This window comes from Humulus lupulus, chromosome 2 (genome assembly GCF_963169125.1).
Source record: "Humulus lupulus chromosome 2, drHumLupu1.1, whole genome shotgun sequence".
In the NCBI taxonomy this organism is placed as follows: Eukaryota; Viridiplantae; Streptophyta; class Magnoliopsida; order Rosales; family Cannabaceae; genus Humulus; species Humulus lupulus.
The window spans coordinates 236,847,323-236,919,411 of record NC_084794.1 but is presented as its reverse complement, the minus strand read 5'-3'; the positions used below and the strand labels follow the sequence as shown (position 1 = coordinate 236,919,411).

The following is a 72,089-nucleotide window of genomic DNA, read 5'->3' as shown; positions in this document are numbered from 1 at the left end:
CCTGATAAGTCGAGTCATGATTGCAGACATACTTGGGTAATTTTTCCAAGGTGATCAGAATGACTAGCTGGTGCAGGTTATGAGGCTAGAGATTATGACTAGGGTCAGAACCCTCCACCTAACCCTCAAGATTGGCAACAGGTGCTTGCTAATATGCAAGCAAGACTACAGAGACAGGAAGATGAGATTCGACTATTGAGATAACATGTTCCATTAGGGAATGCTACACCAACTCTGCCACCTGATGTGGCACTAGTTTGAGACAGCCAGAGATTGAGAACAGGTGGGAATCACTTTTGAGAGGTTCAAGAAACACACCCTCCAACCTTTGAGGGAGGTCCAAATCCACTAAAGGCTGAGCAGCGGATGAGTGTGATTACCTCTATCCTAGATTTCATGAGGGTGATGTGTAACGATAGGGTGGCCTATGCCACATACATATTACGTGATGATGCCCGTATCCTTGATCTCAAACCCGAAACGTCGCTATGTTAAGTTAGGATGAGTTCCAGGATTTTTTCAATGAGAAATATTATAAAATACAGTTCGAATTGTGAAGATAGATTAGTTTACAATAATGGTTCAAGGCAATATATTATGACTGAGTATGCCCTGAGGTTCGACAAGTTGGCCAAGTTGGCTTCTGACTTATTGCCAACTGATGCTTATAGGAGAGAAAGGTTTGTTCGGGGATTAAACCCCATGATAGCACGAGATGTTAGGATCACCTCAGATCCTGGAGTTACTACATATGCTCAGGTAGTTTAGAAGGCCATTACTATTGAGGGCGCAGAGGAAAATATTTGGCATGAGAGCGCCGCTAGACATGATGCCCGGAGGGTAGTACCTCCATTTACAGAGGCCCTAGTGACTATAACGTCCCAAATTTGCTAATAAGGCTTAGTGCCTTGATTAATGTGTTAGGAAGGCATAATTAGATTTTTATGTGTTAATATGATTTAATTGTGATTACATATGTGATTATGTGAATTATATGAGTTATATTATGATATGACTACGTATGCATGTTTAAGTGTATTAAATATGTTTGTGGGCTCATTTATGTTAAAAAGGGCATTTTTGTTATTTTGACCCACTGAGGGTATATCTGTAATTATATATGCTTTATGAGTGAGGTCACATTATTATGTGGATATATTTGAGATATTTGGCACAAGAAATTTAGCGGAAAAGTCACAACGGGGTTAAATACCCGACTCAGGGCGAGCTTTGAGGTATTTTGGTAATTTGGTCAATTATTGGGTTTTATTGAGCAATGAAAGTTAATTGGTGAGTATTTTGGGTTAGTATATTTAATTGGGAAATGGTGGTGAAAATTTGAGGATTAGCGAGAATTTCAGGAAAAGACTAAAATGCCCTTGGTTTTTTATCAATGGTCATTGTATGGATAGGGGTATATTGGTCTTTTGACCATGATATTAGACGAAATGGAGTCTAAGTGATGAGCACCTTGAGTCATTCACATAGTATAGTCTCTCTCTCTCTCTCTCTCTCTCTCTCTCTCTCTCTATATATATATATATATATTTTGGTTACCTTCTTAGAGGGATTTTGTAACTAAGGAACAAAAATTGAGCTTTCACTTGGGATTGGAGGCTTGTAAGGGAGAATATAGGACTGGGAAAGTGAAGGATTGCAGCTAGTTGAGCTAATTCCATCTTAAGGAAATCGAAATTTTCCAGTTGAGGTAAGGAATTCTCAAGTTGATAAGTGCTCTTCATTTCTTTTAGGTGAGTTCTTGAATTCTAAGTCTAGGGGTTGCTCTTGGTAGGATTGAAGCTTTTTTGGGGGAGATTAAGATATTTTAAGCTAGGAGAACTAGCTTGGAAGCTCGAATTGGCATAGGTAAGTCAAGTTTTTGAAGCTTTTTGAGTTGTCTTTCGTTAGTTATGGAGAAAGTTTGAATTTTCGGTTTTGGTTGAGTTTTAGAGATTTTGAAGGTTGGTTGCTGTGTATCTTAGGTACTGGGACCATTTTGGTGGTCAATTATGGTAGAAGCTATGTTTTTAGACGATTTTGGGAGACTTTCCATTTTGGAAAATCATACATTTTCTGAGTTCGCAGGGTAGCACCGCTACGCTGTTCTTGAGCATCGCGGCCCGCATGAACTTAGTTGAGGCAGGAGTGCCTTGAACTACCTTAGCACCCCCGATGCTTGGTGGGCTGTGCCACAGTGCAAGTGCAGAGGATTTGGGGCATGGGCTCTCTGCCTAGTCAGGCGCCGCAGTTGTGTTTGAGGGGTCGTCGCGGCTCAAATTGGGAAAAGTCCAAGAATGAGGTTATGGGTCCTGGGAACCTAAACCTAAGGGCTTGGGAATGGTTTTACTACCCAAATTAGTAGAATTCAAGGCCCCAAAGGCTAGGACTTGGTCTGAAAGCCTTTATTAGTTTTATTCTGGATGAATACTCCTCGTTATGGTTGTGACTAGGGTGTACCGCTTGGCTCAAGGGGAAAGGAACGCACTCAGGGTTGCTAAAATAAATCTCTCAGGACTCGAGGTAAGAAAAAAGTCTCTTGCATCGAGTGTAGGGCATGGGCACCGATTATTGGTCACAGGGATTACCGTGTCATTAATTTTTTTAAAAATTAAATATTTATTTTGCATAAACCTCTATCGTTACAATTGCTTATACTGATTGATTGTGATCGCGATTGCTTGGTCGTGAAACCATTATTAGCATTACATGCGTAATGTAGGTCGTAGCGGCAGGGCCATTACAGGGGTGCAATATGCTACATAGTGGCGGGGCCATTGCAAGGGAGCGAAGTGCATCTACTCGGCATGAGTCGTATATTGATTTGAGAATTTATGAATGTATGATGATTATAAATTATGTTGTAAATGTAAATCAGAGTTACGTAGCGGAATGGGTCTTTTAAAAAAAATTATTAATACCAGTCAAGATCATACATATATAGATATATTAAATCACATACAAATAGATTAGAGGTTACCTTTTTTAGCCTATCAAGTGTCCTCGAATCTTTCTGTATTAAATCAACGATCTTCCAATCCAGATTCTGAAAGCTCACCTTGTTCTTCCAGACCAATCCTCAAACACACAAGGACATGTGTGAGCACGTAGGATTAAAAAGGTTGATTTAGAAATCTCTAGATGTACTAAACACGTGAGATCTAGAGAGGTTTGAATAGTTTTTGAGGTTTAGGAAAAACTATCGATTTCTTTTTTCAGAGAGAAAGTCTGACAATCTAAACTTTTTAATTGTTTAAAACAACTTATTCCTGAAAGCATCGCTTTTTAAGTTTTATGCATATAATTAACTTGATTAATTAATCTTATTTTACTAAAATAAAACTGATCGGTTATAACTTATTTAATTATTTAATTTAAATCATATTTAAAAACAATAGTTAAATATATATAATTAAATAAAAATATTATTTGAAATTCAAAATTCAAATCCTAGGGATATAAATATCCTTGTGTGTGGCGCCACACTCACTGTAATTAAATAATCTAATAATCTTATTTAATAATTCCATGATTACTCCACTATAAATATGAAATAGCACTCTAAGTATTTATAGAATTATATTTACAAAGTTTTCTTTTGTATTCCATTGATATAATCAATAAATGTAGTTCTATCCTCCATTTATTGGTTCGTTAATTAGAGTTGGTCAAGATTACCGTTTTACCCTTCTAATTACGTCTTGATCCTTAAGTACCATTAATTCACTAGAGAATAATTAATCTATAATCAAAATTAGATTTGAGCTCAAAAACTATTCAGTTCCAGAATTAACCCTTAAGAGAACCAATATTTTATCTGTTACGAAAATATAGATTCTATTATTATAAATCATGTTCCCAGCCATTCATGATATTGTATATCTCCAAAAAAAAAATTATTAGCCTCATTGTACTAAGAATCCTTAACGAGTGAATCAAAAGATCCAATAAACACAAACAGGAGTTCATGAATACTCAGGATTTAGACTGATCAATAAATGATTATCTATTATGATAAGAATTAAATATTTATGTTAAACGACAAGTTTATAAAGATAATTAATTTTCATCAGTCATGTCATATATAATCAGTAATCTGAATGTAGATCATTCGCATCCCGTATGCTTAGTAAACTGCACTAGTAACCATTCATTAAAGATTCATTACTTTAATATGTTACTGACTATTTTATTTATTATATATGATCTTAATTTTCTCATACTAATACAAGATCATATTTTCATGAATGAATAAGGACTTTTTTTTATAGTAATATATAATTAATTCAAACATTAATTATACATTCAAATATAATAAACGTACACTTTTATTTAAATCAATAAAATGGCTTTACATGCTTTTAGGGCATTAATCCTAACAATCTCCCGCTTGCCCTCAAAGCAAGTGAGGCATCTCCCTTAATTCCATGTTGCATACATGACCCATAAACGACTTTGCAGGAAGTGTCTTTGTAAATGGGTCTGTCAAGTTTTGTTCTGACGCTATCTTCATAACAGTCACTTCACCTCTGTGCACAATCTCTCTAACCAAATGATATTTCATTTCTATATACTTTCCTCTCTTTTGGCTTCTAGGTTCCTTGGAATTTTCTATTGCTCCACTGTTGTCACGATACAAGATTAGTGGCTTATCCATATCTGGAACTACTTCTAGATCAGTGTAGAACTTCCTCAACCAAACCGCTTCCTTAGCTTCTTCACAAGTTGTTATATACTCTGCTTCCATGGTTGAATCTGCTATACTGGATTGTTTAATACTTCTCCAGACTACAACTCCTCCACCAAGAGTGAATACTGACCTAGACGTCGACTTACGACTGTCTTTGTCTGATTGAATATCAGAATTAGTGTATCCAGTAGGGCTTAACCCACCCCATGAATATACAAGCATATAATCTCTCATTGTCCTAAGATACTTGAGAATGTGCTTTACTGCAATCTTGTAGAGTCCCAGGATGTTTACTTAGCTAGCTAGATAGTTTGTAGTATTTTAGATTTCATGGATTTTGGTTCAAACCGGGACTTAGTAGGACACTCGTAGCAATAGTTATGGATTTTATAAGTTTAACCTATAGTTTAGAAATATTAATTATAACATAAGGTGATGAGATGCTCATGGATGGTAATGATCAGACTCAAGGTTTGCCCCAAAACGCTGAAGTGAAGGGTTTGACGGAAGGTGAAACAATCCAGATAGATGAGCACACGACTGCTAAAATGGCAATTCCGTCCAGTTGAGCGGACTCAGTGGAGGCAGGAGACTTTCAGACTTCAGCCCAAACCCATTGGCAACAATTCAAATCGGGTAATCTTTCATTTTCTAACCAGAAACTTGAATATGTTGAACCATTGCTTAAAGATGGTAAGAAGATTGCTCTAGTTGATATTGATGAAGTGAAATGCCAATCGGCTAATTGGAGTTCTGCTGTCATATGTATGGTTCTTGGGGCTAATCCTCCAATGGATATTTTTGAAGGGTTTATCAAAAGGGTTTGGGGTCATTTAGGGATTGCTCAAATAACCAGGATGACAATGGGTCTGACTATGGTAAAGTTTAATGATGATGCTACAAGGGATCATGTTTTGGAAACTGGTATTCTTCATTTTGATAGGAAGCTAGTTATAATTCAACCATGGACTACTGATCTAAGTGCAATTCGAATGATCTGTTCAGTGCCTCTTTGGATTAGGTTACAAGATCTAGGCCTTCAATATTGGGGTAGTAAATGCCTTAGTGTTAGTATGATAGGTAAGCCGATAATGGTGGACAAATTTACTCGAGAGCGTACAAGAGTTCAATTTGCTAGGATCATGGTGGAGATGGAAATCACAGATAATCCTCCTAGGACAATACAATTTTTGAATGAACATGGTCAATTAACAGAACAAGGGGTGGACTATGAATGGTTGCTAGTGAAATGCAAAACTTGTGCGAGTTTTGGTCATTCTATGGTGGACTGCCGCAAGGAGATGAAAATTCAGGGGATCAAGAAGGATAATCCTTCCAGGAATCCTCCTGTGGTAGGGAGGGACAAGGATGCAGAAGCAGGTTCTGATAATTCATCTAGGAATCCCCCTGTGGAAGAGTGGAATATGGATGAGAAAGTAGAATCTGTAATGCCTAGGAATGTTACTGAGGTTCCACCAGTTGCTAATGGCCATAATGCTAGTGATAACGGTTGGCAATCACCTAAGAAAGTGGTGTATAAACATGGGACAACGAAGAGTAACAAGAAGAGAGCTAATAAAGTGTCAATTGAGTCAGGCCAAAATCAGTCCAACTATTCTGTGGTTCTCCAAGAACAGATAGAGAGGGAGAAAGGAGGATTAGGTGAAGCTAGCTCTTCTCATGGATAACTGTAATATTCTGAGCTGGAACTTAAGGGGATTGAATGGTCTGAAAAAGCAGGCTGCAGTTTTGAATATATGTAGTAAGAATAAAGTGGGAGTTGGTGCTCTCTTGGAAACGAAAATAAGGGGGACTAAAGTCACTGAGATGATGGTTAATAAATTTTTGAACTGGGATTATTATTCCAGTCCTGTTACTGAGGGAAGAATTTTGATAATATGGAGGAGGGTTTTGGTCAAGGTTACAGTTCTTGAGGAGACAAGTTAATATGTTCAATGTAATGTTAAAATGGCTGGTCAGAAATTTCCTTTTAGTGCAACGTTTGTTTATGGGCGTAACACTATGGAGGAAAGGAAGATTTTATGGGAAAGTTTACCTCAGATTTCAGCTACTGCTTGGGTAATGTTGGGAGATTGTAATGCAATCTTTGCAGCCAAAGATAGGAATGGAGGGAAGCCTGTGTCTAAAGCTGAATTATTATATTCTTCTCAATGGCTTGCTAGGTCTCAACTGGATGTGCTTAAACAAACTGGTTCTTTCTTTACTTGGACTAATAACCAAGCTGGGCATGCTCGCATATACTCTAAGATAGATCATGTGTTTGCTAATGAGGACTGGCTGGATCTATTTCCTAATACAACAGCAGTTTTCAACTGGGAAACGGTTTCTGATCACTGCTCTTGTACACTTTCTATTCAGGCCATGGAGCACTTGGGAGTTAAATTGTTTCGGTTTTATAATTTCTGGGCAGATCATAAAGACTTTAAAGAGGTGGCTCTTGATAACAGGAGGAAGCCTATTCAGGGGACTGGATTAAAGGCCATTTATCTTAAGACAATGAGGCTGAAACACAAACTGAAAAGATTTAATAAGGATCATATAGGTGACATAGGAGCTCAATTTCAGAAGGCTAAAGATGATTTTCAGGCTGCCATTTTCCATGCTCAGCAACATCCTAGTGATTTTACTCTCCAAGATAATGTCAAGGTTGCTGCTGATGCATTTATAATTCAGGAGCAAATGTATCATAGCTTCTTGGCTCAAAGAAGTAAGATTAATTGGTTAGGGAAGGGAGATTCGAACACTGCTTATTTCCATGCTTGTCTGAAGAAACACAAAGAAGAGAATAGGATAGCCTCTTATGCTACTGAGCAAGGTAGGGTGGTGGATAACTTCGGAAGTGGTCTCTCATTTTCTAAACCACTTCAGGAGTATTATGGGCAGGCCTAGTTCAGTTTCTAAGAAGTTAAATATCCATTGTGTAGAGATGGGTTCCAAACTCTCAGTGGACCAACAGCTATCTCTGTTGAAGCCTTTTTCTCAGAGGGAAATTCGAGATGCCTTATTAAGTATCCCTATAATCAAATCCCCGGGTCCAGATGGGTTTGGTTCTGGTTTTTTCAAGGTGTTGTGGCTGGATATAGGTGATGAAATATGTCAAGCTGTAGGGCAGTTTTTTAAATCAGGCAGTATCCCTGAGGAGCTTCTTCATACCACATTGTCTCTGGTCCCCAAAAGTGATAACCCTTCTTGGGTTGTGGATTATAGGCCTATTGTGTGTTGTTCTACCATATAAAAATGTATCTCTAAGCTTCTTTGCACTCGTTTAGCTAAGGTCCTTCCTGTCTTAGTTCAATCTAATCAAGGAGCATTTGTTCAAGGGAGATCAATAGCTCATAACATCTTGATTTTCCAAGATCTTATCAAGAGTTATGGGAGATCAGCTATCTCGCCTAGGTGTGCTATTAAAATTGACATCAGCAAAGCTTATGACACAGTCGATTGGTGGTTTATCGAAGATCTCTTAAAAGCCTTGTGTTTCCCTGTGAGATTTATCAGCTGGATAATGACCTGCTTGAAAAACACATCATATTTCTTGCTCATGAATGGAAGGGTTCAAGGAAGATTTAAGGGTGAGAAGGGGCTTCGTCAAGGGGATCCTATGTCGCCTCTTTTATTTGTCCTAATCATGGAATATCTCACTCGGAGTCTTCAATTGGCAGCTCTAGATTCTACTTTCAGGTATCACCCAATGTGTAAAAGTCTGAATCTGCTGAGCTTGTGTTTTGCAGATGATGTGCTTTTATTTTTTAAATGATCTCTGGCTGCTGTTCAAGTGCTCAAGGGTACTCTAGAGGAATTCAATTCTGTTACTGGGCTGCAAATTAATGCTAGTAAATCACATGTTTACTTTGGGGGGGTCTCTATTGTAGACAGACAAATATTAGCTGCTGAGTTACAGCTTTCTGAAGGGTCCTTTCCCCTTAAATATCTTGGTGTTCTTATGAGACCAACTAAGTGGAAGCATGAAGATTGTGATATCATTATCCAAAAATTCAGAATGCGATTACATACTTGGGCCAACAGGCACCTATCCTTTACTGGTAGAATCCAACTCATTCACTCTATTCTATTTGGTCTGCGGAACTACTGGGTGAGTATTTTTATACTTCCTCAAAGTATTTTTAAGGAGATTGAAAAGTTATGTCGTGGCTTTCTTTGGGGTGTTAATGGTAATAGGAGCAAAATACATATGGCTTCTTGGTCTAAGGTCTGTATGCCGAAAGTTTATGGTGGCCTTGGGTTCAGAAATGGCTCAGTTTGGAACCGAGCCATATTAGCTAAGTATATCTGGGCTATTACTGAGAAGCATGATGTGCTTTGGGTCAAGTGGATCAATTCAATATACATGAAAGGTTCAGATTTCTGGTCTTATAGACTTCCTCTAGTTACTAGCTGGTATTGGAGGAAATTATGTAATCTCAGGGATCACTTCAACTATGAAGTGGTGAAAGCTGCTAGTTCTTCAGAAAAATTTCACCCTTCAAAACTGTATAACAGTTCTCTCTGTCAACAACAGATTGACTACCATAGAGCTGTTTGGTGCCGGATGTCTATACCTAAGCACAGATTTCTGCTTTGGCAAACTGTGAACTCTCAGCTGCTAACCTGTGATAATTTGCTCAGGTTATGTATGGCTCTTGACTCTCTTCTATGTCCTGTTTGTGGTATCTCTGCTGAGACTCATGCCCATTTATTTTTTGATTGCTATCTTTCGAAGCAGATTTTGGTCATCATTTTTGGCTGGTTGGGTTTTCAAGCCTGGCCTTCTGAGTTTACTAGTTGGCTAGTTTGGCTCTCTAGCAGGAATCCTGGAATTATATTTGATATCATCAACTCGGTTCTGGCAGCTGTTGTGTATAGTATTTGGAGGAATCGAAATAGATGTGTTTTTTATAGATATTCTTGGTCAGCTGATAGTATTGCTTCTGAGATTAAGACTAAGATTCAATACATAATTCTCATTGTAAAAAATAGGAAATTGTCTATACAAGAACAGAGATTTATAGATAGGATTACAATGTAATCTGGTTAGGGGCCTTCTCTGTTGCCTTTGTGTGCACGGGTTGGAGGGGTTTATCCCCTGTTTTTGGTTTTGTGAGAGGAATTTGTTTTGTATACTGTTTGGTTTGGCCGGTTGATTAATGAAGTACATTTTCTTCTTGATCAAAAAAAAATATATAACATAAGGTTTGATATATATTTTTGTTCATAGAAATATTTTAATTATAATCTAAGGTTTAGATAGAACCATTAAGAGCATGACACTTGTCATAATAATGTTTATTTAAGGATTTAATTATAGTTTAAATAAAAGAAAGTATCTAGAAGCTCTAGAACCTTCCAGAACCATTAAGAGAATGACACTTGTCATAATCATGTTTATTTAAGGATTTAAGTATTTTTTAAATAAAAGAAAGTTCTAGAAACTCTAGAACCTTCCATAACCATTAAGAGCATGACACTTGTCATAATCATGTTTATTTAAGGATTTAAGTATTTTTTTTTAATAGGATAGTTTCACTCCTCAAACTCTATAAATAGGACCTAGTGCTCAGTCATTTTCTTCATTCTTCAAGCATTTGATCAGAGCCTATAAGGTGCTAGTATTACTATAGAGAGATACACTTCGGTTTGGGATAAAAGCTTTATCATCTTAAGCTTTATAAACACTTGGGTAGTGAGATAAAGTGTGTTTTCAATATTGAGGTGTAGATCGGTTCTAGTTCATCCAAGGTAATATTGTTCATAAGTTCTATTCTTTATGATTCCTTAGTTTTCCTTAAGTTTCTTTCAGATCCTAACTTCTGTTTATGGTTTTGTGGTTAAGTGTTTAAGTTCTTTGATTTAAGGTTCTCCTCGGTAAGTTTCTTCTTTGATGGTTTAGTTTCTTTTCATCTCTTTTCTTTAGAAACTTATCATTCTTACTTTTGGTTTTAGGAGTGTTCTAATCACGCTCTTGTTCTCAAATATCCTGGTTGTGGTAAGGAAAATAGGATAGATTTTATGTGCTTATATGTTATGTTATGTTGTGTTATGTTATGTTTATGTTATGATATGTTTGTGTAATGAAATGTTCATTTTATGATATGTATATGTATAGAATTCCTTGGGCATGTGACTTGTTTAGGTAACAAGCATATGACTTGTTTAGATAACAAGCCCCAAGAATATAGTCCTTGGGCATATGATTTGTTCAGATAACAAGCCCCATAAATTTATATGACTTGTTTAGATAACAAAGCCCTACAAATATATGGGCATATGATTTGCCTAGCTAGCAAGCCCCAAGAAGTATGATGGCCATTGTAATAGATGTTTTTATAGTCATATGTTTTATAGTATATATTTATGATTTATTTATATTTATGATATATTTATGATGGCCATTGTTAGTAGATTTTCCTTGCTGGGCATTAGGCTCACTCCTTTATTTTTAGTGTGATTTTGGAAATTAGATACGGAGGCGGAAGGATTCTTGGTGGCTTGGCTTGTGTGTTGAGGATGAATGGAATGGGTGGGCTGCGTGTCGATCGAGGATGATGTTTATTTTAGTCATTTAAAATTATGTTTTGATGTTATTCCACAACTAGTTTTTTTAAAGTTATGTTTTATGTTTTGTAAACAATGGGATCCCATACCATATCGCATTTTATTTTATATTTTTACTCTATTTTGTATTAGTACAATATTTTGGGTTTTCAATAAAGACATGTTATTTCTTATGATTGTATCAAAATAGTAGCTATGTCTAGTAGTTTTAATGGTCTAAGGTCTTAGAAATATTTGGGTCATTACAAATCTAGTGTTCCAAACCTAGATTTGATTGATAATGACTCACAATCCCTACTACATAACATATGTCTGGTCTAGTACACAACATAGCATACATAAGACTCCCAACTGCTGGTGCATAGGGATACTTTCTCATGTCTTCTTCCTCCTGAGGTTTCTTTGGACATTGCTCTTTGGAAAGAGTAATTCCATGTCTGATCAGTAATTGACCTTTCTTGGAATTCTCCATAGAGAACCTTATAAGCACCTAAACTATATAATTATCTTGAGAAAGTTCCAAGAGCTTGTTCTTCCTATCCTTTAGGATTTAGATTCCTAGAATATCGCTCACCTTGCCCAAATCTTTCATTTGGAACTTTTCGGCTAACCATTTCTTTACATTTGACAGTGTCCCTACATTGTTTCCAATGAGGAGAATGTCATCCACATAGAGAACTAAGAAAACCACCACTTTTCCTTTGATATATATCTATATACACATGCATTGTCGACATTCTGTTCAAAGCCATATTTTTTAATTGTTTCATCAAAGGTGATATTCGAAGATCTAGATGCTTGCTTTAATCCATAAATGGATTTCAGCAACTTACACACCTTTTGATATTCCTCATTCTTGATGAACCCTTCTGGTTGTACCATATAGATACTTTGATCAAGATAGTCATTAAGAAAGGTTGTCTTGACGTCCATCTGCCATGTCTCATAATCATACGTGGCAGCTATGGATAAGAGGATGCAAATGGATTTCAGCATGGCCACAAGAGAAAATGTTTCTTCATAATCAACACCTTCTGTCTGAGTCAACACCTTCTCTCTGAGTGTAACCTTTGGCTACTAGCCTTGCTTTGAAAGTCTCCACTTTCCCATCTACACCTGTTTTCTTCTTGTATATCCATTTACGCCAAATGGACCTGACATCTTCAGGTGGGTCTACAAGTTCCCAGAAATAATTGGAATACATAGATTCCATTTCTTGGTTCATGGCTTCTTGTCATTTCTTCTTTTCAGGATCATCCATAGCCTCTTTGAAGGTTAATGGATCGTCCTTGTCTGTATCAAAAACAAGGACATGTGCCTCATGTTCGTAGCGAACAAGTTGTCTCACAATCCTCCCATTAGTACGTTGCACTAGGGTTTCCTTTTTAGGAATAGTGTTTTCCTCGGTTTTTTGTTTATCATTTAATGATGACAATGAAGGTGATGGAACCTTATCAACTGTGAGTTCCTCCAATACTACTTTGCTCTGAGGTTTATAGTTATTCATATATTCAAGGAAGGTCACATTTGTTTAAACAAATACATTTTGGTCCTTGGGACTAAAGAAGTAACTGCCTCTTGTTTCTAGAGCGTAGCCCACAAAAATTCACACTTCAGACCTCAAATCAAGTTTCCCTGATTTAGGTCTAAGAACATGAGCAGGACAGCCTCAAATGCGAAAATGGTGCAAACTAGGTTTGTTTCCATTCTGTGGTTCCAGTGGTGTTTTTCTTATGGTCTTAGATTGGACCACATTCAAAATGTAAGTCATCGTTTGAAGTGCATATCCCCAGAATAAGAGAGGAAGTGAAGAGTAGCTTAACATAGACCTGACCATGTCCAACAAGGTCATGTTTCTTCTTTCTGAAACACAATTTTGTTGTGGTGTTCCAGATGTTGTGAGTTGGGATAGAATACCATGCTCAAGCATGAAATCTTTGAATTCTAAATCCAAATATTCACCACCATGATCTGATCGAAGTGTTTTAAGAGTCTTACCTAATTTCTTCTCAGCCTCGGCTTTGAATTCTTGAAACTTACCAAAGGTTTCAGATTTCCTAAGCATTAGATAAGTATGACCATATCTTGAGTAATCGTCAATAAAAGTGACAAAGTACTCATACCCACCTCTTGCTTGTACATTGATTGGACTACAGACATCGCTGTGTATAAGCTCCAAAGGTTCTTTAGCTCTATTGTATTTCGCTGAGAAAGGACGTTTGGTCATTTTACCTTCTAGACAAGATTCACAAACTCGAAGAGTTCCAACTCTTAGTTCTCTCAAAGGTCCATCTTTTGTTAAGCGGTTTATTCTATCTAGTTCAATATGATCAAGTCTAAGATGCCAAAGATATGTGACATCATCATTTGAAACATTTTGTCTTTTATTTCCTTTTAGTTTAGCTACTTTAAATAATTCCGAGTTATTTAGCGTTTGTTCAATAAATGAAAGCGTTAAAGTCTGAATATTCATTTGCATGTCTAAAGAAAAATTAAGAATAATCAAATTATAAATAAAATATTCTAAAGTCAATACATGCAATAAAATTCAAAGTACTAAAAGAAACAAACTAAATCATTTTTCAAACAACAATAAAGTTTTCTTTTAATAAAACTAAAGAAGTTTAAAATAAAAGGACTTTCTTCAACGCTTTCTTGAACTAGACGCTTTCTCTCTCTTTGACTTCATGAACATCATCAACAACCTTCTCTGCATTGTAAGATTGAATTATCTGCATAGAAGAATAAACATTGTTAGTGGACCCTGAGTGTAAAATTCAGGATGACATATCTTTTGCACTTAGTTATAAGAATGAATAAATCATATTTACCTTTCTTATTCTTCATAATTTCAGCGATTATTTCACGCTTGGCCGATAGGATTTCCTTCTCATAAATCCATTTATCATATATGTGTCCATATGTAGCATGGATGATCTACCATATATCATATGCAGATTTAAGGCTTTGTAGAGTATTTTTTGTCTCTATATTTACTGATTGAAGCAAATAATACATTGCCATGTGATTTAATCTCAACCACTTGGCGTATTCAAACTCATCATTCACTGAAGCTTCTATTGGTGGTTCTTGAATTGGTGGTATTTTAACAGATTTCATCAAATTTTCTCTTAGCAACAATATATCAATATCATGTCTTCAAAATACTATATTTGCATCATTAAGTTCAATCACTACATTGCAATCATTTTCAAACATTTTAACTGAAAGAAATAAAATACAATAATATTACTACTTAAAAATATAAATAATTTAGAAAGTAAATATGATGCATGAATGCAATCAATTAAAACACATAAACTAATATTTACTATTCCACGATAAAACTACCCAACAAATAAAGTGTCACCTTAGGGTCGGTCAAGTTAAATTCAGATAGCTTATAAGACAATCTTATCTTTATTATTTAAAACTTAAAATAACTATTTATTTTCTCTTTTAAAAATAAAGTACCGCTGGTTTGGTCAAGATGCAATTATCTACTATAAAAGCTTAATTGCATCTTTGTAAGTGTAACCCATTATTTCTGAATTCATGACTTAACTTAGAGAGTGCCTCCTTAGGGTTGTTTAAGCCTAAAATACATCACTCATTCCTATCTTCGTAAGAAGCCAACCTTGATATTAATATGTCTAGAAACCTTCCTTAGGGGAATGGAAACAAAGCCCCCTCGAGACCCTATTCATATCTCACAGTGTTGTACTAATAATGGAGACCATAGGTCACATTGAGATGTTCACATTCTCCCACTTACTATTTTAGAAAGAAAAAAAATGTGTTTTTATTAAACTAATCAATTAATTCTAAATTAATAACTAGTTTATTAATAACCCTATGAATTTAATTAATTACAAAATATATTTAATTATAAAAGAGCATGTTTCTACAATTAATGTGATCTAGATAATTACCTATTACATTCATCTAACTTTACTAAAACACTTTTTAAATAAAGTTGAATATCTTAAAGGCCTATTAAAAATATTTCCTTTATTATGGTGTGAGTTACCAAGTTTTAACTAATTTAATACTTAGTAGCTTACATGAATTGATTTCTCCAAAACAATTCACATAAACAATTAGGACAATCCTAAATAATCATGTTTCTAAAATATGCATGATTAATGAAAATTGTGTGGGGTTTCATGAATGGCATGTAATTGACTAATACATGATCATGTTATCAATCAAACATTTATTTAAATAAATACAATAAATAAACAATAAATGATTAACCGAGTACTACTGGCTATTTCTAAATTTACAACCTTTAAGAAATAGAAAAAAAATTACAAAATAGCCTTTAAGTTGTTTGCTAGACTCCAAGAATTCGTCTCCTCTCTTTTAGGTTTTCTTGCTAATCTTTGGGAATTTGTTAGGCTCAACTAATTAATTAGAAACTAACTTTCTAATTAATTTATTTAATTAAAAGTAACTTTTAATTAAATAACCATTTTTGTCATCTTTTTAATTTAGTTGAATTTAAATAATTAAATAATCAAATTCAAACAACTATTTAAACTAAAGATAAAATCTTAACCAACTAAAATATATTTTATTTTTCTAACAAAAATAAAATAAGATAATTAATCTTTTAAATTCAAACAACTTAAAAATTAATTAAATAAAAGATTTATGCACAAAAATAGGATCTATACTTTTGTGACCAAGAATGGTGCCCTAGTTACTAGGGACAGTGGCACAAGGGGAGCCAAGGGCTCGGCAAGGTGCGGCTGGGTGGCTGGGAAGTCGTAGGTACTGCGCACGCATGGAGTAGGGGCTCGGCCAAGACAGGGGTGCAGGTGCGCAGGGCTGGGCTCGCAAGTGTGCATGACTGGGCTCATGTTGGGCTCGTGCACGAAACAAGGGAGCAAGGGGCTCGTGTACGCACAGGTGGCTAGGAGCCTAGGCTCGTGTGCACATGCAGGTGGGGCAGTTGTGGGGCTTGGGTTGTGTGCCTCCAACGTGCATGGCTCGGGTCTATTTTTCTTCTTTTCCTTGTGTTCAGATTTGTAAAATACATATTTGAAAAATAAAATTTACAAAATCCTATGCCCTTTATGGCTTACACAAGATCTAGAAATTCAAATTCCTAACCCAATAGCACTATATAATTAGCGATCCATCATTCAACCATACATTCAAAAAACATATCCATCCATTCAATATATATATCAACATACATATAGAAAATGCAAGAAACACACAGTATTTAATATATATATATATATATGTAGACTGCTCAGGTACCAATTATTGGTATTAAAAGTGTAAATCAGAGTTACGCAGCAGAATGGGTATTTTAAAAAAAATTATTAATACCAGCTATGATCATACATATATAGATATATTAAATCATATACAGATAGATTAGAGATTACCTCTTGTAGCCTATCAAGTGTCCTCGAATCTTTTTGTAATAAATCAACAGTCTTCCAATCCAAATTCTGACAGCTCACACCTTGATCTTTCAGACCAATCCTCAAACATAGAAGGACGTGTGTCGGCACGTAGGGTTCAAAAGGTTGATTTAGAACTCTCTAGATGTACTCAACACATGATATCTAGAGAGGTTTGATTGAGAGAAGATGTATTGAATAGTTTTTTAGTTTTAGGAAAAAATATCGCTTTCTTTTTTCAAAGAGAGAGTCTAACAGTCTAAACTTTTTAATTGTTTAAAATAACTTATTCCTAAAAGTATCGCTCTTTCAGTTTGATAAAGATAATTAACTTAATTAATTAATATTTATTTTATTAAATAAAACTGATCAATTATAACCTATTTAGTTATTTAATTTAAATCATACTTAAAAAGAATAACTATATATAATTAAATAAATAAATCATTTGAAATTCAAAATTCAAATCTCAGGGATATAAATATCCATGTGTGTGGCGCGAGTGTGTCGACCAATCCATTAGGGTTAATTCTACTTTTTCTATTTGTTTGTTTAATCAATATTTAAGACAATATATTTATCCCAAAATAAACATCACTTGATTCAAAATTAAATTTATCTTAAAATATCAGTTTTAAATAAATATCACATTATATATAAGATTATTATTAACCTCTCTTTCATATTAATCAAAACATGATTAATATTTGTTTTAATATATAGTTTTTCAAAATAAAAACTATATAGTTAAATAATTAATTAATTCATAATTAATCAATTGCCTATAATTATCACATAATTATTTCCTTGTCCTAGAAAATTAATTCATTTCCAATTAATTCTCTCTCTACAAATCTTTCTTTTGACATCCTTACCCTTGAAAATGTAGAATAGATGTGATATGGGGACCATGGACCTATAATACAAAGCTCCAATAAACCAGATTATTAATTGAACTCTTTAATCTAATAATCTTATTTATTAATTCCATGATTACTCCACTATGAATATGGAATTTCACTCTAAGTATATATTGAATTATATTTACAGAGTTTTCTCTTGTAGTCCATTGACATAATCAATAAATGTAGTTTTGTCCTCCATTTATTTGTTCGTTAATAGAGCTATTCGGATTACTGTTTTACCCTTCAAATTACCTCTTGATCCTTAAGTAGTATTTATTCACTAGCGAATAATCAATCTATAAGCAAATTATAGATTTGAGCTCAATAACTATTCAGTTTCAGAATTAACCCTTAAGGGAACCAATATTCAATCTGTTAGGAAAGTATGCATTCCATTATTGTAAATCATGTTCCCAGCCATTCATGATATTGAATCTCCAAAAAAAAAAGTCATTTCCTCATTACACTAAGAAATCTTAACGAGTGAATCAAAAGATCCAATAAACACAAATAGGAGTTCATGAATACTCAGGATTTAGACTAATCAACAAATGATCATTTATTATGATAAGAATTAAATCTTTATCTTAATCGACAAGTTTATAAAGATAATTAATTCTCATCGATCCTGTCATATATAATCTCTATTATATACAACAAATTTACTAAGATGTCTATCCACATCAGTAATTCAAATCTAGATCACTCGCTTCCCGTATGCTTAGTAAACCGCACTAGTAATAATTCATTAAATATTCCTTACTTTAATATGTTACTGACTATTTTATTTATTATATATAATCTTAATTCTCTCGTACTAATAGAAGAACATATTCTCGTGAATGAATAAGGAATTTTCTTGATATTAATATATAATTAATTCAAACATTAATTATAACATTCAAATATAATAAAATTGTACTTTTATTTAAATCAATAAAATATATTTACATGCTTTTAGGGCATTAATCCTAACAAGAGATTTGTTCAATGAGAAGTACTATAATGATGCAGTCAGGGCTGCAAAGGCAGGTGAATTCAATAACTTGATGTAGGGTAATATGTCAGTGACAGAGTATGCATTAAAGTTTGACCGATTGGCCAAGTTTCATGCAGACTTAGTGCCTACAAATGTAACTAGGAAAGATAGGTTCCTTCGAGGGATAAATGCTATGATAGCCTAGGATGTCAGAATCACCTATATACCTGGAGTGATGACTTATGCTCACGTAGTAGAGAAGGCCCTTATTGCTGAGGGTGCAAAGAACAAGATTTGGCACGAGAATGCGACCAAATGGGATACTAGGAGGGTGGTGCCTCCATATTCAGGGTATGGTAGGGGTGGAGGCCCTAGTGACTAGAAGAGGAAGATCCCAGACACGGTTACAGCCCTGATAGGAGGCCATGGGGTATACAAATTGGCCGCTAGGGCGACAATGAGAGCTGAAGGACTTATCCAGAGTGTATCAAATGTAGGAGACATCATCTGGGAGAATGTCGAGTGGAGGCATGCTTTTATGCGGTATATTTGGGCACCTCAAGAAAGATTGACCAAGGGTGAAGAAGGAAGAACCAAAGAAGGGGGACAGCTTGACTCCAGCTTGAGTGTTCACATTGACGCAATCAGAGGCTAAGGCTAGTCCCTCAGTAGTGACAGTTCAGCTCTCTTGTGCTGATACTTCTTATACTATGTTGATTGATTCTGGTGATACATATTCCTTTGTATCTAGTCTAGTGATTGATAGGTTGTGTAGACCATATGCGTATTATGTTGTGGGTTTGGAACCTTATTGCCTAATGGGGATCTGGTAGTCTCTAGGACATGGGTCAGATCATTACCGGTAGAAGTGGATAGTAGAGAGTTATCAGAGGATTTGATTGAGCTAGTTATGGACGACTTTGATATGATTCTGGGTATGGACTAGTTGGCCAAGTATGGGGCAACCATAGATTGTAAGAAGAAGATGGTAACTTTTGAACCTGAGGGTGAGGACCCATTCGTATTTGTGGGAACTATGCATGGACTCTGCATTCCTATGACATCACCATTGAGGGCTAGAGACCTATTGCGAGGTGGTTGCATAGGATTTCTAGTTAGTGTGGTGGACACCACTAGGGTTATGCCAGTTGGACCTGAGGAGACCAAATTAGTCTGTGAGTTTCTGGATGTATTCCCAGAAGATTTACCAGGGTTGTTGTCGCACAGAGAGATAGAATTTGTTATTGAATTGGCACTGGGGACAGAACCAGTGTCTAAAGCACCATACAGGATGGCTCCAGCAAAATTGAAAGAACTGAAGGATCAGCTGCGGGAACTACTTGACTTGGGGTTTACTAGACCCAGTTTCTCACGTTGGGGTGCACTAGTATTATTTATGAAGAATGATGGGTCACTGAGGATATGCATTTACTGCAGGGAGTTGAACAAGCTGACTATCAAGAACAAGTATCCACTGCCAAGGATTGATGACTTGTGTTCAAGGACTACCTAGACAGATTTGTGATAGTTTTCATCGAGGACATCCTGGTTTACTCTCATTCAGAGATAGAGCACGAGTAGCATCTCCGGTTGGTACTACAGAGGTTGAGGGAGCACAAATTGTATGTCAAGTTCAAGAAGTGCGAGTTTCGGTTACCTCAAGTGATGTTCATCAGCCACATTGTTAGCAAAGATGGAATCAAGGTGGATCCGGCCAAGATTGAGGCAATTAGAGATTGGCCAAGGCGAAGGAGTGCTTCAGAGATCAAAAGTTTCCTTTGATTGATAGGATATTACTGATGCTTTATAGAAGGGTTCTCAAGGATTGCTACACCACTGACAGAGTTAACATGAAAGAATATGAAGTTTGTATGGTCAGATAGATGTGAGAACAACTTCCAAGAGTTGAAGCGATGATTGATCACTACTCCAGTATTGAGTCTCCCATCAGATCAGGAGAAGTTAGTGGTTTATTGTGATTCTTTAAGGCAAGGGTTCGGCTATTTTCTTATGCAGTCAGGGAAGGTGATTGCTTATGCATCACGACAGTTAAAGGAATATGAAGAGCGATACCCTACACATGACTTGGGACTAGCAGCAATGGTATTGGCATTGAAGGAGAAGTATGAGATTTGCACTGGTTATGAGAGTTTGAAATATATCTTTACTCAGAAGGATTTGAATATGAGACAAAGATTTTAGTTAGAATTGGTGAAGGATTATGATTGTGAATTCTCTATCATCCGGAGAAAACCAATGTAGTGGCAGATGCTTTAAACTGGAGAGGTCTGGGACAGTTAATTTGTTAAAACAGATATTCAGAGAATTAGTAGAATATATGATCTTAGCGAGAATTGAGTTGGTGGTGGCCCAATTAGTCAGTGTTATCTTGTAGCCAACTCGTTTGGAGGAAATAAGGGAAGGTGACTTTCAGTTGATGAGGCATAGAGGGGACGTCCTAGATGAAGTGGCAAAGGACTATATTGTTTCAAAAATGGGTTCATTAAGATATATTGAGCGGATTTGTGTTCCGATGGACTCTACTATCCGATGAAATATTTGGGATGAATCCCATACTATACCATACTCGTTGCATCTAGACACCATGAAGATGTATCAGGAACTGAAGTCTTTGTATTGGTGGCCTGGGATGAAGAAAGTTGTGATTGATTATGTGGATAAGTGCCTGACGTGTCAGCAAGTGAGCGGAACACCAGAGACCAGCAGGGCTATTACAGCCTTTGGGTATCCCTAAGTGGAAATGGGAGGACATTATTATGGACTTTGTAGCTGGTTTACCTAGGACAGTGGGTTAGTATGATACAATTTGGATGATTATGGATAGACATACCAAGTCGGCCTAGTTTCTGCATGTGAGGAAAAAATTTACAGTAGATCAGCACGCTGAGTTGTATGTTAGGGAGAGTGTATGTCTCCGTGGGGCTCCAAAGTCTATTGTGTCAAATCGGGACCCCACCTTTAATCTAAGTTTTGGGGAAGCCTGCAGAAGGCTATGGGTACTCTATTGAAGTTTAGTACCTCCTATCATCCTTCGACATATAGATAATTAGAGGGGGCGATTCAGATATTGGAAGACATGCTTTGGGCATGTGTACTGGACTTTGAAGGGTCCTAGAGTAAGTATTTTCCTTTGATTGAGTTTTCCTACAACAACAGCTATCAGTCGACTATTGGAGTGGTTCCATATGAGATTTTGTATGGTAGGAATTGTAGATTACCCATCCATTGGGGTGAAATGGGTGAGAGGAAATATCTGGGTCTTGAGGCAATTCAGAGGACCAATGAGACTATTGAGAAGGTTAGAGCTCAGATGCTTTCTTCACAGAGTATACAGAAGAGCTACACTGATCCCATGCATAGAGGTATAAAGTTCCAGGTTGGGGTCTATGTCTTCCTTCGAGTTTCACCTTTGAAAGGTGAAGCGGTTTGGGAAGAAGGGCAAGTTGAGTCCTAGGTTTGTGGGACCTTTTGAGATCCTGAAAAGGATTGGACAGGTGGCCTATACGTTTGCTTTACCTCCAGCATTGTTAGGCTTTCACAATGTGTTTCATGTCTTGATGCTTCAGAAATATGTGTTAGATGCAACTCATGTATTGAGTTACACGGATCTAGAACTACAGGTAGATTTGTCCTATAAGGAGTGACCAGGTCAGATCCTAATAAGAAAGGACAAGGTCTTGAGGAATAAAACTATATCTTTGGTTAAGGTAGTATAAAGAAACAACAAGGTCGAGGAGGCGACTTGGGAATTAGATTCTAACATGCGAGATCAGTATCTCGAGTTATTTTGGTAAATTTCGAGGAATAAATTTCTATAAGGAAGGGATAGTTGTAACATCCTAAATTTGCTAATAAGGCTTAGTGCCTTGATTAGTGTGTCAGGAGGGCATAATTGGATTTTTATGTGTTAATATGATTTAATTGTGATTACATATGTGATTATATGATTTATATGAGTTATAATATGATATGACTGTTTATGCAAATTTAAGTGTATTAAATATGTTTGTGGGCCCATTTCTATTAAAAAATGCATTTTTGACCTGCTGAGGGCATATCTGTAATTATATATGCTTTATGAGTGAGACCACATTATTATGTGGATATATTTGAGATATTCAACACGAGGCGATCCTAGTGAGCAATTTAGCAGAAAATGTACAACGGGGTTAAAAACTCTGCTCGGGGTGAGCTTAGGGGTATTTTGGTAATTTGGTAAATTATCGTGGTTTATTGAGTAATGGGAGTCAATTGGTGAGTATTTTGAGTTAGTAGATTTAATTGGGAAATGGTGGTGAAAATTTGAGGATTGGCAGGAATTCCGAGAAAAGACTAAAATGCCCTTGGTGTTTGGTCAAGGGGCATGGCTAGGGGTAAATTGGTCTTTTGACCATGATATTAGAAAAAATGGAGTCTAAGTGTTGAGCACCTTGAGTCATTCATATAGTATAGTCTCTCTCTATCTCTTGGTTACCTTATTAGAGGGGTTTTGGAACTAAGGAACAAAACTTGAGCTTTCACTTAAAAGGGAGAATATAGGACTGGGAAAGTGAAGGATTGCAGCTGGTTGAGCTAAATCCATCTTAAGGAAATCGAAATTGTTCATTTGAGGTAAATAAATCTCAAGTTGATAAGTGTTCTTCATTTCTTTTGGGTGAGTTCTTGAATTCTAAGCCTAGGGGTTGTTCTCGGCAGGATTGGAGCTTGTGTTGGGGAGATTAAGAGTTGTTAATCTAGGAGAACTAGCTAGGCAGCTTGAATTTGCAGAGGTAAGTTAAGTTTTTGAAGCTTTTTGAGTTGTCTTTCTTTAGTTAGGGAGAGAGCTTGAATTATTGGTTTTGGTTGAGTTTTTGAGATTTTGAAGGTTGGTTGTTGTGTATCTGAGGTACTGGGACCATTTTGGTAGTCGATTCCGGTTGAAACCATGTTTTGGGACAGTTTTGGGAAAGTTGCGATTTTTTAAAATCGCAAGTTTTCTGGGTTCACAAGGTAGCACCGCGGCGCTTTTCTTGAGCGTTGCGACCCGCATGAACTCAGTTGAGGCAGGGGTGCCTCGAACCGCCTTAGTGTCGCGGCGCTTGGCAGGCTACGCCGCAGTGCAAGTGCAACTGGGTGTGGGCTCTCTACCTAGTCAGGCACTGCGGCTCTTTTGAGGGGTCATCGCAGCTCCAATTGGGAAAAGTCCAAGAATGAGGTTTTGGGTCCTGGGAACCCAAACCTAAGGGCTCGGGAATGGTTTGGTAACTATTAATGTGATTGTGTGCTTAGCTGCTTAATTGAAATATACATGCCTTACCTGCATTCTAGGATAGGAAGCATGAGATATATTGATATGGCATGGCCCTTGATTGTTATGTGATTATGAAATTGCAAGCTTATTAGTGTTGCTGTTGTGGGTGAACTATTTATCCATGACTATATGCTTGGGTAATTATGCCAAGGCGATTAGAACGACTAGTCGACACAGGTTAAAAGGATAAAGATGATGACCCAGGTCAGAACCCTCCACTTGTCCCTCAAGATTGGCAGCAAGTGCTTGCTGATATGAAAGCAAGACTATGAGGACAAATTATACAGTAGATTAGTATGCTAAGTTGTATATCAGGGAGATTGTACGTCTCCATGGGGCTCTGAAGTCTATAGTAGCCTATAGAAGGCTATGGGTACTCAGCTGAAGTTTAGCACAGCATATCATCCTCAGACAGATGGACAATCAGAGAGGATGATTCAGATATTGGAGGTCATGATTCAGGCATGTGTACTAGACTTTGAAGGGTCCTGGAGTAAGTATTTATATTTTATTGAGTTTTCCTACAATAACAGTTATCAGCCAACGATTAGAGTGGCTCCATACGAGATGACGTATGATAGGAAGTGTAGATCACCCATTCATTGGGATGAAAAGGGTGAGAGGAAGTACTTGGGTCCTGAAGCAGTGCAGAGGACCAGTGAGGCCATTGAGAAGATTAGAGCTTGAATGCTAGCCTCACAGAGATAGAAAAGTTACGTTGATCCTAAGCGTAGGAACATGGAATTCCAAGTTGGGGACCACGTTTTCCTTCGAGTTTCACCATTGAGAGGAGTGAAACGATTTGGGAAGAAGGGCATGTGGAGCCCTAGGTTTGTAGGACCTTTTGAGATCCTTGAAAGGATTGGGTAGGTAGCCTATAGACTGGCTATGCCTCTAGCTTTGTCAGGAGTACATAACATGTTTCATGTATCGATGCTTAGGAGGTATGTGTCAAATACAACTCATGTGTTGAGATATAAGGATCTGGAACTACAGACAAATTTGTCCTATGAAGAGCAGGCAGTTCAGAGTTTGGACAGGAAAGATAAATTCTTGAGAAACAATACTATTTCTCTGGTTAAAGTGTTGTGGAGGAAAAACAAGGTCGAGGAAGCGACCTGGAAGTCAAATATGTGGGATCACTATCTAGAGTTGTTCAGGTAAATTTCAAGGATGAAATTTCTATTAGGAGGGGATAGTTGTAACATCCCAAAATTCCTAATAAGGCTTAGTGCCTTGATTAGTGTGTTTGGAGGACATAATTGGATTTATCTGTGATATTTGTGATTTTATTGAATGTTTATATGTGAATATGTGAATTATATGAGTTATACTATAATATGACCACTTATGCATGTGTTATGAGTATTAAATGTGCTTATATGCCCCTTTTTGTTAAAAATGACATTTTCGTAATTTTGACTCGTTGAGGGTATATTTGTAATTTTATGTGCTATATGTTTGATACCACATTATTATGTGGATGTATTCGAGATATTCATCACGAGTCAGTCCTTTTGAGCAATTTAGCAGAAAAGTCACAACGAGGATAAATACCCGGTTCGGGGTGAGCCAAGGGGGTATTTTGGTAAATTGGTAAATTACCAGGAATTATTGGAATATGAGATATCATTTGGGAAAAATATTAATGCTTGGAAGATTAGTTGATTAATTGGGAGTTTTAAGTGTAATTTGAGGTTTAGTTGGTGTGGATACCAAAAATCCACACTAAAAGAAAAAATACATGATCCCGTATTGAAATGAGTAAGGGTCTGCGAACGTGAAAGAATTGACCCAACGAGCAACACAAGCTAAGTTATAGAGTTCGGGCTAGCCTAGAGCCTAAGGCCTAAATGCTCATATGAGGATGTGCCACATTGCACAAAATAACCTCTATTGAAGCCAAAAGAAAATGTAACACGCTCCCAAGGTAGTCCCAAGAGACCACGGATCAAATGATGGAATCTTCGATCCTCACGATAGTGGCTACATCCTACACATGCCCATCTCGAACATATGCACCATGCTGCACCATGCCTCGCGAGGCTGCCTGCGCACCTATGGGCCTTGCCCAAGCGCCATCTCGTGCAGATGCTCCAGCAGCCTTGCCCAGGCAGCGTCTCGCGCATGTGCTCCAGCAGCCTCGCCCAGGCAGCATATCGCACAGATGCTCCAGCAGCCTCGCCCAGGCAGCGTCTCGCGCAGGTGCTCCAGTAGCCTCGCCCAGGCAGCGTATCGCGCAGATGCTCCAGCAGCCTCGCCCAGGCAGCGTCTCGCGCAGGTGCTCTAGCAGCCTCACCCAGGCAGCATCTCGCGCAGGTGCTCCAACAGCCTCGCCCAGGCGGCATCTCGCGCAGATGCTCCAGTAGCCTCGCCCAGGCAGCGTCTCACACGGGTGCACCAACAGGCCTCGCGCCTCACACAGCCACCGCCCCTACCTCGCCCAGGTGCCATCTCGTGCAAGTGCACCAGTGGCGTCGCCCATGAGCCTCGCGCCAAGTGACGTGCACCCCGCCTCGTCCATATGCCACGCACCACCATGGTCTCGCGGCTCCCGTGGCCTCACACCACCATGGTCCCGTGGCCCCGCACCACCATGGTCTTGCAGCTCCCATGGCCTCGCACCACCACTGTCTTGCGGCTCCCATGGCCTCACACCACCATGGTCACGCCTTGCATACTCGTATGGGGTCTAAGACCTCTAGAAGGAGCGTACGAGGAGCAATAAGAGAGACCCAAGAACTATTTGGTATCAAGCCAATAGCGGTGTAGATGACTGAGTATATCGTTCATGTTAACACGCAAGCTTTCCTACACTTAGTAGAACGTGGGATAGCATTGAGCAGATACATGCCTTGGAGATGCGAGAATAACCATCAGGTACAAAGCACCCGTACGTGTACGGGTGTAGGATGTACGACCATGAGGATGACAGAAGCGTGACCCTGACATCTGTATAACACAAGTAGTGGAGGTACGAATTTGTACAAAGAGTGGAAGCACTACATGCATGCCTCTGACTATGTACCAGGCCGACACCATGACCTTCTGCTCTACCACGACCTGTGCCACTACCATGACAATGTACCTATGTACAATCTTGTCCCCTGGGACCACAATGTATGAGGAGCCATTAGAACTCCAATATAAATAGATCATCACCCCTCTAGAAAAGGGGGTGGGAAAATTCATTGTATGCTGAAGCTATTAAGCAATATACAGTTTTTACTCCATTATTGATTTGTGTTTATCCTCCTATAAGTTCATTCTAAGTTCTTATTTAAAGATCACCATAATTACCTTTGAGTTTTTCGATCTAATTTCGTTGACAAGATTTCACCATCAACAGTTGGAATTAGTGCCAAATGACCAAAACGCCCTTGTGGGGCATCAAGGTCAAGGTCATGGGAAAGGGGCATTGTGGTCTTTTTTGGACCATTAAGCTAAGTTCTGAGCACTTAGCTCTATTCCGTGTACTCTCTCTCTCTCTCTCCCTCAAAAGTAATTGTTCTCCTTAGTCTTTTGGAAGACTTTTTCCTAGACAAAGTAATTTAAGTTTGGATTGAAGCTTGTTGTTGGGGATTGAGGCTGCCAGGGACCTTATCAAGCTGAAGGATTCGAGTTTACATAGGAATTTAAGGTTAGCTAGCTGTTTGCTTTTGAGTTATTTTGGTTTTGGGAAAATTCTTGAGAATTGGGATTTTGATGGGTCTTGGGCATATGTTAGTGTTAATTTTTAGTGTTGGTGGGTTGTATTACTGAACTGTGGTCAGGATTAGGCTCGAAATTGGTTGGAACCCTATTTTGGGGTGATTTGGTTCGATTTGCGATTTCTGAAATCGCAATTTCTGGGTGTCTCGCGGTTGCACCGCAGCGCTTGGTAGGAGTGTTGTGGCCTGCTTGAGTGTCTTCAAGGATGGGTTTCCCTCGGATCGTCGCGATCCTTAACAGGGAACTCCGCGAATCAAAAAATGGGGAAAATTTCTAGGGAAAACTCTTGGCCAGTAGAGCGTCGTGGCTCAAAATGCATACTTTTAAAGGGGGGCTTCTCGGCCTATTGTGGGACAGCGGCGCAGCTAGGGGGCGTTGCGGTGCTAAATGTTATTTAAGAGTATGTTGGTTTTGGGTTATGGGAACACAAATCAAAGGGCTCAGGGATGGATACTCTACCTGATTTAGTGGAATCTAAAGTCCCGAGGGCTAGGACTTGGTCTTAAAGCCCTTTATCGGATTAAAATATTGATGAATAATTTCTACCATGTGTTGTAACTAGGGTTTCCTGCAAGGCTCGGGTGAAAAGGATCGTGCTCAGGGTCACCTCGTTAATTTGCTGAGGACTTGAGATAAGAAAATCGGCACTTGCACTGAGTGTAGGGCATGGGCCCTGATTATAGGACACAGGGATGACCGTGTCATGAATCTGTTTAAAGTTAAATGTATGCTTTGTATAAACCTATGTTGTTGTAACTTCTTGTACTAATTGATTGCGATTGTTATCGATCGGTCGTGAGACCGTTATCGTCATTACATACGTAATGTAGGTCGTGGAGGCAGGTCCATTACAGGGGTGCCATATGTGTCGTAGTGGTTGGGTCATTGTAGGGGCGCAATATGCATCTACTTAGCATGAGTCATTTTACTTGTTTGAGTTTTCTTGCTAAGCCTTGTTTCACGGGTGCTTCATGGTGCAGGTAAAGGTAAAGGAAAGATGGATCAACCATGAGTTGGAGAGTTGTACGAGCAGCATGTACATACTCAGCCTGCTCAGCCGTCATAGTCGAGATACTTTTGAGGAACAAGGGTTATTAGTTCTATTTTGTGTTAGGGTTTTATGCCCTAATTAAAACCCAAATTCTTTGTAATCTCATTTTATTATCAATAAAAGAATAGAAATCATTTTTTGACTTGGTCAATCACTTTGCTCACATGTTTTATTTTCATGATTATTTGTTTAATATAAACTTCTGTTAAATCCCGAGCATATAGCTAATCTTATTTATAGTGATGCAATCACAATGGAATATAAATATGATTATATGTTCAAAATAAGTTAGTCCTAAGATTAGTCAGTGCACCGGATTTACACTGACTTGCCAATCTACGATATGATCTACTTACACATTACAATGTTATGTTCTTTCCAGAACATTAGCAAAGTAGATAAGATCGGATGTATATGTTACATCGGACAGGACCGATATTGACAGTTGATAAGATAAGTAAACATGCCGTTATTATCTATTCTAGTCATATCATATAGTTGACCATAGGTTAATTCAATCTCAATTCTGAGTGGTTAGTATTCTAACTGATTGTATTATTTGGGTTCTTTGACTTGTTCGTTACCAGCTTACCCTACGGACTAGCCCATACTTACATCTTGGGAACTCGGTAGTATAATTGAGTGGGAGTGCTAATCATAGATATGAACATCTATAGCTTCTGATGAAGAAGTGAAATGACGGTTTCCTTTTAGTTTGGTTCAAGGTGTTAAATGATAGAGATCTCATTTCAGTAATTAAATTAGTTTACTGAAATATCATTTACAAGGAACTAAGTGTTTTAAGGATAAAATACAATGAGGGGTAAAACGGTATTTTAGTCCCATCTCATTGTAGACCGTCTATAGAGGATTGAGTGACAATTATGGTTGTAACAATGGATAATTAATAGCGTATCTATATTTGTTATAGAGCGTTCTATGAATTCAAGAGTGCAATTCCAAGTCTATAGTGCAGTCACGAGGAATTAATAAGTTAGTAAATTTATTTGTTAGATTTATGATAACTTATTGGAGCTTGATTTCATAGGCCCATGGTCCCCATTGTACCTTGGATAAAATCATCTAGATAGTCTCAATTAATTGATTTAATCATCAATTAGAATTATCAAAGTTGACCAGGTCAATTTTGGATAGTTTCACAGAGTTGTATAATTTTGAGAAGAAAAGAGAAATTATGGCAGATTTATTAATTAAGATAAATTGGTATCTAAATTAATAAATAAATTTAAATCAAGGTTCAAATTATAAATAATTAATTTGATAAAGGATTTAAATAATTATTTAATTAATTAAATCAATAGAAAATAATACAGACCTTGATTTTAAGTCCAATGGGCTTATAATCAAATGGGAAATTTCACGGGCCTGTAGCCCATGATAATTTCAACCTAGGGCTTCAAAATGGCTGTTATTTTATTGATTTTTTAATTAAATTAAATGGCCTAATTGAGTCTATAAAATGAGTGCTTGGTGAGAAGTTTGATAAGTCACAAGTCAGATTTTCTGATAGTTTTAGATTCTCTCTAAACAAAAGTCATTTTCTAAACCTCTTTGTTATTTTCTCTTCTTCTCTCTATATCTATCTCATGTGTTGAGAATTGCCCACACTAGTCTAGGTGGTTCTAAGGATACATTGGAAGATTGTGAAGAAAATAGAAGATCGTTCAGTTTCTTGATAGTACTCTGCGACAGAAAGGATACAAGAGTTAGAGAAACTGAAGGAAGGACTCTTAATTCCGCTGCGTATACTGTAAGTATTATATTATTTGTTTCTCTTTGAATTCAATTTTAGAAACATGTTTTAGGTTATCTCGTATTAATTTATTTAATATTAGATATACATGAAAATAAATAAAGATCCTGTATAAGTTTTTCTAACATTTTGCTGCTTAGGTCGGCTAATTCTGTAATTTTGATAAAGCTGAATTTTTATTTAGTAACCTTTGGGATCCCTTGTACTTAGTCAAACCTTTTTAATGAAAATTTTAACTTCATTGATCGAACATTTTAATACCGAAATTGTTTCTTAAGCTTAACTACACTTATAAGCCCAAATGACCCGCTTAATGAGTTAAGCACTATTTTTAACACGTGGTGTAACGGTCGTGGAATAGTAGGACGTTACACTACCAAAATTCCCCAGGCTTCCTAGGTGGAAGGCTTAACGATTTCGATCACCGATGTTCCATCTGGGAGGACTGAAAACTCCGCTCTAGTGGCCTCGAGAGTTGCTTCCCTTGGGACATCTCGGGAGGATGCCACTGCTCGCCTTCCACTACGACTGGCGAAGGTTGGTAGGATCCTAGAGGTGCAAGCAACCTTTGACCAAGCAGTGTTGTGTGGCAAGGCCATAGCTGAGGCCTCAGACCCTACCCTGGTAGCATCCTTAGGTCACAGCCTTTCTTCGGAAACCTCGGACGACCCTCCTGAAGGTCAGAGCCAAGAAGCCCCTGAGTATTCGGCCCATGATAGGTTCGTGGACTATCTTTGAGGGCTCAGGGAGGAGATCATCCCACTTGCGCTGGGTTGCTGGCAATGGTGGGTGACATCATGGGGATCATACCCAGTCACCGGTGGGCCTAGCTGCGGGAGCAAATCATTGCTCACCTCTCTCAGAGCCAGTTGGTAACCTTCATGCTGGTAAGCCCTCTCTTCTTGGCCTGGTACTCAACTATTGATTTTCCTTATATCTTCCCTAGTTCTGATATTTATAATTTTGGTCTTCCTTTCAGATGACCCCCCTTACCATCCAACCGAGTGAAGCCATGGAGGGGTTGATGTGGGATACTCAATGCTTTCATCAAGAGCTCCTACACTACATGGAACTCTTAAACAAATCTAAGGCAGAGCTGACCAAGTCAAAAGGTGAAGGAGTCCTCCCTCTTGAAGAGGTGAAGAAATTGAACCAATCCCTTGCTGAGGTCGAGCGTAGTCATGGTGAGGAGCATTCACGCAGGGAGGCTGCCGAGAAGGAATGGGACACTGCTGGGGCAGAGCTGACTGAAGCTCAAGAGAGGATCGTCTCCCTAGAGAAAGATAAATTGGGCCTAATCCATCAGAAGGCCATCACAAAATGAATGAGGCAAATACACCTTTTGATTCAAGCCAAAAGCTTAAAAAGAATAATGGTAGAGCAGTTACTCAACTTGAGTATGCAAGTGCATTAGGGAGTCTAATGTACGTCACTCATTGTATGAGAGAAGATATTGCATATACAGTTAGTAAACTAAGTAGGTTCACTAGCAATTCAAGTATCAAACATTAGAATACTATTGAAAGAGTTCTAGGGTACACTAAAAGGACCAAGAAGCTTAGTCTCCAATATTCAAAGTTTCCTAAGATACTTGAAGGATACTTTAACGCAAGTTGGATATCGAGTGTGGGAGACAATATCTCTACTACCAGTTGGGTGTTTATGCTCGAAGGAGGAGTTGTTTCTTAGGGTTCAAAGAAAAAAATACATATTTCACAATAAACCATTGAGGCTCAGTTTATAGCTCTAGCAACAACTGAAAAGAGGCCGAGTGGCTTAGGGATTTCATGATGATATCCTAATTTCCAATAAATATGTATCATTGAGCTCGATACATTGTGATAGTGAAGCCACTTTAGCTAGAGCCTATAATGTCACATATAATGGAAATTCTAGACATATAAGTCTTAGACCTGAGTAGTGAGATAATTAATTTACGATGAAAGCATTTTGACCTGTTATGTGAAACTAGTAAAAACTTAGTAGATCCATTTACCAAAACTCTTGCAATAGACATAATAAGTTCTACATCTAGAGGGATGTGACTGATACTCCTTGACTAATAAATTCACCAATTATGGAAACCCAACTTAAAGCTCATTTACATCAAGTGTAGGATTCAATGGGTAGGAACAAATCATTGATAAGTGGATAGTTTTTAACACTAACAAATTTGTGAGTCCCGTCTAAGATGGTTGGTGTTGATAGCTACCGGACATAAGGGTTAGGCCTGAGCCTTTTAATAAAGTTCAATTAAAAGCAGCAATCATCTCTAAAGGTAGCAAAGATGTTATAAGAACTTTACGTATGTGAACCTAGAGATGGCGCCGCCTCTCATGGGAGTTGGAGTTTCTCCCCGAAAGATGCACAAGGCCATAAATAGTGTTAAGCACACAAAGTGGAAAAATGAGGGGTCAAGTAGAGGTGTGTAAGCTATTACCGGTTTCATCACTAGGATTACTTGGTTCAATCTTTAAGACTACAAAGTATTTTCATAAGGCTTTGTAATACTTTCACTAAGGTAAAGTTCAAATCAAAAGATACTTTACTTTATGCACTAATACTCCTATGTTAGAAAATATATGATTATATTTAATTAGGTGGGGGAATGTTGAGATTGATTAAATATAATGGTTAATTGTTTAACACAAGGTGATGTGAAATTTGACTTTTTTTTGTAGGCATTTAAAAATTATCTTTTTGGGTTTAAAGTGATACATTTAGGCATCTAAGGGCTCCCAAAAATTTTGGGAGCATTTGGAGGTACTTAAGACACATTTTGAACAGGTGGAATAGGCTTAGAGGCGACGCATCGCCATTTGTGAGGCGACACATCGCCTGGGCTTAAAGCCATTGAGAATCAATGACAAGTGATGTATCACCAGTCACTAAGCGACTGGCTGCCTATGAGGTGATACATCACCTAGCTTGTTCGTACAAATTTGTATAGTTACGTGGTTTTGGCTCCAAAACTCAAATTAAATGTTCTAACCCCATTGGTTTTTTGGGAGAGAGTGAGATTACACCACCACAATAATAAGAATCTACACATAGTTATCCTTGAGAGAGTACAATAAAAGATTGAGATAGAGAAATGCAAACCCTAGTTGTAGAACAAAACTCTTGGATCTTCTTACAAGCTTCAAACCCTAATTAGAACACCACTTGAATCTTCTTCTTCTTTGATGAAAATCAAAATCAATTCTTATACATGAGATGTATCATTGTCCAGATTCTCTATTTCCTAGCCCTTGATGGATGTTTGAGGCTTTCTCTAGTAGGAAAGGGAATTGAGATTGAACAAGCCTTGAAATTCACAAAGACAAGCACTTTCTTTATAAATTTCTTGGAGAAAACTTATGATCTTGAGAGCTAGAGAGAGAAAGATTTGAGTGATCAAGTCTATCAAAGCTCTAAGAGAGCCCTTTTATAGTGTAGGCACCGTCATTAATTCCAACCAATAGGATTAGAACTTTTAAACACATCATTTGGAGCTTAAAATACGTGTATGTATGGACACATCAGGCAACGCACCGCCTGCCTACTGTGCATCACCAAAACCCTAAGGTTTTAGGCGATTCAACGCCTTCAAAGTGGCGACGCAACCCCTCCTAGGCAGATCAAACTTCTTAAAAATGAACTTAAACACCTCCAAATGCTCCCAAACTTTTTGGGCATTCTTAAATACCTCATTGTATTACTTTGGACCCCTGTAACAAAAAGTCAATTTTCACATCTTCACTTGTGAAATCATTTAGTGTTTTACCCCTAGCTTGTGTAAGACCACTTGGACTTTGTATTTTAACCAATCCTAACATGGTTAATACTGATGACGATGCATATACTATAGATAAGGATTATTAGAATTGAAAAGCTAAGAACACATTTCCTCAACTCTCTCTCTCTCTCTCTCTCTCTCTTTAGCTCTCTCTGAACATTCATTTTCTCCAAGAAACTCATCAAGCATTGACTTCCATGAGTTTCAAGGCTTGTTAAACCCCACTTGTCATTCCACTATTGTCGAAGCTTCAAACATCTTTGGGAAGAATTGGAACAAAGGTTTTGGGCAATGAAGATCCTTTATAAGTAAGCTTTAGGGTTATACTTATAAGGGTTTTATCTTTCTAACCCTAACTTTGTGTCTTGATTAATTGATTGTGTTTTCATCTCTGGTTTTGTGTTTATTCATCGTAATATTGATGATTCCATGTGATAAAATAATGTTATGATCATTCCCTTTTTTATCTTTAATTTTCTCAATTAATCTTTTATTATCAAGATTTACCTTCAAACTTTGAATATAGTTCTTTAATTATCAAGATTTATTTTTATACTATGAATATGGTTCTTAATTAATCTCTAGGGTTTGTATTATTGATATACTATGAATATGGTTCTTAATTAATCTCTAGGGTTTGTATTATTGAATTAATTACTTAGCCATTGTTGATATATGTTTTTGTGAGCATTAAATTCCTAACACCTTTTCCACATACAAAACAAGGTCATTTGTTGACCTTGAATCACCCATTGTTCTTCCTTGGGGCTAGAGAGTTGTCACCTTTGTTGTTGTGCGTCTTGTTTCCTTTCCCTTTGTGATGAGAAGTTTGAGAGGGTTTGGGAGTGCCTACCACATTTTCCTTTGAGATCCCTCCATTGGCTTCATTCTCACGCTTATCCTTAGAGTGGGATTCCTCTTCTATTCTCAAATGTTTGAGAATCTCTTCCAATGAGATTTCCTCATTCTTGTGGAGAATTTTCTTTCTATAGCTCAATTTATTGATAATAGTTTGCAACTCATGAATTTGAAGAAGCAATGGCTTATCATCAAAAAAATTTAAACTTCATATATTTAGTAATTATGAACTTTTTGGTACCTACCTCCTTTATTTTGTACTTATTCTCAAGGACTTCCCATATCTCTTTGGTGCCACTAATGTTAGTGTAGAGATCGTATAACCTATTAGAAAAAGCGTTGAGAATATGACCCCCGACATATGAGTTCATCCTCCTCCCTTTTCTTCCTCTTGGCGATAACTTCAGTGGTGTCATCCTTCCTAGAAGTTGTTTCCATTCTGAATCCAAGATATAGGATACTTTGAGGATGGTGAGAAAAAAACTGGATCTTGTCTTGCCAATGCACAAAATTAGCTCCATCAAAGCGATCCAATTTAACCAAGTATTGATGCATGAGTTTGAGAGTCACCATGGATGTAGAACCTTCTTCCATTGTTGAAGATGATAGAGATCACAAGAGTAGGGAAAATACAGGTTTTGATTGTTGGGAGTAATAGTATAAGTTAACAATGGAATTCAACAAATAATTGGAACAATAACACAAAACAATGAAAGAAATTAACACAAAATCATAAAAGACTTGCACAAGATGTAGATCTTTTTGTGAAACCTTTATTCCAAATCGCTAGAAAGTTGTTTACAGTTTCTACTATGAAGGAATAACGAGTGGGATACAACAAGTCTATGATATTCTCAAATCAAACAATCTTGATGAATTTCGTTGAGAAAATTGAGAGTGTTGGAGAGCTAGAGAAAGAGATAGTTTAGAGGGAGAGTTTAAAGGAGTGATCAAGTCCCAAAAACTCTTTTCTTTTCTTTTCTTTTTTTAAAAAAAAAAAAAAAACCCCTTATATAGGTTATCCACCAACTTTGGGTCTAGTCAATAGGATTACACCTTTTTAAAACATATTTTGGAGGAAAAAATGCAGTTTGTATGGATGCAGTAACCAACGAGTCGCTTGTTGTGTGGTGATGCATTGCTTGCTATATTGTAGCGTTTCTTGTCGCGTGCAAGTGATGCATCGCCTCCAAAGGGGTGATGCATTGCATTAAGTTCTATCCAACTTATCCAAAATTGACCTTAAACACCTCTAAATGTTCCCAAACTTTTTATGCATGCTTAGATGCCTTATTGTATCACTTTAGACCCAAAAAGACAATTTGTGAATGCCTACAACAAAAAATCAAATTTCACATTACCATTATATAAAATAATTAAGTATTTTGAACCATCTTATGTTTAACCAATCATAACACCACAGCTAGCCAAATACAACAAGAGATCTCCAACTCCAGTGATCAACAGCTACCTAAATAGAACTATAAATCTCCAACTCTGCCTAAATAGATTTAGGGTACGACTATAATTAAGAACGAAATAGAAAAGGGATATCGACACAAACAAGAAATATCCAACTCCAGTGATCCATGGCTAATCAAATGGAACTAGAAATCACCAACTCTACCCAAATAGAACAAGGGAACTATATAGAAAAGGGATATCTACATAGATTCTATTTGAGTTAGATTAGGGGGTTTTCCTATCATAAACTAATCCCCAGCGTAGTAGAGTACAGGGTTTGGATATTTGGCTTCTAAGTTGCTCTGCATTTAGATTTGGCTTCTGCTCAGTTCAACCTATCTCCAGTAACAGGTAAAATTTCTCCTGCTCTGCACAGTTCTTTTTTCTTTCTTTCCTGAAAATGATCTCTCATGGCAGAAAGAATTCACTAAAAAACAGAAAAAAGATTTTCTCAGCTCAAGAAATGATGTTGAGGTATGTGTTGTATTTATATTCACAGTGAGATTACAGAGGAAGAAATGGTCAAATAACCAGCTTACACGTATGTATTCTAACAAATTCCCTAACGGTATACACTGAAATCAATATAGATTCTTATCACAATCATTTCTGGCTGATTGTTCTAGAATATCTTAGTGTGTGCATGTCATCTGTCACCTCAGCATTCTAACTGGAATCCTTCTGCAAAGGTGGTTGCTGATGTGTTCTAACACCACCCCTCAAACAAAAGGGTGATGGTTGAATCCAGAGTTTGCATATCAGTGTTCTAAACCATTCATGTGTCAGCCCCTTTGTTAGACAATCAGCTATCTGATCTGTAGAGGGTACATATCTCACTTCCAATTCTTTTTTCAGCACTTTGTCCCTCACAAAATGCAAATCAAGCTCAATGTGCTTTGTTCTTGCATGGTATACAGGATTGGAAGCTAGAGCTAATGCACTAATGTGTCACACCAAGTGATGGACCTGCTGGCAAGAGGGAACTTTAGCTCCTTCAGTAGTGATTCTATCCAAGTGATTTCGGCTGCAACATGAGCAAGAGCTCTGTATTCAGACTTTGTGCTCGATCTAGCCACTACAGCTTGTTTTTTAGACAACCAAGACACAAGTGTGTCTCCTAGGTACACACAATACCCTGCAACAAATTTTCTATCATCTAGGCAGCAGGCCCAATAGGCATCCGAGTACCCTGTCAAGCTTAGATTGTCACTGCAGCCAATGTGAAGTCCATAGTGAATAGTTCCCTTTAAGTATCTTAGTATTCTCTTGGCTCCACTCCAATGCACTGTTGTTGGTTCTTGTAGAAATTGACTTAGCTTATTTACCGCAAAAGATATGCCTGGTCGTGTGTGGCAAAGATATTGTAGTGCTCCCAATAAACTCCTGTACACTATAGGAGTATGTAGCTTCTCCCCATCAGCTAGAGAAAGTGGTTTACCTACTACCATGGGTGTAGGACATGGCTTGAGGTTCTCCATTTTAAATTTGTGTAGTAGCTCCTCAATATATTTGGATTGAGTAAGATAGATACTTGTGTCATTTCTAGAAACTTCTATTCCCAAGAAGAAGTTCAGTGATCCTAGATCCTTTAGAGTGAATTTTTTGTTCATTTCAGCAATAAACCGAGCCAGGTTACCTTTATTGTTCCCTATAATAATGATATCATTCACATAGATGAGTATTAGAATTATCACCTTGTCTTTATTGTCGAAGAACAAAGAGTTGTCAGCCTTTGAGTTCTGAAAGTGCCATTGCAGTAGAGAATTTTTCAGTCGATCAAACCAGGCCCTCGAGGCTTGTTTTAGTCCATACAAGGACTTATGAAGTTTACACACATGAGTAGGCTTGCTTTGATCAACAAACCCCTCAGGTTGAGTCATAAACACATCTTGTTCTAGAATGCCATTTAGAAAGGCATTATTAATATCCAACTGTCGTATAGGCCATTGTCTAGAAACAGCTATAGTAAGCACATTCCTCACTGAGGAAGCTTTGACAACGGGACTGAATGTCTCACCAAAATCTATGCCTAGTCTTTGATGGAATCCCTTCGCAACTAAGCGTGCTTTAAAGCATTGGAAGGAACCATTTGAGTTAGTCTTTATCTTGAAAACCCACTTATTTCCCACCAAGTTGTACTGATCAGAAGCGGGTACAAGAGACCAAGTTTTGTTAGCATGGAGTGCTTGAATCTCATCTTCCATAGCACTTTTCCACCCCTCAATGGCAAGAGCCTCAAAAACAGACTAGGCTCATGATGTAGGGAGTGCCATTGGGATTCACCCATGTAAACCTTGGGCTTGTAAATACCGTCTTTAGCCCGAGTGATCATAGGATGGGAAGGTGGAAGAGGGGCAGGAGCTGTAAAGTCACGAGAGGTCATGGAAAGAGTGATGTTATGAGCTGAAGAGTCATGGTTGCCATGCTGAAGAGAGACACCAGTACAAAGCAAAGGAGAGGGAGCTGAAATGCTTACCATAGGTGTTGATGGAGAAGAGGACATGGGAGCAGATGCTACACCAGGGGCCACTAGAGATGTTGGAGCAGCAGCCGAATTTGGGGGCTGTTGTGGAGTTCCTGGAGCAGAGGGTAGACAGAACGGAAAGGGAAACCAAGAACTCGGAGTGGAGGTAGTTTTTTGTTCAGGTATATATGGTTGAGAAAACCATGTTGAAATGGAAACTCACACTCATTAAAAGTGACATGCCAAGATATATAGACCCTACCAGTGGAGCTAAGGCACTTGGAACCTTTGAAATGCTCACTAAACCCAAGATGAACACATTTTAGGGAGCGAAAGCTAAACTTATGGGCTTGATAAGACCTGAGACATGGAAAACAAGCTACTCCAAAAGTTTTAAAAACCTGATAATCTGGTTTTTTATGGTACAATACTTCAAATGGTGAGATGTTATGTAATACATTGGTAGGAAATCTATTTATGAGATATACCGCGGTTTGGAAGGCATCCACCCAGTATTTGAAGGGCATGGCAGCTTGAGCAAGAAGTGTTAGACCCATCTCGACGATGTGGCGATGTTTACGCTCGGCTCTCCCATTTTGGTTTGAGGCATGGGGACATGAGTGTTGGAGAGTGATCCCACTTTCATCAAGTATTGAACCAAAAGACTGATACTCACCCCCCAATCAGACCTGAGTGTTTTGATTTTTCTATCAAACTGATTTTCAACTAGAGCTTTGAAGTGAGTAAAAGTTGCTAGAGCATCAGATTTAGCTTTCAGTGGATAGAGAAAACTGAAAGCTTTCAGTGGATAGAGCCAAGTGAATCGACTGAAATCATCAATAAAATGTATATAAAATTGGTAATTAGTGTTGGACATAATAGGGGCAGGACCCCATATGTATGTGTGAATGACTTCTAATACTGTTTAGCTTTACTAGAGGAGTGTGGGAATGGTAGAGCATGAGATTTACCAAGCTGACATGCATCGCAGAATAAAAAAATTCCATTTACTGAACTGAGTACATTAGAGGCAACAAGAACTTGCTGAAGGACTCGATTAGAAGGATGGCCTAGACGCCTATGCCAAACTATTGTTGTGGAACCTAAAGACTCTCCAACCATAGGTTGGGTTACATTGTTGGAAGACTCACTAACAAGACAGGACAGACAAGTAAGCTGAGATGATGCAGGAGGAGTTGAGGAAGGCTGAGTTGCTGATTTGAGTGAGTGAGTATTGAGGTGATACATACCATCTTTAAGTGTCCCTGTGAGCAGCACCTTCTTTGAGTCCTTGTCCTTCACAACACAACCATCAGCAAAGAATTCCATTCGCACATTATTATCGGCAATTAGCTTAGAGACACTCACAAGGTTCTTAGTAATTTGTGGTACATGGAGCAAATGTGCAGTAGACAAAAAACCCGAACCAACATGTGAGATTATGAGTTGATTACCATCACCAACAGTCAACTTATCTTACCACCATAGGGAGTTTGTTGAGTGAGATGGCCTGCATCCACCTTGAGATGGTTGCTTGCACCACTGTCCGCGAACCAAGCATTATGATCAAGTGCCTCAGGGGATGCAGTGAAGGCTGATGGATTGTCGTGGGTAGTAGACTGAGATGGGCGAGGAACCGTGCCCATAAATGACTCATCAAAACAATTGTAGCATACTGCAACACTATGACCATACTTACCACAAACCTGGAAAGTAGGTTGAGACCCTGACCCAGAGGTGCGCCCCCCTCGACCACGAGACCGACCACCGGAACCACCACCCCATAGCTAAGAAGAACGGCCCCTGAAGAGGAAGGACCAAGGCATTTCGATTGAGAAGGGGAAGAGGTCTTGGTGGCGAAATGAGCAGTAGGAGGCTAAAGATCGTTGAGAAGCTTGGAGGAGGAGTTCAGGGCATTCAGGCGGTCAAGTCTAGATACAAAGCTAAGAAGTGTGTCCTGAAGGTCGAGGCACGAAAGAGAGGACCGAGATTCCAACAGAACCACAATGGAGAGATATTCTGGACCAAGACCATTAAGAACATTAGTAACTAAATGGGATTCAGGGTAAGGGCTACTTGCAATGGCGAGGATATCAGCCCAGGTGCGCATCTGGCGAAGGTAGGCCGACATGATTAGAGACCCTTTACGGGTTGTCTGCAGCTGGGTACGAGTATCATCCATTTTGGACTTTGGATAGGCGCCATAGAGAGTCTCTAAAGAGCGCCACAGACCCGCAGAAGAAGAATAGCCCATAACGCCAGAGGCTATTTGCTCTGTCATGGAGCCATAAAAGCCAACCCATGAGAAGTTGGTCATGGACGATCCAGTTCTCATACTCCGGATTGGGAAGGAGGTCTGAGCTCGGAGATGTATCACTGGACGCGACACTAGCTAGTAGAAACTCCTTGGGGCAAGGTTTGGAACCATCAAGGAAACCAAACAAATGATGCCCATGTATAATCGTCGACACCATGGTTTTCCAGAGGGTGTAATTGTTGCGGTCCAATTTTAGGACAAATGGCTGGCTCAAGGTGCTTCCAAACAGAGAGGAAGTAGTCAGTGGAGCCAGGGGAGCTGAGAAAGATGGCGTGGAACCAGCAGCACTGGAGGTGATCGTAGGTGAGAAGCTAGACCTAGAAGGCGACATGGCGGCAGCCGGAGGGTCTCTAATACCAAGAAAGAATTCACTAAAAAACAAAAAAAAAAAAGATTTTCTCAACTCAAGAAATATGTTGAGGTGTGTGTTGTATTTATATTCACAGTAAGATTATAGAGGAAGAAATGGTCAAATAACCAGCTTACACGTATGTACTATTCTAACAAATTCCCTAACGGTATATAGTGAAATCAATATAGATTCTTATCACAATCATTTTTGGCTGATTGTTCTAGAATATCTCAGTGTGTGAATGTCATCTGTCACCTCAACATTCTAACTGGAATCCTTCTGCAGAGGTGGCTGCTGATGTGTTCTAACAATGGCTTCACCTATTATTAAACGCTAAAGTTTTCCTTAAAAAAAAGAAGAAGAAAATGGATATCGGCAGAGATTCTGTTGGAGTTAGATTAGGGAGTTTTCCTATCATAAACTAATCCCTAGTGTAATAGGGTGGTCTTAAGTGGGCCTGATGAAAATCAAGGGTGGAATCGTAATGCTTGGGGTACACCAATAGTCCCTTTTTTTGGGGACTACCAGAGATTTATCCTATAATTTTTTGTGTTGATTTTAGTATTGTGATTGGAGTGGGAAAATAATATAGTGCTAAAATTACACAAGTTTTGTATTGGTTTAACACAAATTTTGTGCTATAGGTTGGAGTTGCTCTAACTCCATGATCATAAGGTTTTATATTATTGTTATAAATTGTATAGAATGCTCCTTTTAAATTATAATAAATTGTTGCGAAATAAAAATAATCAAATTTCCAAACACTTGATTTATCTATAGCTTAGATATCAACTGCCATGTGTTCCATGCCTAACGTTCGTTTATGCTAGTTTCATAAGTTAATTTCATTACTATGCATTGCATTAATACTCTATAATTATGATTTTATTTTGATATTAATGTTACATAATCCATAGATATGCCATACCATATATCTGGCCCTAGTCAAAATTAATTGTTTTCCAAATACAAAGGTTCAATTTATACAGATATTTTCTCTTCTGAAACTAGTGAATACATAATTTGTTCATCCCAAACTTGAAAATTTTGTACAACTATAAGGTGTAAGAGTAACCAAAGAATATAATCATGTTTTCTTTTGCAAATTACAACATACCAATTTACAAGTACATTACTAACTCTTGTACCTTAATATTGGACCAAAAATCTTAGCTATGCAGTACTGGAACAAGAGATGTTGAGGATTTTGAAAAACGCTCAAGGAGCGACAAGACTTTGGCGGCTTTCCTTGTGAGTCGGCCATCTGCTTGAACGCTCCCACCAGTCAGACTAACAAGAAGAAACCTGGCTTTGGTACCGTAATTGTCCACCATTTCCTTGGACTCAAAAACCTTATTTAAGAGTCCTAGAGCCTCTTCCTTGAGATCTTTTGTTCCCCAATCTAGAATATCCAAGATTGGTTGTATGGCTCTAGCTTCATGCAAGACACTGGCTCCTTTATAAGGAGAAGATTCAGCAACCAAAGTGGAAAGTGTTTGAATTGCCTCAAAAGCAGTTTCCTCAACCTCTCCATTCAAAAGTTTTACCAAGTCAGGCAAAGCATTTGCCTCCAAAAGACAAAAATTTGAAGTTACGCTACAGATACCACCGTGAGCTGGGCATAAAGGAATACCAGATGGCTTGAAACACCAACAAAAGGAGGATTTGGATTCAACGGTGAGCTTTGGGGTACTGGTGGAAAGATTGCCTATCAGAGCTGCAGCTCTTGCTTTTGCTGGCACTGAATTTGCCTTGAGAAGATTTACAAGCAAAGGGTAAGCTCCTGCTTCCACTAGAATACGCTGTGACTCAAGATTTTCAGGATCTGTGAACCTAAAGAGGGCACTGAGTGCATTTTCTTTGGCTTCCATTGTACCAGTATTCAAAATGTCTATAAGTGCAGTATGTCCATTTGACTCTATCAGCTTCATGGTCAGTGATTTTTCTGATTTTGGTAGGTTGGCCAATAATCCAGCAGCAGCAATCTTTAAATCATCCTTATCTCCGTTCTCAAGAAATCCCACCAGAGCCTCCAGCCTTCTTGGTCTGAGAAGGTATTCCACAACTCCCTCTGGCTCGTGTTGTGAGAAAAGGAATAATAATTTAATGGCAACCTCCCGAATCTCTGAGTCGGAGTCATCAAGAAGAGGAAGGACTAGAGATACACCCTGGCTAGTTAGAACGGCTTTTTTTACCAGTCCTGCGTTGAACTTGCAAATTCCAAGAAGTGCTCGCAGGGCTGGCCTCCGGACATTGCTGGCAGAGTTGGGATTTTGGAGCAGTGCTAACAAATTGGCGACAATTGACTCTAACTCAAGTTCAGTCCCTTTCTTATCAACAAAGTATTTAATGGAGTCATCATCAGAAGAGAGTTTCTCAAGGACCTCACAACATTTGACAACAATGATTGTATGTACATGGGGGGTGGACATAAGATTTACCACAAATTCAACTCCACCAGCTTCAGCAATGAACTTTTTATTAGCACGACAACCTGCTAGCTTTACCAAAGCAGATAAGGACAATTCTTTTGATTCAATATTTCCAGATGCCATCTCAATCAAAGGGGGAATAACCCCTTCCTCTCCAAGATGCTTCAAATTTGAATCAACCAATTCCATGTTAACAATAGTTCTCACCCTTAATATCCTTGAAGACTCTGGCCCTGAAAGAAATTATATCAACCAATATTATACATTTATATTTGACAAAATGATAGCTAGTAATAAGAACTATAGGCAAAATCATTCGAGTTTTTAGTTGGCATTCATATACTGCATTCTAACTTGTGACACTAGTAACAATTACTACTATCAATTAGTAATTGCTAGATTGGAAAACATGGATTTATGCCTTTGAAACACCGTTAAAGGAAAAGGACCGAGTATAGTAAAATATATTTTGAATGTACCGGTTAAGCTTAGATGAAATGATTGTTGTAATTTGTTTTTGTAGAAAAGAAAAGGAAAAATGTATGTGAAATCTTTGAATGGGATCAAATCCTCTTACCCGTAACTATGCTATCAATCAGTGGTTTATACCAATTAGCCTTGGCTGCACGATGAATATTCTCTTGATCAATTTCAAGAAGCTTCAACAATATATTTTCTGCAATCTCAGCTGTCTCTTGCACAGAACCCTTTAAAAGAATGACAAGAAAAAGAATAGCATTGTTTTTTTGAGAGAGTTTTCTGCAAACAGACACATTCCAACCAGACCTGTCTTGTAACAGTTCATAAAGCAATTCAATAGCAGCCTTTGAGATGATTGCATCAAGCCCTAAGCAGCGAATAACGAGACTCCAACCATGGGATTCAATGAGTGCTTCCTGCGGTAGAACAAAGTTCAAATGATTGGATTAGAACGCAATGAAAAAGAAAAGGATAGAAAAGAAAATAAACTTTTCTAGTACATATTCTCTTTCTTTCTATTTCTTATTCTTTTTCTTTTTCTAGACTAATATAGAATGACATGGATGCTTACTTTGTTTCTAGCGTGCCCTTCAACAAAATATTTTAAGGTGATCAAAATCTTTCTTTTCAGATCATTGTTGCGTGAGTTTCTAAGGACTTTGACTATAATGTCATTAAATCCTTCTATGGAAATCCAATCTTTGTTAATTGAACTCTCTCTCATAAGATCTTGCATTTGATCTAGGGCTTCATCCATGGACTTATCAACGTCTGATAGCAACTTCTCCTTGGAAGACCTGATCCTGAGGCAGTAATTTAACTCTCTCCACTCGTCTATTGATTGTCTCAAAGGAAGGTTTGACCGCAAAGAAGTATCTTCAAGAACTTCATGAGTATCAGGGTCTGTTTTCTTTCCACTTTCAAACCAATCTGCAATGGCAGCTCTCTCACATGTAGTACCAGTACAAAGGCTGACAGGGTCAGTCATCACAGTTCCATTTATGCGACAAAGAAAAGATTTAAGTGGTAAAATGTATTCTTCCCTCGAATCAAATCTCGCAATGGCCTGAACTCGTTGTTCGTATTGCTTCTTGACCTCTTCATAGTCCCTGGCTGCGTCAGCTCGAGAGAGAAGCTCAATGACCTGACCAAAGAAGAAAACTTCAGCCCTTTCTTTCCTGAAGTCAGCCTCCTCCTTCTCTCTTTTGAAATTTGCAAGCTCATTGCTTATCACTGATGGCTCAATGGGCACCCCAACTGCCATAGCTATTTCTTCTAGCATGTCATTTGCAAAAGCTTGGTCAAGTTTGTTATCCCTAAGACCCTGGTCAAGCTTGTCAACTATTTGAAGTTGAGAATGCGATGTCTCAAATTCCACTCTTTGCATCTCATTCTGTAGCCTATGGACCTGATCTGATATTCTTGAAAGGACTTCTGCATTTGCAAGGGATAAAGAAGCTAAAGATCTTCCAATATCTCTGGTGACATCTTGTACCTCTTTAACAATGTGTCTGCACTTGAGAAGCAAGTAGATTCGGGCTTTCTGGGTATACTTCTCGACCAGATTATTGGCCTTTTTAACATCTGCTTCAAGAGCCTCTAGAGCTTGTCTTGCAGCCTGAGACTCGTTCAGCTCTTGAAGTTGCAATTCCTTTAAGACAGGTTCAATGTCAGACAAGTGCTTTGACAAAACCCTAAAACTCTCTTTCTCAAAAACAACGTCCTTAGCAGCATTAGCTGTTTTAGCGACCTGGTTTGTTAGCACAGCCAAGATTGTCCCTATGGGTATAAACTCCATTGCCATATACAATTAGCCTTTGGTTAAATCCTCTATGAGAAGCATATGATTATTACACCCTCAATTTCTCCATCAACACTCCATATTCTTCTACTATTTCACTCATTCTCCTGAGCACCAGGCATCCAGCAAGTGACAATATCTTCTGTTCCTATAAATTACACCCACCAGCAAAAAGTTTTAGAATATTTAATAGCTAAACAAGAATATAAATTAAAGATAGAATTTCACGGGCACACACATGGTACCAGAACTCTTAACACCCCTTTGCTATGCTTCGTATAATCCTCCTCTTACAAAAAAAAGGAAAACTTAAAGTACTAACCTTATCTAGCTTAAGGTCTAAAGAAGTGGAATAGAGTATGAATTTATACTTTCTTAAAGTATATACTTACAAGAATATTTGTGGGTTTTCTCATTTGCAGAAAGTACTACATCCTAAACAAGAATCCGTTAACAACTTCCACAGTTGAGTTTTGTATGCATAAAGAAATAGAAAATTTTGAATAGATAATAAATTTCCAAATGGGTCTTGAAGAACTTATCACAATTTATCAACAATAATGAAATAACAATATATTTAAGAGGAAAATAATATTTCAAATTTCCAGAACAGAGAAACAATGGAGGAAAAAAATATATGCTTACCCATATCAAAGTGAGCATGAAAAAGAGAAACCTACGGTTCAAAATCACAAATTTCTACTTTTTCTTTTCTCAAACAGAATTGAAAGAAGAGATAGAGTAAACAACGTCTACTGACCTCACGAAAATCAGATTCAAATCGAGGAAGACTCGAAAAAAGCTGTGGAGATAGTCTGGAGTAGTATAACTTTCATGTTAAGTTTCTAAAGTCTTAGTGTTGATTGAATTTTAGACCATTACGCTAAGAGAATAATGATAAAAGGGGAGAGAGACGACTTGAGAAAGTCAAGGTTTTTTCCCGGGAAAATCAGAGGGAAAGTTCCAACTAGAAAGTTCGTATTAAATGTTTTTTATTTTTCAAAATTTAATCGCACGCGTTAAAAAATAAATTATTTAAATCTTCTTACGGAGAATATCGACGATGGGAGTGCTACCCGTCCCGTCTACATTTATATTTTTAATTTTCATTATCTTCTCATTCTCATTTATTCCCAGTCGGGCTGGGGCGGACTAGAGAATCCCAAGAAACTTATTTATTTAAAATAAATTGAATTAAAATTTTAAAATAAAAATCGTAAATTATATATAAATTAAAATATTGTAAAATATTTATTATTTAAAATATTAAATATTATCCTAAATAAAATTTAAAATATTAAAAAAGTTAATAACATACTACAATAACATATAAAGAAATATATAAAATACATATAAAATATTACAAAAATATATAAAAATTTAAACAGGGCCCCGTCGAGATAAGTAATGCTATCCCCGCCGCCTCATTTAACATTCGGAGATTAAAAATTATCCATGTCTCTGCTCTGTTTCCTATTTAGATAGGAATTCTCCGCCTCATTAGGGGCGTGTCCCCGCACGGCTCGTCCCTATAGGAAAAATGTGCATCACTAAGAGAGAATGTGTGTTCCTTTAATTTTCTGAGTAACATAAATATAAAAGAAATAAAGAGTTTGGTCTTTTGTCCTTAAAAAAATAAAGATTTTAACTTTAATTAATAAGAAATAAATTAAGAATTATAATGTTTTAGCCTTCATTATCACTTTCACTTTCTTTTCTCACTAGTGGCTACTTTTCAATTTATTTTCCCACTCCTTTTTCAAACCATAGAAACGAGATATTTATTTATCTTAAATTATTTATATATATATATCGGGTTGTTTTTGGTAAAATTTTTAAATACATTAATAAAAATATTATTTTGTTTTATGGTTTTTTATTTTTATAAAATAAAAATATGTTTGGTAATTATTTTTGTTTTTAAAAAATAAAAATACTTTTGATAGAAAAAGCTAATGAGGAAGGAGAAGAAAAACGTTTTAAAAAAATAAAAGTAAGAAAAAATTGTTTTAAAAATTATGCAAAAATTAATTAAAATTTAAAAAAATAAAAAATAGAAATAAGCTTATGAAACATATTTTTACGTTTTATTCTTACATTTTTATTCAAATAATCATAAAACTATTTATTTGTATGTTACCGAACAAGAACAAGTCCAAAGTAACTCATTCTTTATAAAAAAAAAACTATTACTTATTTATTTTTGAATAAAATATTAAATATTTTAATTTTATTTATAACATTTGACTTTTAGTAAATACATCACCTAACAAAAATTCTAAGTTTTAAGTCTATGATCTTATAAAAATATATTTGTGGACAGAACAACATAATAATATAATATCATTAGAAAAATTACCTAATCTTGAGATTATATTATACTTTGATGCTTTTATTCTCCTTACGCCAATTTATTTCATTATGAATTTTCTCAAAAAAAATATTTATAATATGGTGCATAATATAAAATTTTTAAAATATATATATATAGCTCAAGATTTAAGATATATATAAAAGATGTGTAATTATAAATAAATAATTTTTAATTTATAAAATGAGTAGACGGGCAGTAAAAGGCTGCGCTGGGCTTTAGGTTAAGTGTGGGCTCAAAGTAATGGCCCAGAAAAAGCCCCGTCTGTTTGGTTCTCAAAATTAGGACCACATAAATACTCTTTGGGAATTTTACAAAAATATGGTTTTTATGCCATCAATGTGCAAAAATATGGGAATTATATTTTTCTTAATTTTTATGAAAAAATTTATAAAAGAAAAAATTAAAATATAGGAAACATAATTAGTAGCTAACTAAAATATACAAGCTAAATTTAAATCAAACACATCACCCAACACAGGGGTACTATTATAAAATTAGCTTCCACTTTTCTTTCTCTCAAACCCCGACAACACAAACCCTTTTCTCTCTTCAAACCCATCCACTCAAATCCATTCTCTCTCCAAAACTCAGCCGCACCATCCCCTTCAGCTCCGCCCAGCACAATCCCCGACAGCTCCGACGACCCTCCATTCGAGAGCCCAACCGTCCGAGACCCCAGCTCCGCCCGAGCCCCACCATCTGAACCCAAGTGCGAATTCGCACCTCCTCCGCGGCGTAACTCTAAGCCCATCCCCACAGCAACCCACACCTAGACGCGAACCACCCTCCTTATCTCTATCTCTGTCGTTGATCCCGAGATCCAACGCCACCCGTTTGCAACCCGACCCCAAATGCAACACTCCAAGCCGAGAACCAAGAACCCGAAAGCTCCACCCTAGCCTCGTCGCACCCAAGAGAGTCCCAGCCTCGATTGTCGGCTCATTTTCATATCTGAATTTTTTTTTTCAAATCTTAATTTTTTTTTCTATTTTCGAGGTGATGCAAGGAGGTATTCGAAGTGGAGAGTCAGCAATGAGAGGTAGGCGGTGGCTAGGGCTCTTGATGAGGGAAGAGAAGAAGATGGAAGAGAGAGAAAGGGGGTGGATCCATTTTTTTTTCTATCTTCAGGTCTGCGGTAACTGGTTACCTTCCCATTCTTTGTGTGTATATTTTTTTGGGTAATTAGTTACCTTCTCGTTCTTTGTGTGTATATATCTGGGGGTAACTGGATACCTTAACGTTCTGATGTGTGTGTATATTTTTGGGTTCTTCATAGTCACTGATTACCTTCATGTTCTAATGTGTGTGTATATTTCTGGGTTCTTTATGGTAACTAGTTACCTATATTACTAAATTCATAGCTACTTCTTCTTTATTTTTTTAATGAAGTGCTTTTCCTCTTTTTCCATCAAATTTGATGGATTTTTTCATATTTAATATGAGTAACCTGTCACCCCTCCTATGGTAACTGGTTACCCCTCCTGGTACATATTATTTAACCTAGCTCTATGATTTTATTTTTACATAATTGTCAAAGAACAATCAAGTAACTGGTTACCTTACCCAAAATTTGGAAAAAGAAATGTACAATCTAAAAAAAATAATGTTTATAATAAACACAATTCATATTACAAAAAAAAAAAATGCAAAACAACCAAAGAAAAATTTAATATAAAAAAGCAAATAAGCTAAAAAAATATATATATATATTCAAATTACAAACGCACCCTTCCAAATCAATAAAATTTGAATAAGAGTAAAACTATGGCATAAACCAACTTTTATACAAAAATATGGGAAAATAAACTCATAAAAGTGAAAATTCTTAAAAAAAAAAAAGGCATAGATTAACCTTTTTTTTAAAAAAATCATATTTTTGCACACTCTATTAAAAAGTCCATATAAAATGTAATTTCCTCATACTCTTTCTTCATACTTAATACACATAATTACCTTCTATTTCAAAAAATGGATCTATACCCTTTTCTTATAATATTTTACTAATATAGTCTTAACATATAAAAAAATATATTAATTTTTTATTGAATTAAGATTTCAAATTTATATTTATTTTAAGGTAAAAAATGCACACACAAAAATGACAACCTATTTAATCTTATATTGTAAAAAAAAAAATCTAAACAAAAATCAAGAACAGTAGTTTACGATTTCCTTAAAAATTCAATAGTGTAAAAACATTATTTACTTTATATTTTAATTTGAAATAGTAAACAAGTTGTTTACAACTTATATTTAACTTGGTTTGAAATTGTAAACAAGTAGTTTACGTTTATGTTTTTGTTTATCATTTGAGTTTTTATATTAATAATTAATCGCATTCATTGGAATATAAATTCAAAAATATATTTATGTTTAAGTTTGAAATTTCTGTAGAAAAATATACTCAAGGAATAACATTTAAATAGGCTGAGTACAAACAGTATATTCTAGGTATAAACTAATTTACATTAATTACACCTTAGTTGTAAAACACTAACTAATGAGCTGTAAAACACTAACTAATAATTCAGATTATTTCTACACTCTCCCTCAAGCTGTTGCATACAAGTCCTACATGCCCAGCTTGCACACTTGCTCATCAAAACTTTGTTTTGGTACCCCTTTTGTTAGCAAATCAGCAACTTATCGTTTGCTTGGCACATAAATGACATAGAGTTCTTTTTTTTCAATTTTTTCTTTTATAAAATGACGGTCCACCTCCACATGTTTGGCTCTATCATGATTAACTGAATTGTGTGCTATATTAATAGTTGATTTATTGTCGTTGTATAGTTTCAAAGGATTCGCTCTTTGAAGTTGTAATTCTTCAATAACTCGTTTGATCCAGATCAATTCACATACTCCTTGAGCAAGAGTTCTAAGCTCAGCTTCAGCACTGCTTCTTGCGACAATAGATTGTTTCTTGCTTCTCCAAGTAACAAGTTTTCCTCATACCTTAGTACAATATCCAAATGTTGATCTTTTGTCCTCAATTGAACCTGCCCAGTTTGCATCATTGAAAGCTTCTATGCCTCTTTCTCCATTTTTTTTTTCTGAACAATAGGTTTTTTCCAAGTGTCTTCTTTAGATACTGTAATATCCTATAAACTGCCTCCAAGTGTTCTTCTAAAGGGTTGTGCATATACTGACTGACCAAGCTAACTGCAAAGGCAATGTCAGGTCTGGTGTGAGACAAATAGACCAATTTTTCCACTATTTGTTGATACATCCCTTTGTCTACATATTTCTCCTTTTCTTTCTTCTCGTACTTTCCATTGGGTTCCACTGGTGTTGCTGTTGGTTTACATTCGAGCATACCAGTCTCTTTGAGTAGATCAATAGCATACTTACGTTGAGAGACTAAAATCCCCTACTTGTTTCTTGCAAACTCCATACCCAGAAAGTATCTCATCTTACCAAGATCTTTTACCTCAATATCTTGGGCTAATAGTCTCCTAAGCTCCTCCATTCCAATAAGGTCATTTCCAGTTAGAATGCTATCATCAACATAGATAATAAGAATTACAATCTTACCATCTTGTGAATGTTTGAAGAATAGAGTATGATCTGAGTGACCTTGTTTGTACCCATGCTTCTTGATCACTTGATTGAACCTCTCAAACCATGCCTGTGGTGACTGCTTCAAGCCATAGAGAGATTTCTTTAAGTGACATGCTATTTTTTTCCATATTCTCCTTCGAGGCCAAGAGGAATCTTCATATAGACCTCTTCTTCTAAATTTCCATTTAGAAAAGCGTTCTTAATATCAAGTTGCTGCAATGGCCAATCAAGATTAACAGTTATTGATAAGAGAATTCTTATTGTGTTTAGTTTTTCCACTGGTGAAAATGTCTCTGTGTAGTCCACCCCGTAAGTTTGAATGAACCCCACTGCAACCAGTCTCGCTTTGTATCTTTCTATAGTACCATCAGCTTTGTATTTCACTGTGTTTACCAAGTTTTTCGGAAACTAGAATTATAAAAGATAAGAGAGCTTAAGAAGAAAGGATTAGAGATAATCACACAAGGGATTTTACATGGTTGGGGCGTTAAAGAGCCTTAGTCCACGAGTCAATTGTATTAGAGCTTAAGAAGCTTTAGTAATGGAGTTTTCTCTTAATTTGAGCAGAGTGTATGCTTACAAGAGAAAAATCGGATCCTCTCCACAATGCCCAACTGTTCATATTTATAGGCAGTTGAGTGCTCTAGGTTTGGGTCAGACTAATCCGGGCCCAATAAGGGTATAAACATTATTTTCTCATTGATGGAGGCTTAATACAAAGGATCTTAATAAATAAAATGCACTAATTAGATTGATCGTAACCAGAGCACTAATCCGGGCCCAATAAGGGTCGCCCTGAGCGTAACCACGCTATAAGACTGACAATAGTACGCAGCTTCAGTCTGGTTAGTGTGGGCTTCTAAGGAGATCCGGGGGACAGGATCCGTCAGAATAGTGGCCGTACGGTTGTGAAATAACGGCGTACATTCCGTATGTAACCTCTTCTGCAGGTTAGTTATAGGGACAAAACTCTGTATTTCTTGGGGCGATGTCAATATCGGAGAAAACTTATCACACCTAACCTAGTTGCCTGGTCTGGGTTCGTTTACTAACATCCCTCTTCATTTACCAAGACCTTGGTTTGTTTACCAAGATCCAGGTTCATCTACTATCGTCTCGGTCCATTTTTAGACTTGGAGGAAACAATATCCTTATCGCACCCCGGACAACACCATACAAGGGGTCCGGGAAGATGAAACATGCCAACTTCATGGTCCCAACTTTCGTTCCGGGATAACGTTTGGGCTTTACTAATAGTTGGGCCGTCGGGACTCACTCCTTCCTCGTCTATTAGGCCCGATCTCGGCCTTAAGTCCCTTCAGGGTGGCCCATGGGCTCAATGTGCGGAGCCGCGAATGAGGGGAGGAAACGGGGATAACATTTACCCCCAAGCCTTTATCTGTGCTTGCGCAGTGAAGGCTTGCTTCCTTTCCCGGATCAATTCTCGATATCCCGGTTCGTTCCCCAGGAGACGAGTCTGTTTTCGAGGGGGATTGATTGCTGGAAGCTTGTATATAAAGCCTATGTCAGCATTCCTGATCAAATCTCAGAGGCCCGGTCCATTTACTAACATCCCGTTCCATTTACCAGGACCCTGGTTCGTTTACCTGAGCCCAGGATCATTTACTTCAAGGTTGTTTGGGTGACCCTCGACCTTTCAACTTCATCATGCCATATGAACGTGTTTCCCTATAATTGGTGCGCTAATGGTACTCGCGTCTGACAGGTTTGGAGACATTCTCTTGGTTATCGTGTCGACAACCAAACGTTAGCATAGATTTTGAAGCGTCCCATTTGTATGGATGGATCCTTTAATATTTCTGCATTACTGGGGACTGTTGGATGGGATAAATTTTAAAAAACCTTTCCTTTAGACCGTTAGATCGTGATGGTGTGGATTGCGACTTGGGGAGCCCGCAATCTGATACTCGAGTGAGCTAATTAAAGCCCCTGCGTAATCCGGGACCATTGGATGTGGGAAAACGTCCTAAACCGTTGGATAAAAAACATGCTTTTGATTCTTATAAATACCTCCCAGATTTTCATTTGCAAGTTTTATGCACTCTAAACAATCACAACAATAAAGAGACCTTTTTATGTCCGAGCTCGCTGACGAGATTCTCCGCCGACTTCTCTGTTTTCGTCGTCGTCTCTTTCCGACGAGTCTCATTTATGTGCCCTCACCTGAAAGTGTGACCTCGGCTCGACCAGTAGACGAACTTATGTGTCGTCTTTGCCTATTCAAGACCGTGATTTTACCGTCTCTGTCGCTGGAAACACTACACCTTCCACGATCAGAACTTTACAGTAAGTTTCCCAAAGCTTTTATTTATGTTTTCCTGTGCTTATCGTTTTGTGGTATCACATTTGTGGCTATAGTGCTGTTAGAGCTGGGGCCACCGTTTAGGGTGGTTCTAGGCGTATTAGGTTAGTAGAACAAACTGTCTGGGTCATCCTGGATCCTCTCAAGTTTGGGTTGTCCCCGAACAAACGGTAATAGGTCGACTAGGGAAAACTTAGAAAAAATTCTTCCTCTTATATGTTCCCGATCAAGGTTCTGGATATCTTCAATGATCCTACATCTGATCCAAAGGGGACTCCTCCAAGCAGTTCGTAGGAGAGCCCCCGTACCTTAACCAACCTTTTTGGGTTTTGGTGCTAATTGCTTGGTTATTTGCTTCTTTTTCATTTGTTCCCAGATCACCAGTCATGAGTCTCGGTGTTACTCTCCACCTAGAAGAATACGTCCAGTCGGCCCCCTTCATCCTGGAAGGACACAAACCCCACAGTGGCAACACATGGGAGATGGATGGGGAGAAGAATTTATTCCGGAACTACTAAATGCTGGACATTTTGGAGAGACATTTGGGAGTGGAGTCGACTCCTGGACTCTTTTATAACCACCTAGCCAGGAAGGAGGAAAAGGCCCACACCAGCATGGGAAAATTCGGGGCCTGAAGCATGGGCCACATCAATGTGGGAGCCACTCTCCCACTCCACAACTATTTTGCACAGTTCCTGAAGTTTGTGGGGATCGCGCCCTTTCAGCTCCTGCCCCAAGCTTACAGACTTATTGCTGGATGGCGTATCTTTTGCATGGCGAAGGAGATTCTGGAGCCGACCCCAGCGGAGGTTCTGTATTTCTATAAGCTGGAGTCGCAACTTAATGCCAAGAATAAGACCCGGGATGACTTCTACAGACTGAAGCCTCACGTTAATTATCCTGCTCCTACTAGCTCCTGGAAGCACCCCCTGGATGTCAGAAATTATTGGTTTATGACATCCGGGTTCCTTTTGGATAAGAACCCCACACTGGTGCTGGACTTCCAGCGAGTGGGTAAGTAGTCTTTTCTCTTAACCCTGTTCGTTCTTTTTGTTGTCCACTTTCGACTTACAGTCCCGGATGACAGGACCATATGCCTAGAACCCTCTCACCCAGTCAATCCTTGACCGAAAGAAGTACTACGTCACTTTAAGCGCGGAAGATCTGAACGTAGGAGACTACATAACCACCGTGAACCTACGAACAATTTGGATGTTGGTGGCCAACCAGAAAATTGTGGCCCCTAGCCTCCGGGGACTGCAATGCGAGAAGGACCCAGCCTAGAGGAAGGAGCTAGCTCTCTTCCATACCAAGGCCACGGCCCAAGCGTACTCGGCGAAGAAGAAAAGGGAGTAGGCCCAACAAACAGAGAGGGTCGCCTCTAAGGAGCTGGATGCCCTCTTTGAAGAGGCCCAGCTGAACACAGGGGCTCCCGAGGCCAGTACGTCGGGGCAAGGTAATTCGCCTTTGTTTTTATCTCATGCTCCCCATTTTGGGGACTTAGTTAGGGATAGGCAAGTTTATCGAGGCCACTTGTTCGGGGCTGTCAGAGAAATGGGACCTTCGTCTCCCATTATTTTAGACCCGGAGACCCTCATGTACTCGTCCGGGTTCCTCCAATATGGTAACTTCTTGGACCTAGACGACATGGGGGACCGAATCCATTCATTCGCGTTAGGAGAGTTGAGTCAGGCCTGAGTTCTAGATAAAAGTTCGTCTCGGAGGACCTTAGACTAGCTTTTAATTACTTCTTGTCCTCACTTGTGCATTTGGCTGACTTTCTTTTTGTTTCCTTTTTAGACGATTCTGCCATGTCCAATCCCATGGCCAAGATAAAGCAGGCCATGGAGGCCCGGGCGGCCAAGGCTAGGGCGTCGGCGAAGAAAGCCACCAAAGGTGTGCCCAAGAACAAGGTTTTGGATTTGATTCTTGGGGGCTCGATGCCAGAGGTGGATTCTGTCAGGGAGGCTCTGGTCACGATCCCTCTTCCGATGGTACGTGTTGAAGCCGCCTCATCTCAGCCTGCTCATTTTCCAATCATTGACTTGGAGCAGGAGCCTCTGGCGAGTCAGGGGTTAGAGAAAAGAGCTGCGGACCCGGCGGTTGATGAGTCCGCGAACCGGGCCAAGAGGGCTAAGACCAAGGACTCTTCCTTGGCCAAGAACTCTTCCGAGGAAAGCCAACTCGCCATCCGGGAACTCTCGGAGGCTCCCATTCTTCCGATTAATCTGGCTTTCCTCGAGGAAGGGGACCTAGTCCTCTAGGAGGAGAGGTCGAAGATGGTATCTCGGACCTGGGAAGATAGCCGGGACAGGTGGGAGGAGGTCTACAGGGCCTTGATGACCCGACGCAAGGTGGAATTCGCCAAGCGCCCAGATGCTTTCAGTGCCCCTCAACCGATCGTGGACCAACTCGTTGCTGAGACCAGATTTTGCCCTAAATTGGGGCAGCACACGACCCCGTTTACTACGGATCTGTTGGACCAGGTTGGGACTACCATGTCCAACCTCCAACTGAAATAGTACGCCAATGTGGCCAACCAGGACGCCCTATTCATCTCCTAGGCCATCCGTCACCAGATCACCGTTGTAAGTTACATGTCCATGTTTTCCTTTACTTCTTATATTTTTAACTCGTACGTTTTCTAACTTTGATTTTTTCCAAGACGCCTTACTGGCCCATTGGAATGATGACTTGGTGGTAGAGATGGCGATGAGGCTAGAGACGGGCCAACTGGAATTGGAAGAGGCTATGAACCAGCGGGAAGCCCTAACCAAGGAGGTTGCCCGGGTAGAGGCCCTAGCCAAGGAGGTTGCTTAAGCCAAAGAAGACCATGAGGAGGCTGCCTGGGCTCAGTTCCAACTTGAAGAGACTCTGTCCCGGAAGGAAGTCAATCACAAAAAGTTGGTGGATAGCCTAGAGGCGGAACTTTTCTTGTTCGGGGCACTGATACATCATCTAAGATCCTCCTGGAGGCAACTGAAGCCCAGTCTCGCCAAGATCGGGAGAAGATCACCACTCTTGAATCTCGCGTCCAGGTCCTGGACAATCTGCTTCAGCAAGAGGTGAAAATGCACGAGGAGGCCCGCCAAGGGAAAGAGCAGGCAGATGCCTTGTTGGAGGCCACCTTCGACGAGGCTATCTACATGACCTGGCTCCAAGACAAGAACATGAACCTCCTGCTTTATCCCGATCCCGCCGCAAAGAGAGCTGAGTTCAAGGCTAAGGAGAAAGCTGACGCGGAGCTCTTGACCGAGGAGGAGGCAGATGGAGCCAACCCGAAGGCATCAGGGCACGGCGAAGCCTAGGCCCGGGTCTTTTACTTGTTTTTCTTTCTTTTTTGTAACACTTTTATGGACGTGGGTGCGTCCAAGACAATTTTTATGTGTATCTATTTTATCTCTTGCACAAGTTTTTCCCATTCCATCCGTTAGAATTTCACTAAGTGTTTTACCACCTTGCATGAATAAGTCGAATGTTCAATCCTGGTTCCAACGGCCGGGACCATTGGGGAAAAGTTGTAGAAAGCATTTATCTCGTCTGGGGACCCATGTTCGGGTCTTTATGGCCTGGAGTGAGTCATCCCGACTTTATAATATGGGCTCCACTGGCCTGGACCATCAGAGATCTCTTTTTAGATTTTAACTTATTAACTCGCTTTAACCCTGCTGTTCAGGTTCCAACGGCCTGGGCCACTAGGGAGTTAATAATTTTCACCAAATTTATTTGTCTTGATTTTGGCGTTCAAGTTCCAATGGCCTGGGTCATCTAAGATTAGTTGATTAGCTTATTTTGGACCTATGGGTCAGGTTCCCACGACCTAGGCCATTTATAAGACTAATTTTTGATAACTTATACCTCGGACTCACGTTCCAATGGTCTAGGCCATTATAGAGAAGACGTGGATGGGTATTTGGTTATTTGGGACCACGCTTGGTCAACCAATTTTTAGGTTTTTTATATCCCTGAACCATGCATGTCCGAGTTAGTATTAGGGCTGGCCCACATGTCCTACTGGATATTATACCTCTGGACCATGTATGCCTGGGCCAAGACTAGGCCTAAGCCTTAAGTCCTATTTGGTTTGTACCCCCCGGGCCATGTATGTTCGGTTTAGGGACTATGCATGAGCCTTGCGTCCTATCGAGTTTGTATCCCCCGAACCATGTATGTCCGGGTTAGGGACTAGGCCTGAGCCTTTCATCCTATCAGGTTTGTAACCCCTGGACCATGTATGTCCAGGTTAGGGACTAGGCCTGAGCCTTTCGTCCTATCGGGTTTGTACCCCCCGAACCTTGTATGTCCAGGTTGAGACTAGGCCTGAGCCTTGCGTCCTTTTGTTGGGGCTGGGTTTCTGCTACCCCCAGTCTATATGGTCCGGACTAGGACTAAACTTTGCATTTTGCATCCTTTTTTTGTTCTCGGACTTGTTTGTACGGATGGTTATACCCCCCCCCCCCCCAAGTGAGCGAAGACTGCAGTCTTAGGTCACTTGTTTGTGAAAACAGACACGAACTTTCATTTATTTACAATATTTCTTTATGATGTTTTGTACACATCATTTTCATTAAATAAGAAACCGCCTTGGGGCGTACATTGTTTAAAAGAAAAATTAAAAACAGGAACATGTCCTCCTGACTATTGATAGTACTTACAGAGGTGTTCTGCGTTCCAGGCTCTTGCAACCTCTGTTCCATCAAGTCGCCTTAAGCAATACGTTCCTGGACATACTTCATGTTGGATTTCATATGATCCTTCCCAATTTGGGCCCATGAACCCCCACTCTCGGATCTTGGGTTGCAGAGAAGACTCTTCTCAGGACCAGATCGCCGATTTCAAACCTTCGACTCTTAACTTTAGAGTTAAAGTATCGGGCAATCTTTCCTTGATACATCTTCAACTGAACCTGGGACTCTTCCCGAATCTCTTTAATGAGGTCTAAAGATTCTTGTAGTAAGGCGTGGTTCTGGACGAGATCGTACGTGTCCTGTCGGTGGGACGGGATAGTTGTTTCCACTGGGATGGCTGCTTCACATCTGTACACCATGGAGTAGGGAGTATGCCCGATAGACATTCTATTTATTGTCCGGTATGCCCATAGTACGCAGGGCAACTCTTCCGGCCACTTGCTTTTGTAGGCTTGAAGCTTTTCTTCAATGTTCCCTTTAAAATCTTGTTCATGGCCTCTGTTTGCCCGTTTTCTTTAGGCCTTGCGACTGCAGAGAAGCTTTTGATGATGCCATGTCTTTCACAGAAGTCAGTGAAGTGGATGCTGTCAAATTTCTTCCCGTTGTCGGACACGATCTTGTGAGGAAGGCCATATCGGCACACAATGTTGTTGATGACGAAGTCCAGGGCCTTTTTTGAGGTGATGGTGTTCATGGGTTCACCCTCGACCCAATTGGTGTAATAATCTATGGCCACGATGGCGTACTTCATACCACCCTTCTCGGTCGAGAGTGACCCTACTAGGTTGATACCCCACACTGCGAAAGGCCATGGACTAGTCATCAGGGTTATTTCCATTGGAAGGGCTCGCGGGATCTTCACGTACATTTGGCATTGTTCGCACTTGCAGACATAATCGACACAATCCTTCTTCATTGTTGGCTAGAAATATCCTTGTCTTAGGATTTTCTTGGACAGGCTAAGTCTAGTTGTGTGATCTCCGCAGAAACCTTCATGGAACTCATGCATGATTGCACACATTTCAGTCCCGGATATGCATCGGAGGTATGGCATGGACAACCCTCTGCGATAGAGTTTACCTTCCATCATGACGTATCTGGGGGCTTGGTACTGAAGCTTTCTGGCCGCTGCCCTATCCGCGGGCAACCCCTCGATTGTTAGATAGTGGATGATAGGTCTCATCCAGGACGTGGAATAGTCTATGGCATTGATCGTGGGGGCTTGAATACTTGGTGCGGGAAGATGGTTAATTAGATTGAGCCCAAAGAGCTCCGCCTCGACATCTGTGGCCAGTTTTGCCAATGTGTCTGCAAACACATTTTTTCTCTGGGGATCTGGCGGATGGAATACTTCTTAAAAGACTGAAGTAGCTCTCGAGCTTGTGTCACATAAGCAGCCATATTTTCCCCCTTCGTTTGGTATTCCCCCTAGATTTGTCTGACAACCAATTGGGAGTTTCTATAGACCTTCAGACTTGCTGCCCCTACCTCCCGGGCCAGACACAATCCAGCCAACATGGCCTTGTGCTCGGCCTCGTTGTTCGATGCATCGAACTAGAAATGCAGGGCACTTGTCAACTAGTGTCCTTGTGGTGACACTAAGATGATCCCAACCCCGGCTCCATTTTCGTTCGAAGCCTCATCTACGAAGACCTTCCATAAGGGTGTTGTGGGGTCGATGGGATCGTCATCTTCAGTGATCCCGATGCACTCCACGATAAAGTCAGCCAGAGCCTACCCCTTGATTGATATCTTGGGGACATATGCAATGTCGAATTGACTCAGTTCCATGGCCCATTTTAGGAGTCTCCCCGACGATTCGGGTTTTTGTAACACTTGCCGTAAGGGATGGTTGGTCAGTACTCTTATGGCGTGGGCCTGAAAGTAAGGCCTAAGCTTCCGGGATGCAATTAGTAAGCAAAATGTCAATTTTTCGATTAGTGGGTATCTGGACTCTGCACCCAATAACCGTTTGCTTACGTAATAGACTGAGAGTTAGACCTTTGATTCTTCCCGTATGAGCGTGGCACTGATGGCATGTTCAGACACGGCCAAATAGAGGTACAACGGCTCTCCATCCACTGGCTTTACTAAGATTGGCGCTCGGGCCAAATGCTCTTTTAGCCTCTGGAAAGCCTCTTCGCATTCAGCCTACCATTTGAACCTTTGGCTTCCCTGAAGGATGTTGAAGAATGAGATGCATTTGTCCGTGGCTTTCGAGACAAAACGGCTCAGGGCGGCTATTTGTCCCGTCAAGCTCTGAACGTCTTTGTGCTTCCGTGGCGAGAGCATATCGATCAATGCTTTGATCTTGTCCGGGTTGGCCTCTATCCCCCGGGAGTTGACTATGAAGCCCAGGAACTTCCCGGATGCCACACCAAAGGTGCACTTCTTGGGATTCAGCTTCATCCCATACTTCCGAATGATGGCAAACGCTTCTGCCAGATCATCGGCGTGTCCTCCGGAGGTTTTGGACTTGACCAGCATGTCGTCTATATAGACCACCATATTCCTTCCCAGCTAGGCTTGGAACATTCTGTTGACGAGCCTTTGATACGTGGCTCCGGCGTTCTTGAGTCTGAAGGGCATGATGATGTAGCAGTACACCCCCTTGTCTGTTTGGAAGCTAGTGTGTTCTTGATCTGCTACGTGCATCGAGATTTGGTTATAGCCTGAATAAGCGTCCATGAAGCTTAAGATCTCGTATCCGAACATTTCATCTACCATTTGGTCGATCCGGGGTAGAGGGAAACAATCTTTGGGGCAGGCCTTGTTGAGGTCTGTGAAGTCGATGCAAGTTCTCCACGTCCCGTTTGGCTTGGGCACCAGCACCGGATTGGCTAGCCATACGGGATACAAGGCTTCCCGAATGAAGTTGATCGAGGATAACTTCTCAACTTCTAACTTGAGGGCCTCTGCCCTCTCCGCCCCCAGAGGTCTCCATTTCTGCCGGATTGGAGTCGCACCCTCGTCGATGTTTAGGGCGTGGCAGATGATGTTACGGTCTATCCCGGTCATATCCGAGTGTGACTAGGCCAAGACTTCCTGGTTTTCTTTCACTCGGGCGATGTTGGCAGCCCGGACCTCTGCATTCAGGTTCTTCCCTACTTGGATTACCTTGGTCGAGTCGGTGTCGCTGATGCAGACCTCTTCAATTTCTTCCATGGGCTCTAGTGTGCGGTCCACCCCTATCCACGAATCCAGTTCGTCTTCCTCCCAAACCACCCTTCGTGTCAGGGGAGGAGGCGGGACCGGATCAACATTTTCCTCCTCAAGAGGTTCTTCATGGACCATATAAATTAGTCGGGCGGACACGTGGTAACACTTCCGGGCGCTCTTCTAGTCTCCTCGAACCATTCCTACCCCTCCGTTATCGCAGGGGAACTTCATACAAAAGTGGCGGATGGAAGTGATGGCACCGAAATCGACCAGTGCAAGCTGACCAAAGATGACATTGTATGCAGTGGAGCAGTCCACCACTACAAACGTACATAATTTGAACAAGCCTTGGATCTCGTTCCCCAATGTCATGGGCAACTGGATCTTCCCCATTGGGAGTATTGAATCTCCATTGAACCCATAGATCTGAGTTGGGCACGAGGCCAGATCTGCCTCAGTCAAGCCAATCTCAACGAAGGCTGGCTTGAACAAAATATTTACGAAGCTTCCGTCATCCACCAACACTCGAGACACCATTTTGTTGGCGATTTGGGCATCGATGACCAGAGGGTCATGATGCGGGAAGTGGACATTCCGGGCATCTTCTTCCGTGAAGGTGATGGGGAGATTCATCAACTTCGGGCATTGAGCCGAGGTCTGGACCAAGGAGCATACCTCTTGGTCGTGGTCAAGCTCGCTGAGATACCGCTTTTGATCATTTCGGGATGGTCCCCCCAAGTGCGGCCCGCCCGAGATGATGGCTACGTGACCATCTATTCGTGGAGGCGCGATTCCGGAGAGGAAAGGCATCCCGAGTCTGAGTGCTTGCACAATTGGGGACCCCTGAGGGGCTTGTGCTCCCGAGCCTGTCACATATCCTTCTTGGGGAGGTTGGTATACTCCAGATGCACCCGAGATCGCGGGTTGTTCGGGAGCCACTGGCAGTCCTGAAACGCCCACGAGCCTCCTGACCCACTGGTGGAGATGTCCCAGCTTGATCAAGTTCTCAATCTCGTCTTTCAGCTAACGACACTCCTCAGTCAAGTGACCCACGTCTTTGTGATACACACACCTCTTACTGGTGTCCCTCGAGTTCTTTCCCCCTTTGAACATGGGGGTGGGTTTCCGGTAATGAATCGTCCTCTCCCTGGCCAGGTGTATGTTTTCCCTGGTATCCACCAAGTTGGTGTACCATGAATATTGGGGCTTGTAGCCCCTCTTGCCCTTCTTAGAGAGCTCGGACCAGTTCTGTTCTTTCCCCGATCTCTTCCCTCGGGAGGGGTTTACCCTTGCTTCCGTCCCCCCCATCTGGGACGGCTGGGCGCCGCCGGGAGCAACACTCTACCCGACTGGTGTCATCCCATATCCAAAAAATGGGGTGGACTGGGCCGGCGCGTATCCTAAGGAAGCAGGACTGTAGACCGTTGGGGTTGTGAAAGTCATTCCGGGAATGCCCGTCGACCCTGGCGCCACCGGGGGTGTTGAATAGTGAGGGGCCAGGCACTGCATCTCGTACCCAGGAAAAGTTTAGGCACTTGGTTGAGGAGCTGGCTGCCATCTGAATGCATGGATTCGGGCCTCCTCCCAATTGATAAAGCCTTGTGCCCTCCTTATGAATTCTTCGAGGGTGGCCGTCTTACTACACTGCATGTCATCCCAGAGAGGGGACCCGACTCGGATCCCAGACTGTAGGGCCACTAGGCGCTGCCATCGTCCACTTTGGTTTTTGAGGCCTCTTCTGTGAAGCACTGGATGTAGGCCCTCAGAGTCTCCGTGGGGAGTTGTTTAATGTTAGCGAGGGTGCTGATCTGCATGTCCATCCTCATTGCGGCCACAAACTTCTTGTGGAGTGCCGACTGTAGTCCGGACCAGGATTGGATAGATCTTGGCTTGAGCCTTTTCCACCACTCTTATGGGGGTCCATCTAGAGTGATCAAAAAATAGAGGCATTTGTCGTTGTCACAAACATGGGCTACAGTCATTAACCGATTTTAGCGGTACAAATGGTCCCTGGGGTCTGTGTTCCTGGTATAAGCGGGCAGATTCAGCATTTTGAACCCCTTAGGGAGCACCACATCCAGGATGTGTTTGGCGCGTGGTTCCTTTTCCTCTTCTTCAAAATCGGAACCTCCTCCCTCTTGTTTATGGACCAGACAATCCGTGACTTTCTTTAATGCGGCCAGCTGTTCCATGAACTGCCTGGCCATTCCGTTGTCCAGGGGGACCCTTTCGTTCCTGCTGTCGTTGAGGTTATTCCTCAGATCTCCCCCTCAGGGGAAAATCTTCTCCTTGCGGGCCCACTCCTTTCGGGCATTTAGACAGTCACGCAGGTCTATCCGGGACATGTCGTCCCCTAAACTAATGGCTTCCGGCTCATCAACATGCTGGCGCCATCGGTGATCTTTATTCACGGAGGCGCTGTGGTGGAAGCGCTGCTCCTGTCCAGTCTATCTAGGGACAACCCGAGGTTTATTACCCTACGGGCGTATCCCTTGCGAATTGATTAGATGATCCCGTCCTGGGACGGGACGCATCTTCTCTTTCCTAGGGAGCGATCCTGGGTTGGCCCTGGTTTTTGGGACGGGATGAGTTTTCCTCTGGGGGTTTGCTTTTCCCACAGGGTCAGCCGCTTGGGCTTTCCCTTTTTCTTGAGCCGGGTTAGACGGGCTGACTCCGGGATCTTGTCTCGGAGGGGGGATAGGCCTCGTATTCTCGGGCACGCTGGTCCTTACTGGTGAAGTCGACGGCCGTGTTCCTGAAGGAGGAACAGCTAGAGGGTTGACCGCCAATCCTTGGGCAGCAATGAAAGCCTGCAGGGCCAGGAGGGATTCTTGCATCTGGCGAGTGGCTTCTTTCTGTTCAGTTATCCTAGCCTCTTGATCCAGGACTTGTTGTCTCAGTTTAACCACCTCTGGGTCCTCCTGATTGGGGTCTACTTATTCTTCAGTGATCGCAGGATTCTCAGCTTCGTGATCATGGTATCCCCCTTCATTTTCCTCATCTTCCCATAATAACCTTCCTCGTAATCTGCCCCGTCTTCATAGTTATGGGACTCGTCAGGCTAGGGCATTTGATAAGGTGTATCCTCAGGTTGATTTTGAGGGAGAGGTTGATTGGGCAGTGGCTCTCCATTGCCTTGTTCTTGGTGAGCAGGATCGAACGTAGTATGTCTCGTGTTCACCATCGTTGCAGATATTCGATATCTTCCTTTTTTTTTTAAAAAGCATTATTCGGCTCTCAATGAAAGCACCAAAATGTTTACCGAGTTTTTCAGAAACTAGAATTATAAAAGATCAGAGAGCTTAAGAAGAAAGGATTAGAGATAATCACAGAAGGGATTTTACGTGGTTGGGGGGTTAAAGAGCCTTAGTCCACGAGTAAATTGTATTAGAGCTTAAGGAGCTTTAGTAATGGAGTTTTCTCTGAATTTGAGGATAGTGTATGCTTACAAGAGAAAAATCGAATCCTCTCCACAGTGCACAACTGTTTACATTTATAGGCAGTTAAGTGCTCTGGGTTTGGGCCGGAGTAATCCGGGCCCAATAAGGGTATAAACACTATTTGCTCACTGATGGAGGCTTAATACAAAGGATCTTAATAAATAAAATGCACTAATTAGGGCCCATTAGGCTGGCCTGAGCGTAACCACGCTATAAGACTGACAACAGTACGCAGCTTCAGTCTAGTTCGTGTGGGCTTCTAAGGAGATCCAGGGGACAGGATCCGTCAGAATAGTGGTAGTACGGTTCTGAAATAACGGTGTACATTCCGTATGTAACCTCTTCTGCAGGTTAGTTATGGGGATAAAACTCTATATTTCTCGGGGCGATGTCAATATCGGGGATAACTTATCACGCCCAACCTGGTTGCCTGGTCCAGATTCGTTTACTAACATCCATCTTCATTTACCAAGACCCTGGTTCGTTTACCAGGATCCAGGTTCATCTACTATCCTCCCGGTCCATTTTTAGACTTGGAGGAAACAATATCCTTATCACAACCTGGCCAACACCATACGAGGGGTCTGGGAAGATGAAACATGCCAATTTCATGGTCCCGACTTTCATTCCGGGATAACGTTTGGGCTTTACTGATATTTGGGCTGTCGGGACTCACTCCTTCCTCATCTATTGGGCCCGGTCTGGGCCTTAAGTCCCTTTAGGGTGGCCCATGGGCTCAATGTGTGGGGTCGCGAATGAGGGGAGGAAACGGGGATAACACACCGTGAATACCCACTTGCATCATACCACTGTTAGGAATAGTGCCCTTAAAGCAATTGTAGTTGACAAATGTTTTAAATGAAATAAATAATTGAATTGAATTATTATATATATAGACTATGTTTGATATTATATTGATAATATTAAGTGAATATCAGAAAATTCCAAAGTTTATCTATGTGGTCTTTAATCTCATATTGGTACGAGAGGATCGAGATTAAGATAATAGATTTAAAACAATTCGCAGTAAAATAGGTTTATGGAATCTTTAGATTAATTACTGCTAGTACGGTTCGCTAGTATTATGAAAATAAGTGACCTAGATCTGGGTCACTAGTGTAGTAGGACACTTTAGTGAATGTGCTTTATATATAGTGATATATAGAGCTAGACTAGATGTGATTTGTTAATACTTATTTAAACATTGTTTCATAGTATAAATCAAACACATCAAACGATGATCATATACACGATGATCTTAATCCTTAGGTTGCTATGAACTCCTATATATGTCATCTGATCCTTTGATTCATGTGTTAAGGTTTGTCAGGATGATCAGGCTAAAAGCAATTGTTTTGGGAACTCAATGATATATATATATATATGGCTATGGACGTAGTTTAACATATATGGAATTTATATTCTCTTATAGATTGAATAATGGTTCCCTATTGGGTTGATTTTTGGAACTGAAAAGGTTATGAGCGCTCACGTCGCAAACTTGTTGTGGCACAACCATCACTAGTAAAGTCAATGGTACTCTAGGAACAAGATATAGCGAAAATGGTAAAACGGTAATTTTATTCCCTTTTAATTATGAACCATTAATAGAGGATTAACGTTGTATGTAATGATTATATCAATGGACATTTTATTCTTAAATAAAGTACTCAGTAAATATATGTCTATAATTATCAAGAGTTCAATCTCATATTTATAGTGGAGTAATCATGAGATTAATAAATATGATTATCTAATCAAAGAGCTTTGATTAATATTCTAATATTTATTGGAGCTTGATATTATAGGTCCATAGGTCCCCAGGGTGGCTCTATCAACACCATATCAAGGTAAGAGTTGATACAAGGGTAAAACTATAATTTGGGAATTTAAGAAGAATTTTATTCTTCGGGTCAAGTATACAATTATATGATAATTAAGGTTGAATAATTAATTTGGAATTAATAATTAATTTTAAAAAATATTTTTATTAATTTAAATATATAATTTTCGAAATTCATATAAATAAATAATTTTTTTTTTAAATTAGTTATTTTATTTGAGTGGGAGAAAATAAAATTGGTAAGTCAAAAATAGTTTTTGATTTATAGAATTTTAAAAGATGATGATAATGATGATCATCAATTTGAATTTTGAAATATAGTTGTCATATTTTCCTTAAAAAGGTAAATATCTTACTTTGTGGGAGATTGATTTTAGTTAAATAAATCAATAAAAGAAAATGCAATGTCCCTGAAAAGGGATATAGCAGTACATGCATGACACAGTCTAAGGATTGTGTCATGCGTGTACCAACTGCATTGGTATTGTATCAGTGTTGTTTTTATTTTATTTATTTAATTAATTAATAATTTGAAAATAGTTTTTTCAAATTTGGTAAGTTAGATATTTACCTAAATCAAATCCTATCATCATTATGATATTATTATTATTATTAGGAATAATAAGGTAATAGAATAATCTCTATATATATGATATAGAAAAATAAGAAGATACACAACAAGACAACAACACAATACACAATTCAGAATAGTTCTTAGAATTTTTGTCAAACAAAAACTCTTTCTTCTTCATTATTCTAGTCATTCTCAAACCATAATCCAAGTTCTCATGTGTTGAGAAATACTTGTGATTCCTAAAATTGCAAACTCATGTTCTCTATGTACCCACACACATCTTGAGGTATAAAGAACACTCCGGAAGATCATGGTTTGAGTACTCAAAGCATTGGATAGGAAGATCGATAAATATATGAAAAGATTCAAGGACGCTTGATAGGCTTCAAAAGGTAATTGCTCATGCTCTTGAATATTCATATGCTTATGTGCTTATATGTTATACATAAATATATTGTATATTTATATATATGTTGCATGATTAATAATATTATATGTTAATATTTTTGTCTGGATGTTTTCTTATTCATATAAACAGTTTTTATGAATAATGAAAATTTTATATTGCTGTACCCAATGGGCCCACCACGCCCATTTTGTTGCGTGCTCTGAATGTTTTTCCGACAACCACATGCTTGTCTTTTGGCTTAGCAGCTATTTTCCAGGTAGCATTTTTTTTCAACGCCCCTATTTCCTCTTCAACCGCTTTCTTCCACTCAGGAATGGACAAGGCTTCATCAATATTCTTTGGAATAATTGTCTCCTCAAGTTTGGCAGCAAAGCCTCTGAATTTTGGTGTGAGTTTGCTGCAACACACATACTTAGATAGAGGATGTAAAGTGCAACTCCTCACTCCCTTCTTTTTTGCAATGGGAAGATTTGATTCTATCACAATCGAACTAGGATTAGAATCAAATGAAATTGGACTCAAAGAATCACTTACATTGGGATTTGTCACTGGTTCAGACTCATGGGAGTCGAGATCCGTAGTTGGCGGTATTACTTGATGTTTGTCCTGTCGTCTAGTAGAAACCAACAACTCTTTTTCTGCATTTATTCTGTCTGTCTTTTTCAATTTCAGAAGTGTTTTGTTCAGAATTTAGCATAGAATTAGACTCAACTGGTGGATTAGACTCAATTGGCGGATTAGACTCAAAGGGTGGATTGAATTCAGGTCCTATCATTGGTAAACAGGTATCTTAGCAGTGAGTATCCCTAACAATCCTTCCCTGAAGTGAAGTGTTAGGATAAAAAGCTTGCTCTTCATTGAATGTGAAATCTGATGAGACACTAAGGCGACGAGTGAGAGGGTTGTAACATTTATAGCCCTTTTTGGTGGAAGAATACCCAAGGAAAATACAATTTTGAGAATGAGGATCAAGTTTGGTATGATTAGGTCCTAAAACATGAACATAGGCTATACACGCATTTTTAGTGGAATATCTGAGAGTAAGTGAGTCTGAGGATAAATCTTAAGAAGAGAAGAAATTGGAGTTTGATATTGTAAGACACGGGAAGGCATTTTATTGATTAAATAAGTTGCTGTCAAAATAGCTTCTCCCCAAAGGATCTTAGGAACATAAGTAGTAAACATGAGAACCCTAGCAACTTCTAACAGATGTCAATTTTTCCTTTCAGCGATCCCATTTTGTTGGGGAGTACGAACACATGAACTTTGATGGAAAATGCCATTAGAGATAAGATAATCACCTAAGATTGAATTAAAATATTATGTACCATTATTAGTGTGCAGAACTTGGAGATTAGCTTGAACTTAATTTTTAATCATTGAATGAAATTTTTTGAAGGTGGCAACGACATTAGATTTGTATTTTAAAAGAAATACCCAAGTTAAACGAGTATGATCATCTATAAAGGAGATAAACCAGCGAGTATTAGAGATATTTGTAACACGGGATGGCCCCCACATGTCGCTGTGAATGAGAGTGAAAGGATGAGATGCCTTATAGGGGAGAGAACGAAAAACACTTCGAGTATGTTTAACAAATTGACACAATTCACATTTGAACATGTTCAAGTGTTTGTTTTTAAACACACTAGGAAACAAATGTTTCAGATAGGGAAAACTGGGATGTCATAATCGGTAATGCCATCTCATAATATCAATATTAGAAGCAGTACAACCAGAATGCAACCTCTTATTACCTTGAACAGATGAAAGGTCAACATCAAAGTAGTACAGCCCGCTACATTCTCTCACACTTCCAATCGTCTTCCCTGAGGATAATTCTTGGGAATCACAATGTAAGGGTGAGAATTTTGCAATATAACCTTGATCAGAGGTAAGTTTATCAATGGGGAGGAGATTACAAGATAGATTTGGCACATGGAGAACATCTTTAAAAGTAAGGAGAGGAGATAGATAAACGAAACATTTACCATCCACAATTGAGAGAGAGTCATCAACAATTTTTATTTTACTATTACATGGACAAGGACTATAAGTAATAAACTGATGAGATTGACCAGTCATGTGGTCAGTTGCGCCGAAGTCGATGATCCATGGCAAAGTTTGAGCATTAAACGCAACAAAAGTGTTTGGAGTGGAGAAAAATCCCGGAGAGTGCAAATCTAGTGCGGAAGTCGACTTGGGCAACCTATGGAGTTGAGCAATCTGATCTGTGGTGAAAGGGTGTCACGTTGAGCACCCATCATAGCGTACCAAGTGGTGTTGGGATCAGTTCGAGAAGTGACCATGGTTGATTTTCAATGGTCTGAATTAAAAAAAAAAATTGAACAAACCAAAAATGGACAATAAGGGAAAGAACATGTTGAGGTGCGTAGGAGAACCACAGATGAAGAAAGCCAAGGAAGAGGACACCGAAAAAATGGTCGTTGGAGGTTGCACGCGCCAACATGCATCGACGCATGGCCGAGAGGGCAGCAGCTAGAGGCGGCGCGTGGGGCTCACACGCGACTCTATTGGGCATTGGATTTTGGGGTTGCACCAATCGGAGGCTGGGCAAACTCCCTGGTTCGGAGGTGAGAATAGAAAACCACTCCAAAATAGTTTTCTAAGATTTGAACCTCAAGAGTACCAAACCCTATTTTTTTTTTTAAGAAAGGGCTAGGAAAAAAATGGAAAAAAAAATTCCTAATTTTTTAGCTTCTAAAGCTCTGATACCATGTAATAAATTATACTCTTGATTGTTATTTTCATTTCTAAAGGAATAGTCTTTAAATAGATAGAGTACAAAAGGTATATTCTAGGTATAAACTAATTTACATTAATTGCACCTTAGTTGTAAAACACTAACTAATGAGTTGTAAAACACTAACTAATAATTCAGATTATTTCTACAATTGCAAACAAGTGTTTTCATTATCATAGATTCTATGCTTGTGGATAAAAGAAAATTATTTACTTGCAACAAAATTGTAAACAACGAGTTTACTCTTGGGAAAATTTGGTATTTTTTAAAATCATGTTTTTTAAGGGCCCATCGAGCTGGGCATCAAGGCACATCGAGGTATATCATAAAAATCATGAAAAAAAAAACAATCTGCCTCAATGCCACCTTGACATGCCTCGACACACCTCGATGCAATTAATAGAAAGTGCATAACTTTTCACTCGGGTGTCTATTTGAGGTGATTTGTTTTTTGAATTTGGGTATTTTTTTGTGATCTACACATCTAATATGTGTGCACACACATTTTGGAAGTTGAAAGCTTGAAAACAACCCAAAGTTCAAAACAATACTCTTATATATTCAAAGTTGGGTATGTTTTCAATCTTTCAACCTCCC

General features: G+C 39.2%; 2 protein-coding genes across 3 annotated transcripts; one reads left to right on the top strand and one right to left on the bottom strand.

Annotated features, from left to right (window-relative positions):
• The first annotated feature begins 5,133 nt into the window (after positions 1 to 5,133).
• Positions 5,134 to 6,375, top strand: LOC133815276 (uncharacterized). Its single transcript, XM_062248131.1, has 2 exons — positions 5,134 to 5,238; positions 5,347 to 6,375. Exons 1-2 carry the CDS (start codon positions 5,134 to 5,136, stop codon positions 6,373 to 6,375), a joined length of 1,134 nt encoding a protein of 377 aa, XP_062104115.1.
• A 36,189-nt stretch (positions 6,376 to 42,564) lies between these two features.
• On the bottom strand, positions 42,565 to 47,324 carry LOC133819082 (U-box domain-containing protein 43-like). 2 transcript variants are annotated; one of them, XM_062252243.1, is made up of 4 exons: positions 47,118 to 47,324; positions 45,128 to 46,505; positions 44,654 to 44,972; positions 42,565 to 44,309 (listed from the first exon to the last, which is right to left on the bottom strand). In XM_062252243.1, exons 2-4 carry the CDS (start codon positions 46,358 to 46,360, stop codon positions 42,814 to 42,816), a joined length of 3,048 nt encoding a protein of 1,015 aa, XP_062108227.1. In that variant the 5' UTR covers positions 46,361 to 46,505; positions 47,118 to 47,324; the 3' UTR covers positions 42,565 to 42,813. The 2 variants fall into 2 exon arrangements, with proteins under 2 accessions (XP_062108227.1, XP_062108228.1); XM_062252244.1 differs by lacking the exon at positions 47,118 to 47,324 and adding an exon at positions 47,003 to 47,096.
• Between the last annotated feature and the right edge of the window lie 24,765 nt (positions 47,325 to 72,089).

What these genes read in the sequence shown, in the direction of transcription:
- LOC133815276 (XM_062248131.1), top strand. Translation starts at nt 5,134, where the DNA reads ATGGATGGTAATGATCAGACTCAAGGTTTGCCCCAAAACGCTGAAGTG. An exon ending in AGCACACGACTGCTAAAATG is followed by an intron (nt 5,239 to 5,346) that starts GCAATTCCGTCC and finishes TTTTCTAACCAG; the next exon opens with AAACTTGAATATGTTGAACC.
- LOC133819082 (XM_062252243.1), bottom strand. Translation starts at nt 46,360, where the DNA reads ATGGCAATGGAGTTTATACCCATAGGGACAATCTTGGCTGTGCTAACA. An exon ending in AAGGGCACGCTAGAAACAAA is followed by an intron (nt 44,973 to 45,127) that starts GTAAGCATCCAT and finishes GTTCTACCGCAG; the next exon opens with GAAGCACTCATTGAATCCCA. An exon ending in GATTGATAGCATAGTTACGG is followed by an intron (nt 44,310 to 44,653) that starts GTAAGAGGATTT and finishes AATTTCTTTCAG; the next exon opens with GGCCAGAGTCTTCAAGGATA.